Source organism: Harpia harpyja, chromosome 1 (assembly GCF_026419915.1).
Source record: "Harpia harpyja isolate bHarHar1 chromosome 1, bHarHar1 primary haplotype, whole genome shotgun sequence".
NCBI classification, from domain to species: Eukaryota; Metazoa; Chordata; class Aves; order Accipitriformes; family Accipitridae; genus Harpia; species Harpia harpyja.
In genome coordinates, this window is record NC_068940.1 from 71,921,171 (window position 1) to 71,992,473 (window position 71,303).

Below are 71,303 nucleotides of genomic sequence, written 5' to 3' on the forward strand. Positions count from 1 at the left end.
AAATTCCTCCGCCGTGCTTCTTGGCCAGCAATGCACGAAAAGTGCTCTCGTGCCTGCCCGGTGCTTGTATTGCATGCAGGAGAGCTGGAAAGTGGCAGCTCCTGATGGTGCAGCAAGCCTGGAGCCCTTCCAAGGACAGGGGGTTTTGCATGAGCAAGAACACCTGGGGAAATGGAGCCAAGGGAAGAGCAGAGCTCGCTCCCGCTACAAACTTGGCAATGGGAAAGAGAGCCAGAGGGAGCCAGGGCACCAGTGGTGTCTTGGTGGTGAAAGAGCAGCAGGGAAGAACCTAGCCAAAATGGCCCAGATGAGCCCTGACAAGGGGCTGTGCTCAGTGCTACAGTGGAAAAGATGAAAACCCCGGGGGCCACCCTTGGGGCCCACCCTGGGAGTCTAGAAAGCTTCCTCCCCACCAGATATGGGGCACGAGGGCCACCTTTGTGGAGCATGAGCAGCAGGCACCTAGCCAAAATGGCCCAAAGGAGCCCTGACAAGGGGCTGCGCTCAGTGCTGCGGAGGAAGGCAAAAAACCCCCAGAGCCACTTGCTAGCCCACCTTGGGGGAAAAAAAGCTTTCCTCCCCCCAGCTGCAGGGCACAAGAGATGCATGAGCAGCAGGCAGTAACCTAGCCAAAATGGACCAGAGGAGCCCTGACAAGTGGTCATGCTCAGTGCTGCAGAGGAAGGCAAAAAACCCCCGGGGACCAGTGCCAATCTGCCCCGGGGGAAAATTCCTTCCTGACCCCAGAGCTGGCGATCGGCTATTCCCTGAGCATGTGAGCAAGACCTGCCTCCTGGTCCCACAGGCTGGTCACGCCTCCCAGGAGACACTAGCACTGCCCGTCACCTTTCCTCCCTCAACCTGGAGCCATCTCAGGGGCTTCCAAGAGTAGCAAAATGCCCCCAGCCTGATTGACCTTGGGGGGGCAAGAATCCTTCCCGTGCCTGGCAGGACACCAGTGGAAGCCCCAAAGCACTGAGGGAGGGTGCTGGGACATCTGTGCATCCCATTTCTTACAGCTACTGCCACTGGCTCCGCAGGGGATGAGGATGGATGGTGAGCTCTTCAGTGCTCCTCAAGTGCCAAGAATGCATTCCCTTGGTCTCGCCACTGCTATTCAGCTGAAAAAGCCTGAGACCCTCGGGCACCTCCAGGCGTTGGTGGTTCTTCTCATCTCCTGAGGAGCTTGCATCTGTTCCCCAAAGGCTGAAGCAGGACTTCCACCCGTCAGATGAGCTTTGAGTATGGCCCCACCGGGAGCTGGAATTGCAGCGGAGAACCTCCAGCAGCCTCGTCCAGCCTCAAGACTTCCTCCCTCAGCCCCCTCCAAGTAATTCCACCAGCTGCTCAAGGAGTTCCTCTCAGATGTCTTCAGGCCGCCCCCCAGGCCAGCTCTGTTCTGGTGGCAAAGCTGGGCAGACTGGCAGCAGGACACAGGAGAATGCCCCTTTTATCCTGCCCCGGGGCATTGTGACTGCTGCGTTGGCGGGTGGTGGCACTGTGATATCGGGGTGAAAGGACCCCCTGCAGCCCCACCCAACACTCCTCCGCCCAGCATTTGGGGCGTTGGCCGCGAGGCAGTCCCTGTGCCCAAGAGGCCCAGGGGGCCGTCCCTGCCTTTGGTGGCCATGCACTGGGCACGGCTGCTGGGTCTCCCTGTAAATTAATCTGTACGTTCAAACTGTGTAAATAAGGGCATTTATACTATATACATTCAGTTGATTGTGGCGATGCCAGAGGTGAAAGAAAGGGGTTTGGGTCCCTCTGCATGAACTTTGCAGAGACGTAGAAAGCGTGCAGGATTTCACCATTCCTTATCAATGCACCAAGTGACATTTGCTACTACACTACTTATGGTAAGGTCTTCTTCTTGGAAAGAAGTCCTGAATTGTTTTGTGTTCTTGACCATATTTTTCCTTGCCCTTCAACAGCTCTTTTCCTCCTTTGGCCTTCATCCTTGGTATCTTTCTTGAAAGTGATGGCAGTTCTGTCAGCCTTTGTCTTGCTCCTTCTACTCATCTTCTTCTGTAGGCCCTCCATGCCCCTCATCAACTCCTTAGTCTTTGTTTGCCTTTGTCCTAGATGGAATTTATCTTTCTTGAACCCGAGTAATGAGAAATGTCCATAGTGGTACAGGTGAGTTCTCACCAGGGCTTTGCACAATGCTTGCCTTTCCCATGGAAAGGCTTGTAGCATTTAAGAAATCTCCTTTGCGTTTGTTACAGAGGGCATTTAGAAATTTGCTGGTGTTTATTAACATTAATGTGTCTAGTTTGGGGGTTTACCTGTTGTGTTATTACTTGAATGCAATGCTTCACTGATTGCTGCTTAATTCCATGTTGTTGACAGATCAATGAAGCGCTTTGATCCCAATTGGTTTAAGCTGCATGGATTCAGCATGTTTTCCCTACAACACTTAGGAAAAACAAGTATCTGACTCAGTTGTGTAGAATAGTTTAAAAAACCTCAGCTAAGTATCACTGAAGGGTACTGTATAGAAGGTAGAGATTTAGAGATTGACAACAAATCACCCTGGCAAGTTTGTTCACATCCTTGAAATGTAGAATGACTGTTGGTCTCTCTCCCATAGGGCTTATCTCTTCAGTGGTCTGTCAGGGGAAAAGGGAAAGTCACTGAGTTTGTTATTGGAGATGTTGCTGTAGGCTGCAGACCCCAGCTGGGTTCCTATCAGAAATTAGGACATTTTTTGTCTGTCTGAACAAGCTGTTCTTTTAGGCAAAACACCATTATTCACATTGAAAACAACAGTGGAAAATGCTACTGCCTCTGCTGACTCCTGGTACAAAATGAGCATAATCACCTCTTAGAACAACCAGGAAAAAATAATACACAGACATAACCACACACTATATATCTAATCTATATCTATATTTATACCTAATCTATATCTATCTACATCTACATATCTCTATATCTATACTTATCTCCTGGGTTAGTGCAAATAAACCCTCACATCACAGCAGCACTGGTAAGTCCAGTAGATGGCACGTGCTGAGGACAACAGTTCAAAACACCAGAGCTGCAGCCAAGGCAAAGTGAGACAGGCTGGAGGGAACTGCAGCAGCAATGCTGTTGCAAGAGCTGTTCATAACCAAAGGCAGGAAACAGAAGCTGTGAAGGGACAGCTTCTTGCCAATTCACACGATGTCCTGAGTTGGGTCCCTGAGATGTCCCCACCGAAAGGGAAGGGCAGGCTCTAGAAGGAAAGGATCAAGAAATAGTGACCTCCCTAGCCAGCAGAAGAGGCAGGCCACGGGGGAAAGGAGGCGACAGATTGAAATCTCTTCTCTGTGTTAGAGACACACATCACGTGCTTGGTAAAGGGCAATACTGATGAGTTTTGCTCTGCCAGGTGAAGGACTGGTGTCCTTTGGCGCTGGCTGGCATGTCCATTCATGGGCCCCAATGTCAGCCCTGTACCAATGGTCTCTTTACAGAAAGAGCAGCCTTCACAGCCTGTAACACTCCAGGAGCTGCTAGAGCTCCTGTCACTGTCATAGTTACCCATGGTGTCACATCACAAATATCAAAAGCAGGGACTTGCAGAGGTTTCTGTGGCACAGGCTACATTTCAGAGAGCTTTTCAGCTAATAACCGTTTTCCTGACAATGCAAACCACCCCTCTTAACATCCCTGCCAACATCTGTGTTACATTGATGCCATGCACTGATATATGAAGATATTGCATTAAATTACTACAAATAATCTCCTTTGTGATTGTTATAATTCACTGTTTTTATCTCTCAAGCTGGTGAGAAGTTGGGATACAAATATATCCTCTGCCTATATTCTTCCACCAAAAAACTCTCCAGAAAGAACTAAAACAAGCTTGAAGCATATAAACTCTGAAGTATCATGGCACTGAAGGAAAATCACAAGCTTGTCAGCATTTAAATATATTATTACTTATCTCTTATGATGCTCCTTATTAGACCTTCCTGCTTGGAGGAATTCTGGGTACAGTGGCGAAACCCAATCCTGATCAGAGAGAAACTATTTCCCCTACAAGAGCATGTGTCCTGTGAAGCATCCAAAATGGATCAAACCAAGGAAAGTGAGCCTTGGAGGGTCTGAAGTTTCAGCTTGAGTAAACATGTAAAAAGTATAAACTGTTGCTTTAAATCTGCTGAGTGTGAAAAACTGAGCTGTGACTTGCAGGAGAAGTGTGCTCCTGTGAGACTTCTCTTCCTCATTGTTCTCCCTTCAGGTAGAAATACTGTGAGAAAAAATTTCAGAAGTTAAGCCCGAAAAGCAGTGTTCCAGTACGAAAAATGTTCATGCTTCAATATACATGTTGTGTCTGTGAACAGCTGCCTCTATATACATCATCACAAAATATCAAACCACTGCAGAAAACAACAAAGAAGGAATACATTTTTTACTGAGCATGAATGAAACTTATAGTTCTGCTTCATTAGGAGCAGGTTAGCTGATACTCAAAAATAATGAGAAGCATAACCAAAGTTGTCTTTCAGTCTGTAAAAATTCCTACAAATAAAGAGCTCTAACAAGTTAAACCAATTCTGAGTCTTGGATCTCAGGCCCAAGGAAAACCTTCAGCCTAATGAAGAAAATGATGGAAAAAGAAGAGGCAGTGGCTCAGTGCCACAGTACACAGCAGAGGCATTAGCTGAAAGAGATAATTTCTGATTGAACACTTTTAATCTAGAAATGATTGAGAAGCCAAAAAAAAAAAAAAATTACCACCATCTCCTTTTCACTATGATTTCCCAGAGCAGACATGTGCCTTTAGATGTGTGAACAAATCCTCTCAATTCAGTTCTGGAATTTAAAATACCTTCAAGCTGGGAACAAGGTGGAGATTTGCTCATCTTCCATCCAAAGAGACATAATTTATCTTTGCTCTGGGTGGGCAATGGTGCTCCACTTACAATCTTGTGATACTATGTTGCATAAATTCTCCACATCATGTCTTGAGATTAGAACTATCTTCAGGATTATTTTGTAAAAATTCCTTGGATAAAATTAAGCAGTATCAGCGCATTTGTATCTTAGACAAGTTGGTGAGTGAGCCAACTAGGGAAGGCGCCCTGCTGGACCTGTTGTTTGCGAACAGAGAAGGACTTGTGGGTGATGTGGTGGTTGGAGACTATCTTGGGCACAGCGATCAGAAAATGATAGTGGTTTTGATTCTTGGAGAAGTAAGGAGAGGGGTCAGCAGAACTGCTACCTTGGACTTCCAGAGGGCAGACTTTGGCCAGTTTAGGAGCCTGGCTGACAGAGTCCCTTGGGAGGCAGTCCTGAAGGGCAGAGGAGTCCAGGAAGGCTGGACATTCTTCAGGAAGGAAATCTTGAAGGCATAGGAGCAGGCCGTCCCTGTGTGCTGAAAGACGAGCTGACAGGGAAGGAGACCGGCCCGGCTGAACGGAGAGCTTTGGCTGGAGCTCAGGAAAAAGAGAAGAGTTTATGACCTTTGGAAGAAGGGGCAGGCAACTCAGGAGGACTACAAGGATGTCGTGAGGCTATGCAGGGAAAAAATTAGAAGGGCCAAAGCCCAACTAGAACTTAATTTGGCTATTGCGATAAAAGACAATAAAATATGTTTCCACAAATACCTTCACAACAAAAGGAGTGCTAAGGAGAATCTCCATCCTTTATTGGATGTGGGAGGAAACATAGTGACAAAGGCTGAGGAAAAGGCTGAGGCACTTAATGCTTTCTTTGCCTCAGTCTTTAATTGTAAGACCAATTGTTCTCGTGGTACCCAGCCCCCTGAGCTGGAAGACAGGGATGGGTTGCAGAATGAAGCCCCCATAATCCCAGGGGAAATGGTTAGCGACCTGCTACACCACTTAGACACACACAAATCTACGGGGCCAGATGGGATACTGAGGGAGCTGGCAGAGGTGCTCACGAAGCCACTTTCCATCATTTACCAGCAGTCCTGGCTGGCCGGGGAGGTCCCAGTTGACTGGAGGTTAGCAAATGTGACACCCATCTACAAGAAGGGCCGGAAGGAGGATCTGGGGAACTACAGGCCTGTCAGTCTGACCTCGGTGCCAGGGAATGTTATGGAGCAGATCATCCTGAGTGCCATCACGTGGCAAGTACAGGACAACCAGGTGATCAGGCACAGTCAGCATAGGTTTATGAAAGGCAGGTCCTGCTTGACTAACCTGATCTTCTACGACATGGTGACCCGCTTAGTGGATGAGGGGAAAGGCTGGGGATGTTGTTTACCTGGACTTCAGTAAAGCCTTTGACACCATTCCTCGCAGCATTCTCCTGGAGAAACTGGCTGCTCATGGCTTGGACGAGCATACTCTTTGCTGGGTAAAAAACTGGCTGGACGGCCGGGCCCAAAATGTTGTGGTGCATGGAGTTAAATCCAGTTGGTGGCCAGTCACAAGTGGTGTTCCCCAGGACTCAGTACTGGGGCCAGTTCTGTTTAATATCTTTATCAATGACTTGGATGAGGGGATCAAATGCACCCTCAGTAAGTTTGCAGATGACACCAAGTTGGGCGGGAGTGTTGATCTGCTCGAGGATAGGAAGGCTCTACAGAGGGATCTGGACAGGCTGGATCGATGGGCTGAGGCCAATTGTATGAGGTTCAACAAGGCCAAGTGCCGGGTCCTGCACTTGGGTCACAACCCCATGCAATGCTACAGGCTTGGGGAAGAGTAGCTGGAAAGCTGCCTGGTGGAAAACGACCTAGGGGTGCTGGTTGACAGCTGGCTGAATATGAGCCAGCAGTGTGCCCAGGTGGCCAAGAAGGCCAACGGCATCCTGGTTTGCATCAGACATAGTGTGGCCAGCAGGACTAGGGAAGTGATCATCCCCCTGCACTTGGCACTGGTCACACCTCAAATCCTGTGTTCAGTTTTGGGCCCCTCTCTACCAAGAAAGACGTTGAGGTGCTGGAGGACACCAAAGAGCAACGAAGCTGGTAAGGGTCTAGAGCACAAGTCCTATGAGGAGCAGCTGAGGGAACTGGGGTTGTCTAGCCTGGAAAAAAGGAGGCTGAGGGGAGACCTTATCTATCACTCTCAACAAACTACCTGAAAGGAGGTTGTAGCAAGGTGGTTGTCAGTCTCTTCTCCCAGGTAACAAGTGATAAGACAAGAGGAAATGGCCTCAAGTTGCGCCAGGGGAGGTTTAGATTGGATTTCAGGAAAGATTTCTTCACCCAAAGGGCTGTCAAGCATTGGAACAGGCTGCCCAGGGAAGTGGTGGAGTCACCATCCCTGGAGGTATTTAAAAGGCGTGTAGGTGTGGCACTTAAGGACATGGTTTAGTGGTGGACTTGGCAGTGTTACGTTAACAGTTGGACTTGATGATCTTAAGGGTCTTTTCCAATCCAAATGATTTTATGATTCTAAGTTTCTTTAACATGCCTTTTCTTTATAAAGACATAACCTCCTGATTGTTGACCCTGCTTATAAAATGTCAGGCAACAAGGCCCAATGTTTTTGACAAAGATTTTGAAGCAAAAATACACACAGATTTCAAATGGGAACTCTGTGCAGAGCAGTGCACCTGAATAAGAAAACCCATTTTTGTAAAGGAATCAGATGTAGAAGCCAATGATGCCTCCACTGGTCTAGCATATCTGAGGGATTTGTACATTCAACCAAGGAAACAAACCAAACCTTGCCATCCAATACCATACCCAGTAGGGCTACCTTTTCATCAGATTAAAACAATTTTACAGACACTGCAATGAATGGGAGTACTTGACCACTTACTAAAACCATTATCTAGTAAGAAAATCCATCACAAAAGATTATTGCATTCTCAAACACCATGCCATCAACACCAGCATCTTTAGACATAAGAATATGAGCTCCCATCTGGCAGGTGCCATCTGGAGCCCTGGGAATCACATCCAATTCTCTCACCACATTATTAAATCCCACAGCACTTTACAAGGAAGAAAAGCACTGCTCCTGCTTGCATGGGGGTGGAACAATTGCAGGCTCTTTCTCTGGGACAAGTGCTTCAATTTTCCTTGGCTTTTTTTTTTTAGCTTAAACCATCTATCATTTATTTGAAATGAGAGCCCAGAATGCTTTGATAGGAGTCCCTGAAGGGATTTTGGGAGATGGAAGTTTTCCATTTGAACTTCAAAAGGATCTGATGTTACCCAAGCTGATGGCTGGGATTGTCGAACAGGAAGGAACAGGAGCGAAGCTTAATGCTTCTGCAGCTCTTTCCAGGTCCTGCTGAGATGAAGGTACTACCAAACACTTTTACCTCAGCTGCTGCACATCCTCTCAAGTGTTGTCACAATTAAAGACTGGGAGAACAGGAAAACAATATCAGGAGGAAACTGCCAGGCAACAGTATACATACCAGACAGATAAACCCAACAGCTAGTCAGCATACTCGCTCTGTAAAACAAAGCACAACTCCTTGAGCAAGTGGAGACAAAGCTTCAGAGATCTACCAGGAAAAACGTGGCTCCGTTTGACCCTGCAACATTTTGGCCCAGGAACCATACAGCCTTATTTCCATGGTACTGCACTTCGGTTTGTAAGGTACAGCAAGTCTGTGCAGTAAGACTTTTCATTTGGGGGGAGGCACCTCAGAAACAAATTTGGGGGCATCTGGCTTGGCTGCTAGTCCTAGTTTAGAGAGAGGCCTCTGTCAGCAGAGTAGACGTGTCTTAACACAAGCTGCTAAATTCAAAAGTCGAATAAAAGGTGGCATTTTGAGAAGAAATTCCAAACAGAAAGACAAGGACACCAACGCTAAGGAAAATGTTGAGGATGTTGGAGAAAGGTCTTAGAACAGGAGAGGAAGATAATAATTTATAGTGCAAGAGCCTAATTCAGGTAAGTGACTAAGAGAAATAATAATTTGCAGTTAAAGAACATACTTCTAGTTACCTTTGAAATTATGGCAACATATCTGGAGTCCTAAATGTGCTATAATCTATTCTTAAGAAACTGTCAAGCAGTTTTAAAGAGAACCGGACCATAAATCTAGAAGAATTACCATGAAGCATGTAAAATCTCTTTGTGCTGAACTGATAAAATTCACTTGCAGTGCCGACAGCTTTTTTTGCATGTACTAAGGTTTTATTCCATTTAACAGCAATTGGTCTTTAATTAATTTGCAATTAATTCAATACTAATGAACAAATTAGGAGTTTTATTCTTTCCTAGCAAAGAAGTAAGAACCAGGCTGTGAGAAGATGATGCCATAACTGATCATGATTTGAATTTTGCATAATCTAGCACTACCAGGTTACATTTAACTTGAGTATTTTCTTCAGCCAGGGTGAGAAGTAGTGCTGGAGCAAACACAACTGCGGGTTTTTTTGTTGTTTTTTTTCAGGACAGCAGCATCAACACAGAGTGATCATGAAATGACAGCCTGAAACCTATTTGTTTCGGTATAAGGACGGACAATGACCAGAAACCTCCATACAACTCACTAACTACAGAAGATATCTCATTTATTTAATCAGTTATTTTAAATTAGTAACATATGTTACCTTTTTGCATATGTTTGCAGCACATTCAGCATAATTTTACATAACGTGTAACTAAATTTAAAGTGTTGCATTTCATTACTATCAAAATGCAGTTTGACACAAAGTGAGGAGAAAAAAAAAAGGAAACAAATACCAGTCAACATTTCTACCATCATAATGTAAAAAATTAGAAATCTAAATAATTGTCTAACAAGCTGTAAGGTTGTTTAAATGTGAATACAGTGCATTTTTACAGATAGTCAGAAGGAAGAACCAAATATAATGCAAAAGCTGTATCTACTTGCAAGTCTATATTTTAAGGGTTACAAATTGAGGAGAATCAACTTTCCAACAAAAATCTCTAGGTCTACCACTTACAATAACTGATAATTTAAATCAATCGTTTAACCGGTATCGCTTCAAATCAGCAACTTCATATAAACTTGATATCCACACTTGAAACAAAGTATAGAAACTGCAAAGTTTCAAACAATAAAAAGCAAACTGTAGAATAACAGTTTTAAAACTTTTTAAAAAGCACTCCATACTGCAGAAGCAGGCAAGAGAACGCAAGCTGCTTTGGAATTCTTGTTTAGCCCAGGTATTTCTCAAGCTACTGGGTAAAAAAGCAAGGATTTCAGAATTCTATATACTAGGTGTGTAAATATTCCTATTATAGGCCCCAAAGAATTCAGCCATGAACTCTGTAGAAGACTTACACATACGACAAAGTTGGGGTAATCTGTCTAAGGAACAGGCAAGAGAAGCTACTTAAGCTCTGAAACTATCATTACCTGGTGCAAGGGAACCCCTGCACTAACAGAGGTATCAGATTTTTCCTACAGCCACAGAGAGATGGCAATTAAATTCTGCCCAAACCCAGTAACAAAAAAATCTTGACAAGACAAAGCAGTTACACATAAAAAGGTAATTTAGCATCAGTTTAGCCACCGCAGTGTTTAACTATAATTAAGTGTTTTACAATGACAAGTTTTGATTCACAATGTAAATAGCTTTTGAAACTATGTGAGGACAAATAGTTATAGTAATGATTTGTGAAACAGTATTGGAAGAACATCAAGCAGACTAAATTCCTTTATTCGCTCCTCAGCACACCATGTGAGGGTTTCCAGGAATACCCATCTTTTTTAACCTTCTAAGAAAGCATAGCTGGGCAACCTTAATCTCACCTAGCATGCTGACAGTAGCATATTACAGGATTTTTTTTTTTTTTTAATCAAAACTCTAAAATCAAGGGGAATTCTGAAACAAGCTTGGCCATTGACATATGGAGAGGCACAGCTCAAGGCAAACTATACCATGGTAGTCAAAACACAAATAAAAGAAGGTGTGCAGACGAAAGCAAGTAAAAAGAGGAATGGCAACTGGAGAAAGAATGGAAAAAGGCAACTTTCCTCCCCCTGAGTTCCCCACCCCTTACTTCTGCCCTTCTGAAGGCATTCTCCAAGCAGCTGATTATAGGACTTATTTTAAAATTCAATCTGAAATAGAAACAAAGTCTTTTGTTTAAACTATATGACTTAAGTATCTTCATTAAAATATTCCACTTTAAAGGCAGAGCTTTGCAAGTATTCTTCAGGCAATGGCCTGAAGAATAATTCCATCCAAACCACTGCTAGTTACACTGTAGCCTTGTATTAAGACCTGAAATTAAAGCAAAGGCTGATACTGTCAACACATGTCAAATATTTCCTAGTATATCTGCAGAGGCCACTTGGCCATGTGACCAGCAGCCATACCTAGGCAGTATGGTTGCTATCTGTGCTTTAAACAAGTACCCAAAGCACATTCATTTCACAAGCCTTTCCTGACTAGAAAAAAAAATGATGCTTCAGGCATTGTTCACCAAAAAAATACAAAGAATCAAAGCCTGGTATTTGTCTGGTATTGTGATTACAGAGTAGCAATGGGGTAATATTAATTAATCAATCTATCCCCCCAAAACCAACTTATAGTTAAATATATTACGAATTGAGAGCTTAACATATCAAAAGTTCAGAAATATCATACCGCTTCAAAAGAGTCACAGCCTATCAGTATAAAGGAAGAATATAAAACTATTTTATTGACCACTGTTCACCAGTATTTACAATAAAGTAAACAATATACAGTCTGATAACATTCAAATTACTACAAAGTTAGTTTTCACCTGGTCTTCTTGAGACCAAGTGATCCCAAATACTAAAAAGAATGATTCTACAGGTTTAAAGGGCTAGGTTCGGGTAAAGAAGATACATGCACATCAATAGTATAGAAGACTACAAAACATCTGTGAGTTTGTTTAGACATTCATTATGATTCTGTAATAACTATGGAAGTTTATGAACTTTTTATAAAAGCTTTTACCTAATATGGAGGAAGTAGTAGTATCAAATGCTCTCTTGTGATAAATGAAACAAGTTGCAGAAAGCTTTTATTTACTCGCTGTTGATGCAAAACATACTACTTCAAAAAAATATCAAATTTGATTCTTGTTAGAATGTATGCTTCTCACATTGCTAATAAATCAAATTTCAGGTTTTAATATTCATATATATAAAAAAGCAATGCAAACAATTATTGTGCTTCATCTTCTGGGCATGAATGCCAAGTTAGTCGCTCTTCATAAAAAGCGATTACAATCTGAGGACACTTCACGTTAGCTTCTTTGGCCAGCACCAGATCTGCCTCATCAGAGTCTTTCCTGATGTAGAAGAGAGTGGGATTTAAGAAAATGCATAATCATTAATTCAATAAATTTAGCAGCTCTTGATAGGTCATACATTCTGAAAAGAACATCAGCTAGAAATCAGTTTTCAGTATACCTTTCACTATAGCTACCAAGAATTTCCATGCTAATGGCAAGGTTTCATAGCTGCATCTTCCTTCCCTTCCCATATTTTTTTCTGTTTGAAAGGAAAACGCTATTCAAAGGGAACCATTTATACAGTTACCTATTGCAGTATATAATGAAAGAAGTAAAACTTTGCTAATTTTGTCCTTTAAAGCATAATCAAAACTTCAAAGTGAGACTTTTAAAAATCAGTAGCATCAGTCTTAAGAGGTGGTACTTGCATCCGAATTATATTTACTGTTTATGCAAGTAACTTGCTGTATTTCATACTGCTATTCTTGATGCTGTCTTGGGGTAATAAAACAAAGTTTCCAGTCTGACATGCTTCAGATTCCATTTTAAAGTGTATGCTGCCTTTACAAGTCAGTTTTGGGCATACATATTCATATCTATGTTTGTTGCCTACAATCAATTATGAAAAACTAATCAACTGCAACTGAACTAAAAAAAAAAAAAAAAGCTGCTTCTTGTATGTTTCGTGTTTGATTTTGCCAATTATCACTACAGAAATTCAAATAGTCACAATCTATATTTTGCAATTCTTCTACATTTCACATAAAATTTATAGAGAATTTGAAAAGGCAGAAGGGAGACAGAATCTTTCAAAACACTAATCTTCAGCAGTCCAGGCAGATCACATGACAAGTTTATCTGGAGACCACTCAGTTTGACTCCATTCAAAAAATTATGCTCTTCTCAAAGGCTGTGGAAAGCTATCATTCTTCTCATCCCACCACCATAAGAAATCTGATCCCAGCAAATGTTAATTCAACCTCTTGTATTCTCAACACTGGAAAAAAGTACTGATTTTATCCTACTTGTTCACAAGGCAAGAAGTCCTTCTGTCAACACTGTAGCTAATGAAGCTGGTCTCCACCTACCCTCCCAACAACACAAACTCCCTCCATCACTATCCCCTCTTACTAGCCCGTAACGATAAACCTCTCCTTCATATTGTTTATTCTTCATCTCAACCTCACCTTCCTCCACTAGTTAGTTCCAATTCCACTTGGTTGCACGCAGAACAGCTGGCACTATGGTTGGTTAAATGGTTGGCTATCCAGCAGCTGGCTTGTGCTTATTGGAATGTGTAAAGCTGGGTTTCTGCCTGCCATTCCCTCAGCAAGAACACTACTGAGATCCAGCTTTTCTATACAAATGCCAATTTTTCCATATTTTATCAGAATTTACCTTTCAAATTTCTACTTCTGTAAAACTGAACCAATAGAAACTAAAGTTATTTTGGGTTTTGAAGGAAGGGGGATTAAGTCCTAAACTGATTATAGAAGCCTTGTTTTCCGAAGAATACAAGGTTAATAAGCAGTGTCCTGGTTTCAGCTGGGATAGAGTTAACTGTCTTCCTAGTAGCTGGTACAGTGCTATGTTTTGAGTTCAGTATGAGAAGAATGTTGATAACACTGATGTTTTCAGTTGTTGCTAAGTAGTGTTTAGACTAAGTCAAGGATTTTTCAGCTTCTCATGCCCAGCCAGCGAGAAAGCTGGAGGGGCACAAGAAGTTGGCACAGGACACAGCCAGGGCAGCTGACCCAAAGTGGCCAACGGGGTATTCCATACCATGTGACGTCCCATTTAGTACAGGAACTGGGAAGTGGGGGCGGGGAATCGCCGCGTGGGGACTAGCTGGGTGTCAGTCGGCGGGTGGTGAGCAATTGCACTGCGCATCATTTGTACATTCCAATCCTTTCATTATGGCTGTTGTCATTTTATTAGTGTTATCATTATCATTATTAGTTTCTTCTTTTCTGTTCTATTAAACTGTTCTTATCTCAACCCACAGGTTTTGCTTCTTTTCCTGATTTTCTCCCCCATCCCACTGGGTGGGGGGGGAGTGAGTGAGCGGCTGCGTGGTGTTTAGTTGCTGGCTGGGGTTAAACCACAACAGCAGACTACCAGCTTCTCTGTCTTACTCCTGAAACTAAGTTGTCTCAGTAACCTAAGCGCAACTACCTGCACTCCCTTAATATGGACAAGAATTGTGGATGTAAGACTTACCATTTCATGAGGAACATAAGCTCTCCACTGCTATCCGTAGCCCCAATTATCCGCTCAGGATCAAGACCCCTTGCAAACCCTCTTGGTTTATCAACCTATTGAGTAAGTTAGAAGATTGTTATCTAGTTTAAGATAAAATTCTGTTTTGGCGTTAGAGCTAGATATATGCATTCTCATGTATATTTATATATGTGTATATCAGAACAAAAAATATAGCCTTACATAATTATAAAAGCTATAATTACATATAATTGTCTGAAGATTACATTAATTTTATTTTTTCATGACTGATCTTCAGGCCAAGTCATTCATGTGTAGAGTAATAATGAAGGAATTTTACATGAATGTTTCTAGCATTTATTTCTGAAAACTCAATAGATGAAACAAATGATCTGAAAATCCCTATAGTATATAAACAAATAATCATGGCCAGTAAAAGCAACAAAAGAGGTAAAGCACAAGTGCACTCCTGAAAATGGGAAAAACACATCCTTTTCAGCAAAACAACAGGCTTGGGTTGACTTAAGCCAACCATGAAACTGAACCCTTGGGGAATACCTCAACTCTTCTTGGCTCACTGAGATCACACTGGTGGTAAGGAATATCACAACTATTTCTTGTATTAGTTGCTCTAGGTTCACAATATTCTTTTTGAGACAGTGGCCACTACTGTACCAGATGGAGAAACACAACTGACTTTATACAGAAACTAAAATATTCTTTGTATTATTCATCAACTATTCCTTCTGATGCCTTCCAACTTTGACAGTAACCACACATCCATCAGCTGTCTTCAGTAAACCACTGACATCGCCAATGAGTTTCATTTCAAATTGTGAGTTTTACAGTTTACAGAGAAAAATGTGAACTATTGAGCACATTATTATATGTGCATTGTTTTGTACTTATCAGCACTAAATCTGTCATGTTGTTTGTTCATTTAAATTGTAGGAGAAACCCAGACCTTTAAGAAAAGGTAGCCTTTCTTCAGTCATCCTTTCTACTCCCTCTCCACCATCATGTCTGGTCCTAATCTAAGTAACTGACTGGTCTTCACATTTTGCCATCTTGCCATTCACCTACTTAAAATCATATGCTAAATATGAAAGCCAAAGCAGAACTTCATCTTTGTTCCATTAATGAAACTTTTGCTCTAATACAAACTGATCACTTAATATCATTCATAAATAACTCTTAACCAGTCTTACTTTCAATTATTCAGTAAGCATCATGGGACAATGCAAGAACTTTTTAGTCATGTTGTCAATCACTCACCTTTCACCCACCATTTGGATAGTCTCATTAACCACCATGAATGATTATCCTTTTCAAACCACAGTTTCAGGTGCTGTGCGATTTTTACAGTTTTAAACCCACGTTTGGTCTTGTTCTCAAAATCACAACAGGATTTTGGGGGGGGTGTGGATGGAGAGGTAGGGAAGAGACACAGCAAAAACAAAGCTTAGCACATGAACATATACTTACAGAATCACGCTTTTTCTTTGATTTACTATCATCAGATTCACTATCTGACAAAGATTTTCTTTTGGCACCATCTGTTTTTTCTTTACCAGCTTTCTGAGAGTTCAGAAAAGCTTCGATTAGTTCTGGACAATCTAAGTTTTCTTCAGGTTCCCATGTGTTGTCAGCACTGAAACATACATACATTTATGTAAAACTAGGAAAAGAAGAAAAACGTAAAACTAGCCACATGGCTCACCTTAAGCAAGTTAATTTTTTTCTGATTACATAAGGCAGGTTTCTTAAACCTAAGAATTCTCATCTTGCCATCTCTAGTAACCTTCATGTACTGCATTTGATGACTGAAAAAAATATGCTCTGCTATTGTTGAAAAACAATGTTTTTAAACTGGAGATACAGAATAAGCAACTCTATTAACTCTTATGATCTGGATGGGATCATAGGAGTTAAAACAAGCAATCCCCACCCTACCAAAACCTACCTGTCCATTTAAACTGACTCCCTTCCCTGGTTCCTCTAAAGACTGTCCATGCAAACGAACCATATGATATGAGCACTAAGACTTACAAAGAACAGAATGTACACAACACTCACTACAACAGTGTAAGTACGTAAGTCTAAGCTTCTATATATGAGGAACACTCAAAAGTTGTCTCTGAGCACTGAGATCAACTATACCTAGAACTATCTCCTTCCTTCAGCCAACTACAGGAGGGAACAAAGGTTCCACGTCCACAGTTGGGCACTATAAATGTTCCAGTGAGCGTGCATTTTGTTAACTAAAATTTTAAGAAGTCCATGAATGTTCCCTACAACAACTAAGCACCTCACCAGAAGTCCTCATGCACAAATACTGCCACAGTGCTACTGCACATGCAGGATGCCTAAAAATTATTTGCAGTTACTAAAACATATTTTTACAGCTTCAAATCAGACCCTTGGATACTAAACACGTGTTTTGCTTTTATCTTATCACTTATCACTACACAAATTTCAGGCGCTAGAATGCAGAATGTTGCAATGCAATCACTTAGGGAGGTATGCAACAATAATTTGACTGCATATGTAACTACTTATGTTCAAATGGTAGGTTCATCACCTTTTTTCAGCTAGTAAAGTAGACTGCCAGAAAGTGTCACGGGAGAGAGGAGGCACAACTACGTGCCTTCTTTAACAATCAACTTCATAAGTCCACTGTAAGGTTTTCTTGTGCTTCCGTAAGTCCTGGGAAAGAGACTCAGAAGATACCTTTCGGGTATGCCTAATGAAGGCAACCATGCCACAGAATTCCTTATGCAAATTCATCTAATTTGAAAGCAGTTCAGAAAAGTGAATAATAAGCAAACTATCTGCTTCATATTCATCGCTTCAGAGCTGCCTACAGTTTAAATCCCTGCAAAATTTCTTACTCAGAAGTAACATGCATTCTACCACGTATATAAATATAACAACTCTCAGTCTAGCTTACCTTGATAGATACTGACACAAGCTAAATCAAAGAACAGTGATAAAAGAACGATCACTAAGGACTTGGTAAAAGTCTTGGAACATTTTATGTAGCACAAACACTAAGCTACGTATCTTCTAATTTATTTTCATACTTGACTGCCCCACTTCAATATGCATTTATGGATGTCCTTCCCTTGAGGTTCTTTAAAAAGTATCCCCACCATTCAATCCCCTCTCTACACAGTTATTTCAAATAAATGGTTAGTATTTAGCTTTCTATCAGAAAAAAATAATAGGTAATGCCTTACTCTGTAAATCCTTTCCACTTCAAGTAGTATTCCACCTTTCCATTTACAACACGTCTGTCCAGGACTTTCTCCACAACAAATTCTTCAGGCTCTGCCTCTTCAACTTTTTTACCTTTGCCATTCTGTTTCTTTCCCATTTTGTGCTACAAAAGAAATTCAGAATGACATTATTCATTCTTTTGCTTTACACAGTTACTTCACTGGCCAAATCCAACTTTGCTCAGTAAGCAGCAAAGAATCATGTACTTATTCACACTAAAGCCAGAAGCTCAGACTCCTTTTATGTTAGGGCATGTGGTCAGGTAACCTGAGCAAGACATGCTAATGTTCTGGGGTTTTTCAGTTGCTTAATGAGATACACAACACCAGTTTTTAAAAAGGTGGCATATTTTTGTCCATACACTCAGTGCCTCTACTCCCCTTATAAATTTAATTTTCAGTGCTACGTGCTCAAAAATTTATGAAGCTTCTAAAAGTTAACTCTATGCCTGTGAAAAGGCAGAGGGCAAGAAACAGCATAAGCCAGAAGTAAAGAAAAGTAGTAAGGTAACTGTGAAAATGCATAAAATAGAAAAGGGATGGTACTCCAAAAAAGGTGGTTACTACCTTTTCAAAAAACAAAGGAGAAGCTGATGGGAGCAAAGTTTATGGTATATTGCTACAATAAGCAAAATACTCAACAATAACCCATAACTATTGAACAGGATACATGCTAGGAGCATTCCATTACTGCAGTCCCTTCTCATTCTTAGCCACGCACCGATGTAACGTACATTCAAACAGATGTCACAAAGGTGCAGAAATTTAAGACAGCTACACTTAAGTACAGCACTTAACACGTAAATGAAATTTTGCTAACTTAAAAAACTTTATAAGTGGTTTAAGTTTACATTTGATATTTCAAGTAATATTCTTCAAGTTCTTAAAATAAATATTACATCCACATCATCCTCAAGGCATTCCCAGTTTAATAAGGCACAATTAAATAGTAATAGAAGGACACATTTCAGAATTTCCTTGTTTGTAATCTTATAAAGGTTGGAACAAGCCTATCATGTTGTTGTATCACATTTCTGGAGCACTAGCAGACCAAAAGCAGTTTGCTTGCCATTTTGGACTGCACCTTATAAGGAAATTGTTAAAGTGGCAGCCATAAACTAATGGGAGCAGTATTAAGCTCCTAAAACATACAGTCATGCAGCACCCTAAATCAAAGCGGACAGAACTAATTCCTTATTAATGCACTTCCTATAGAACAGAAAACAAACAAGCAAAAATCACAAAGCACCTCTATTTGCTTGACGGCCTTTCTCTAGTCCTCTCTAGAATTAATGTGCGTTAGTTTGAGAATATTGTGAAGCAATTTTGAAACTGTCAAATTTTTAGACTTTGTAGAATTTTGTCTTGATGTCGTAAAAGGTAAAAAAAAATGTTAGACAAAGAAAAACTGTCTTCCCTTTGTAAACTGAAGATTGAAGCTGATTCTTTCTTTCCAAAGCCCTGTCTTTGTGTGTCTTATTTTTCCTAATTAATTTTTCCCTCCCTCCCCACAATAGCTTTACTCTGGTTAGGAACCCATAAACTGAAGGTGCAAACAACGAAGACCAGGAAAAGTTTCAAGTTTTCTCTTTCAAACAGCAAGTTTCCATATATGTTTATATCTCATGTGACATTTTTTTTTTATTTGGAAGCATAGAAGAGAGATTATCTAAAACAGAGCATGTACTTCCAATTAAATTTTAACTGCCTGCATATCCCAGGTATATTTTGACCACAGCATTCATGTCTGAAAAGTGTCAACTTAAGCACACTGGCTTTTTTTGCCTCCACAGGAAAAAGAATGTAAGACTGAAATGGAAGGAAAATAAAAACATGAAGATGTCCAACACTTCTATGTAGGCAGCTTCTTTCAAGAAATGAAAGTGTGAAAAAGAGAAATGGGTAGAGATGAGGAAAACAAACAAACAAAAAAAAGAAGCGGGGGGGAAAAAAAGACACAGACTCACTGTACCATAGTAATAACATTACAATTACTGGTAATGAGGCAAGCAGGCTACAAGTAGGGAACACCTCCATCAGACTAAAATTCTTTCTTTCAATGGAGACTGTTTTCTGGTACCCTTTTTGGCTTCACTAATTCTTGTCACTTAAAGATAAATGCTTTGGATTTCTCTATCAAAGCAACAATTTTTTTTTACTTTCTAAGAATTAGGTATCTATATAAACTTCCACAGAAGAAAATGAATGTCATGAGGCCCTGTATTTTTTTTCTGGAAGTACAGTAAGAAATAATAAAATCAAGAATATGTTGCCTTTTGTTTTAAATATTAGAGGTTTAATTAGGTCTTGTGTGCACCAGCACTGCTTTCCAAACTCTTGAGCCTCTTCAACCTATGAAAATAATACTTGATTGCAGCACCTGCAGAAATACTTAACATTTGTTAAAAACCTGTACATTCTGAGATTACACAAGCCAATGTAAATCTCAGCCCACAAGTGAATGTGGTACCTGACTGAAGTTAAAGGTTGCTAAATGTCCACTGGACCCCTGAAGCTCCCTTCTCTAGCTGGAGTTGCATGTTGTAAGCTGTAACTTGGGCGTTTGACCACTGAACACACATCTATGGCTCATTTCCCTTTCTGCATTCAGAAGTCACATATGACAAATGCAGATCTGTGGATAACCACTCTTTCTTTGAGGGACAAGATTAAAACACAGACGTGACACTGTGGTGAAGTGTTTTAACATACAAGAGGTAACAAAATCGGAATTACAGTTCCAGAGCTACGCTATCCCTTAATACATTTAGGTTTTGCATAAAAATACATAATGAAGCAGAATTAGTTATGGTTCCCATGGGAACCATAACTGATTTTCCTGACCTGTGCAGCAAAATTCTCAACAACATCAAAAGATTAAAAATACTGCATTCACAGATTCTTTCCTCTCTCTGAGGCACCCCCTCCCCAGGCTGGCTAACTCCTTCTCTTCCTCAAATTAGGGAAAAGTGGGTAATCAACTACTAACAGAAAGTTCAGACATTCACCTTAGCGAAATCTTTTAAAATAGTTTGTTGTCATACAATATAAGGGAAGCACTCCATTGCATTTCTAAGCCAGGAGTTAATGCAAGTTTTTAATATATCTCGATCTGGGTCAACCAGTAATCATTTCAGTCAATTTAAGAACAGGCCTTTTGAGTGCATTATAAATCAGTTGTTCTGCTATCCAAATTTTGAATTTTGTTCTGCTATCCAAATTTTGAATCGTACACTTGTATTTTTGCTTACTTCCCTGCCTCAACCTCAAGATGCATCTCACGCTATACTTTTTCAGTTCTGTCGTTCACAAAACTATACATCATTATTAGTTGAATGGTAACCAGCAACCAACTGCCCTTAGAAGTCCATATTTTAATGTCAAGCAAAGCTTTACAGGACTTGAGATCCATGAATGCATCATTAAAACGGTCCAGGAGGGGTTGACATCTGATAATCTCTGCTCCTATGAAATTCAAAGAAACTGTTATTTGTTAAAAATCATTTCAAAAGGCATCTTAACTACGCCACATTATTTCCCAGTAACGTTATTTTTCATCTGTAAAGACTGCCTTTTCTCAGGCAATTAGTTTTCCCCAAATACACTGGGAGAAATTAAATGAATACATGATTTGGATTTTATTTTTTTACATATATGATGAATTACATGGTGTGCTGAAAGGAGGCTAAAAAAATCCTTAGTGTTTTCTACTGTAGGACAGATGAAATAGTGCAGAGTCCTTTAATTTTTTTTTTTTTTTCCCAACAAACCTCTTTAGAAATGGCAGATTTATTAAAGCCAAAGACAATGTCCTTTCTAGTAGCCTTACTTTCTGGATCTGAAATTTTGGTCAGAATAATGCTGGGGAGGGGAGATGTGGATGTATCTTTTAAATGGAGTTGCCAAGTTATAAGTTTGAAGAAAAATATGTTGATTAAATCCTTATATACTTTAGGTGTGCATGAACTTACCAATGTAGTTTTATTGGAGGCCATTTTTATTGCAGACTTGCAGAGCTTTTACTAGAAAAATGCATGACAATTAAAAGGAAGTTTACATTACTGAAAGAAAGGCATCCCAATACAAGCATGGTCCTTGTTCCAACCCCCATGTATTCACTCCAACTATAACATTTCTAATTCGGATTAAATCCAGAACAAGAAGTAGGTTACTACTTTGTCCGGCATAACCCAGTAACGCACCGTTATGCTAGCCAGGATAAACGATACTGACAAAGTGGTACATAGGGTTGAAAAAAGGTTTTTCCCAAGGCCTTCTAAGGCATAGAGATGTTTCTAGGGAAAAGGGGGAGGACCATCAGGGATGCTTATTTCCTTAAACCCAATAGAACAGGAGTTCAGATTCTAGCAGTTAATCAAGATATACCTAGGTATATTAACTGCAAATCTGGTAGGGAGCAGCTACATATCTGTGGTGTAATGAGTCACCCATTACTCTTACATGGTAGCAAATGCTTATAAACAGCAAATATTTTCCTTAATGCAACTATAACGTTGCCTTCTGATTCTCAAGTTTGCAAGAGTTAAGGCCCTAGAGCAACATTAACTCAGCTAAGCTGTACATACTACATATTTAACCTCCACAGACGATGCTGAACACAATCCATCCCCTTTTCCATGTCATTTCTCATACCGGCCACCTCCTTAGGCATGTATTGTCCCCGCCCCACTGCAAACTATAGAACTGTTAGAATTCCCCATATGCCTGGGCAAGGCAAAAGAGAGAGTCCTTCAAGGCCAGAAAACCTCCCGGACTCGGCAATCCCGCCCAAATCTCCCCCGACACAGGAGGTGGGTTTTGGCAGTCCTACAGGCGGTGGGGTAGGTGAGCTGGGAGAAGGGCAGGGGCTAGGGCCCCAGCGCAGAGGGGCTCGTCTCGTCCCCGGTTTGAAAGGCAGGAGAAAGGGGAAAAGCAACAGCAATAACAACAATAACAAAACCCCCGTGCCGCCCCCACCAGAAGATAAAGGCAGCCCTGCGGAGGCCTGCTGGGGGAGGCTGCGCCTCGGGCCTATGGTGGGCGCACGTGAGGCCGGCGGGGACGCCCCGGGCGAGCTAACGGGACTGCCCCGGGCGGCGCGGGGCCAGCCCGCCGCCCCACTGCCAAGGCCGGGGGAGGGCAGCCGCCGCCGCCGCCCCCGCCGCCCGGCGGGCCCCTCTGCGCCGCGCCCCCGCCGCCAGGGCCCCTTCCACGCCGCCTCCCCCACCCCGCCACGTTTCCCCCGGGCCGGGCACACGCCGCCGCCGCCGCCTCCCGGCGCAGGGACGCCCGGGCGCGGAGGCCGCCCCTCGGCGGTGGCGGGCTGGCTTTGTCTCCCGAGCGCGTCCGCCACCGCCGCCGCCGCCGCGCGGGTGCCGCTGCTCCCGCCCCCCGGCGCAGCCCTCCTTCCCCGCGGCAAAGCCCGTTCGCTCCGGGGCCCTCCCTCCCTCCCTCCGGCGCGGGCCGGGAGGCGCCGTGAAAGCGCCGGGGCCGCGGCCCCCCTGCTCCGCTCGTTACCCCCCCCCCCCGCCAAGGAAGCGGCAGCGTACTGATGGGGGGGGGGGAAGAGGCAGGCGGGCTGCGCCCCCATCTCCCCGCGGCGGCCCTCAGGCGAGGCCCGCTCTGCGGGGCGCGGAGGGAAGGGGGAAAGGAGGCGGCTGGAGCGAGAGAAAGAGGGAGAGAGAGAGAAGGATACAGACTTCAATGGTGCCCAGCCGCTCGGGTCTCCCGTCTCCTCCTCGCTCTCGCCCTGCGCGCACTGAGCAGCGGCGGCAACAGCGACATCTGAGGGGGGTTGAGGCGGGGGGTGGGGGAAGGGAGGGAGGGGGTGGGGAGCGGCTGGGCGGCAGCGCAGCGCGGCGCAGGGCGGGCGCGGCGGCTGGCGGGGCTGGGCTGGCCGAGCAGTGCGCGCCGGCGGCTGACGGGGCAGAGCGCACGACGCCGCCTACGCGCGAGCTGCAACCTCCTACCGTCGTCGCCGCCAGCACAGGAGGGGGGCCAAGACGTCTCTCCAACGGGGGGCTAGCGCAGGACCGCGTCAGGCGTCCAAAAGAAGGAAGATGCCTCGCGGCGACAGAGAAAGCGACTGGGTGAGCCGGGTGGGCGGCGGGCGGGGGAACGGGCCCGCGGCGCCCGGTAACTGCCGCCGCCATGATGGCCGCCGCCATGAGGGCGCGTTGGGCCGGAGCGGCCGCCGCCCGCTGCGGAGCGAGGCCCTCGGTGCGGGAGGGCGGGCAGGGAGCGCCGGGCTGGGCTCGAAGCTCGTTGTGGTGTGGCTGAGGGGGCTGTTTGGAGCGCGGCCATTTCCCGCGTTGCGGCGGAGAGGCCTAGTCGTTAGCGAGGGCGGCGGGGAGGGGGATCGGAAAGCACGGCGCGGTGCGGCGCCTCGGAAGCTCTTTTTATTAGCGGGGAGAGGGGTCGCAGTCGGCTGGGGAGGCTTCGCTCCGGGTGAGGAGCCGCGGGTGGATCCGCGCTGGCTTTCCCGGGAGCTGGGGAGGGGGGAGGGGAGAGAAGAGGGGGCGGGAAGAAAGGAGCAGCTCCAGCGCCATTTCCCTGGTGTGCGGGGCGGCAGCACTCACCCTTTGTCGCGGTGCGTGCGGGACCGCTGAAGAGAGGAAAAGGGAGGGAGGGGAGGAAGGAAGGAAGAACAGAGTGCCGAAGCGGGTGGCGCGCCCGATGTCGGCGGTACAGGGTAGAACGGAGCAGGCTGCAGCGAAATCCGCCTCCCTCCGCTAGCTCCCGGGGCCCCGCGATGTGTCGGTGTTGGCGCCAAAATCTGGGTAGTTATCACTTCTTCCTGCCCGGGCGGAGGGGGAAGGAGCCAGGCCACCAACAGCAAGGGGAGATTTCGGGGGCGCGCTTCGCTCTGCTCCCGCCCGCTCCCTGCCAGTACCATGGGTGGCCGCGGAGAGGACAGCGGGGGGGGGGGGGGGCGCAATATGAGGCCGCCTTCGGCTAATTATAACCGCTCGCTTTGAGGTTTGAGTCTTCGGGGCCGTTCGGCAATTTCCGGAAAAAAAAAAAAAAACCGATACAGTGCCAGTCGCGATCGGGGAGGCTTCGGCTCGGCTCGGGCACGTATTGCGAATCTCTTCCGTTGTCGGAAATTGCCGAACGGGCTGGGTAGTCGGTGACTGCAGCGTCTCTTTCTCCGGAAATTGCCGAGCAGGTTGCGAGCGCCGTTCTTGTCTGCTTCGGCAGATTCCGGAAATTGCCGAAGTGAGTCGAATGGGCTTCTACTCCCGTTTCGGCTTTTTCCGGCGACTGTCGAAGCGGATAACCTCGACGACGACGGCTCCTTCGGCTCATTTCGGAGACAGCCATTACTAGCGGAGTTGATGACTTTTTATTACATGATAAAAACACGTAGGGGCGTTATACAGAACTGCTGCCCCTTTGGAGATATTTAAGCTCCAGATTCAAGCTTTTTTTTTTTTTTTAAACTAAAATCTCGGAAGAGAGCCTGGGCTGGAGAAGGAGGGCGCTAGCACTACGTGAAGCTGAATTTCAAATTACGTAACAGTTAAGGCAGCCATTACTGACCAGTTGCACGGTACTCTCAACCAGGAATACGTAAACCATGAAGAATATGGTACGTGAAAAGGGAAAATTCGGAGTTTGCTTTTAAGGAGGGTGGCACGTTTGGATATGCATACGGAGTGAATTTTTCCGGGTCTGGGCGTTACGAGCGGGCTTGAGCCCTTGTCAGCGAAGGTCCGGGTGCGCTGCTGGCTCCCTGTCGGTGCGCCGCGGGTAGGGGACTGGATGTCTTTCCGCAGAGGAAGCGTTAGCGGGGAGGAAGGTTCTGGAAGCAGCGGCTGGGTCTAGTGCGCAGCCGAGAGAGGAGGCGGAAGCTGCGGTAGCTGTGCATGGCGGGTGGCGAGTTCTTAAATCAGTTGACGTACCCGTTAGCCGAGCTGCCGTTAAGGTTGCGCTGGAGGAGGGGGGACACACGATCATGGAGGTCGGTCAGTGCGCGATCCGGGGAGTCGCCGTTGCCCTGCGAGGTGGTGACCGGCCGGGGTGGCGCTGCGAGTAATGGCGGTGGCGAGGGGGAGGGGTAAAATGGCGGCGCCGAGACTCGCTTGTGCGTCAGGCTGCGAGGATCGCTCCGAGGGCGAGAAAGCGAGTAAGGCGGAGGGGGGGGCAGTAGGGGCTGCGAGGCGGGCAGGCAGCTATAGTCGTCTGGTATCTGCGGGGGCGGAAAAGAGCGCTTGCAACGTCTTCCTGGTACGGTGTGTGTAGGTGCACACTAGAAGCGGCTTGCAGCACTTGGTTACAGTTTAGCCCGAGGACCCGGGTGTTATTTATCTTTTTTTTTTCATCTGGGGTCGGTGCTTCCAGAAGCTATTTCCTTCCCGCCGCATCGCTGTCCTTGGAGGCTCGGCTGCTTCTGGGCGCCATTTTCCCCTTCTGGCTGCGGGGGCCCCTGTTTTCCTGATATCCGCCACATGGCGGAGCCGGCTCGGTAACCGCTTAGCTCCTGATAACATCAGGCGGCGGGGGAAGGGGGAGTACCAGGCTGTTGGATTGCAAAGCTCTGTAGAACGTATAGGGGCTAGCGGGGGGGGGCGGGGAGCGGCGGAGAGAAGCGTCTTTCTAGTTTGGGACCAGTAAACGCAGCTTTGCTTTTGGCAGGCCTAGCCATTGTAGTTCAGAGCTTCCACTCGTCTATGTTAACCATTTTTGTTACTCGGGTTCTTAACTCTGCAGAAGTCTGCGGTCAGCTTGGAGTATTTGTGCACGCATTATTGCTATGTGAAACACATTTCCTTGCTTTAATGATGAATTTTCCAGCAAAAGCTCCGCATTTCCCAGTCCTTCGAAGCGTTGCTTTAAGCCTGTGAAGGAAGGTTTAAAATAAGCACTAATGAAGATTCGACAGAGTTCACAAAGAGATCCTCTCGCACTCTGTTCCTGCCACAGAGTGTAGTAGTATGGAAACCTTAAAAGAGGTTTTTCTTCCAGCTTTTATATCGTGGGCCTTGGTGGGGGTGGGCTGTATGGGGGGCGGGGTTTAGCACATGAGGATTTTTATCAAGATTCTGAGAGGGACTGGAGTGATAATGATCTTTATCATACATTTTGCAGTTTCAGCATAAACTTCAGAGGGTCAGAACTCTCTGGACCCTGGTGGGAGGTTGATGCTAGACTAACCAGAGCTTCTTAAAACTAACATTTAAAACACATAGTCTTTCTACATCCAGAGGCTGTGTATCTATTAGTGGAACAACACGTTTATGATCTCTTCACACAGCCGTTTTAACTAAAGAACTGGTAGGGAATTTTGTTATTGCCATGTCCTGATGTGTGTGGTGCCCAGATGTTGTTCTGGGTAGGGCATGTACTGCATGACACTTACTATATGGTAGATTATAGTTTCTAAGAATTTATACATTTTTCAAGTGTGTTGTTAATTCTGTTTAATGTTTATTAATAGTGTGGTATATGTTTGTCCTTTAAAAAACAAATGCAGTTGTTACAGCTGATAGATCCCATTCTTTCCATTTACATGTTTATACCTGTTTTCAAAGGTAAACCTAACACTTACTGGAAAAATCGTACATGTCTACTAAATTTGCTTGATTCTCTTATTTTTATAAGACTATAAACATGTATTATTAGGCAGGCAATAATCGATTATATAGGAAAAAGTGTCTTTTGTGGGCATATGAAACTGTAGCAAGTAGTCCCTAATTTTCAAGCAGCAGAACTGAAGTAATTTGAAGGGAGGCTTTTTTTTTGCAGTATCGTTGCTTAAAATGATTTCTTGCTAGCCTACTCAAATTATAAATAATAGTATGACTTGCAGCATATTACTTTTTAGCCCAAGTCTAGTGTGCAGCATCCTTTCCTTTATTCCTTTTAAGAGATGAGGTGAAACAAAATTTGACCTAACGTGGGTCTGCTGCTTTTAAACTCTTGTGTCTAATTTTGCCTGTCTGTACGAGGAGGAGACAGTACTAGCTTCCTTTGTGTTCCTTAGAAGAAAAAATACTAGATCTAATAGCAGATTCCAGGTGTTTTCTAAGAGACATTTAAACTGATCATTCTCAAGTACAGTATTTATTGGGGGGGAAGTTTATTTTTCTAACGGTTGACTTCCTTGTCAGACTGCAGTATCTCAAGCTGGTAATAGGGTGATGCATTTTGAACAAATACTGATTCAGTACTACCTACAATAATTGTCTTGCTGTTACATGCATCTAGATCCAGGCCTGCCTTGGAGAACCTCAGAAAACATGTTCGTCTCCATGCAGATTGGCTTAATACTTTTAAAAGCATTTGTGCACTGAACTATTTTGCATATTTTCCAAATCTCATTGGTTGTCTTAATTTCCTTTTTACATTTATCTTAGTGTCAAGTGCATAGTTGGTCATGTTGTGTTTGTCAGTTACAGCTAACTATGCAGCGTTTGGTGTGTTTAAAACACAAAACCAAACAGCCAGGCAGATTTTCTTGATTTTTAAAATTAGTTAACAGCATAAAGCTTTTTAATGGTTGCAGTTTGACATACAAAACTGCAAAATTTATGATCTAGTGATGCTATTGTGTGTAGAAAATGACAATTATGATGCTTGCCTAGTATAAAAAGTTAGTATGAAAGTATTTTTAACTGGTAGAGGTTGGAAGATTGTCCTTCCTGCTTTGGTGTAATACTACATACAAAATAGTAAATGTAATGGGTTTTTTTAATTATGTACTAGTTCAGCAGAAATTCCTGCTGTGATGGCAAATGCAGTGATAATTTCTCTGAAAGGTAATAGAATGAAGTCTTACTGAAAGGATAATTTACATTAGTGGATACATATGTGAATATGTGTTATTCACATTTATGTTTTAAAGGGAATCGAGTTTTGATAGTGCTGCTGTTGAGGGTGGATAGGTTTACCACTGATTCCAACGGTGCAGGATCCCAGTTTAATTTTACGGATGCTACAGCTTTCATTCATTTTAATAATTAATGAGAAAATATGAATCGACGACCAATTTTAGAACATGTTCGGCTGTGTCTTCATTTATTTTTCTTTTTAATGCCTTGCGTAAATAGCACGATAGTATCCGTGTACAACAATTTGAGCCAGAATGATTTTTAAAAATAAATGCCATCTGGAGTAGAATCAGACAGTCTGAATGAATTCATGTTACCTGTAATGAGAACTTTTGGTTTTGTTTTTATTTTCCTTTTCTTTAAAAAGCATATCCTAAAAATCTTTTAGAGGGCTATTCTGGAAGTCTTTTGAATGTGGTCCCTTTTTTTAAATATTTGGAGGGAGAGATGGGAAGAAGCACATTATTAAAAACTATCGTAAAAGTGGACCCACAGAATGGCATAAATTGCTTAATTTCTTCAGTAGTGGTAGAACATTTAGAAGAACCAAGCCTAATTTTAAAAAATATGTCTTACTGAAAGTTTTTGACATTTAAGAAAATCTTCCTTAGTGTCTAATTATGCTGATGCAAATGGGGTATTGTTAATTATATTAATGTAATCTTCTTTTCTGTGATAGAGGGAAAAGGAGCAGTTCCGCAAACTGTTCATTGGTGGCTTAAGCTTTGAAACAACAGAGGAAAGCTTGAGAAGTTATTATGAGCAATGGGGAAAGCTTACAGACTGTGTGGTAAGTTTGGCATACTAATGCGCAACGATTGCATAGAATGTTTAGAAATTTTAAAAGTGGGGAGTTAGTTTTCTGGATAGCTTAAGGAAAAGATAGAATATTAAATTTTTTTAAGTGTACAGTTGGTCGGTTTATACATAATTCAGTCCATTGAAGCTATGCACAGATTCTCTCTTGCAAACTGTTGATAGAGTTAGGGAGCATTCACAATCTGTTTCCTGTAAAATCTCCCAGATTATCTCTAACCACTGGTTTCAACAGTTTAAAATTAACTTGGGCGTCATTGGCTGAAGTGCATTAGGGAGTGCTTACACAGAGCACTATTACATGTGTGTAATTGGTAACCTTTGGCAGAAAGCTGATGTCATGGTAAGCAGCCTCAACAAAGCTGGAAAAGGATGTCTTTCTGTGTGATGTTTTCATAGAATCGTTTAGGTTGGAAAAGACCCTTAAAATCATTGAATCAACCATAAAACTAACACTGCCAAGTCCACCTCTAAACCATGTCCTTAAGCGCCACGTCTATACATGTTTTAAATACCTCCAGGGATGGTGACTCTTGCAGAAGTTCCTCCACTGAATTTGTTTTGGGAGCAGTAAATACGTATTTCATAACACAGATTTAAAGTCTGTAGTCTTCAGAAAGCTTAAAAGAAAGTATATGTTTTATTTTTTTGAGAAGACAAACATAAACATACGTTGTTGATACAGCGGCATTTCTGAGTTACAGGTAGAGTCTTGGAGGACAGCAATGGTTTGCATTTCTGTGCCAAGCAGTGCCATTCATGTACTTAATCAGCACAGCCTGCTACTTTATTATAATTGTGTTTTGAAATCAAATCAAGGAAAATGTAAATGAAGTTGACATGTTTTCTCCAAATGTTGTTAGTGTTACGCTTAATATGAGAGAAGTAGAAATGGTTTAAACGTGTTTATTGTTTTTAGGTAATGAGGGATCCTGCAAGCAAAAGATCAAGGGGGTTTGGTTTTGTAACATTCTCCTCCATGGCTGAAGTTGATGCAGCTATGGCTGCAAGACCTCACACAATTGATGGAAGGGTGGTTGAGCCCAAGAGAGCTGTGGCTAGAGAGGTAAGGATGGCTTTGAAAGCAGATACTGTTCATGCTTTGAAAAAGGAATCTCTGTCTTGGTCAGACAGTTACGCTTTGTTATTGTTTAAAATTGCCTGGATTTAAATTCTCTAGGTAAAAGGCTGTAGTTGGGGCACTATTTCCCATACTTTCAGTCTGTTAAATGACACTTACATAAATGTCTATTATTACAGTGAATTATTAAGTTATTCTGGATGAGAATCATGTCTGCAAGGGACGCAACTGGGGTCTGAAAGTAATGTTAGCGAAACCATGTTGAATGCCTGTAATTATGCAAATTCCAAACTAACTCTTCTCTGGAATGGTTACTGTAACTAAACCTCAAATTAATACACTCCTGTTAATCTCTCTTGACTCTATTCCAAGATTTTTGGGGGTATTTATGAAAGATATATAACGTGACTAAAAATAGGGAATGTAGTAGGGATGCTTCTTTCTTTCCAGTGGTGGTATATAAAATCATCTTAGCACTGCTCTAGTTTTAGCCCCAGGCATATTTGGTTTTTAAGTGTCAGGGTACAAATTAGGTGTGTGCACAGGAATGCCATGCACCTGTAAACTTTTCAGTCAGGTTACTGTGGCACAGAGGTACTTGAGGAACAAGTGCAGATTCTAGGTGACTTCTGTTTACCACGTTGTGGGAGCTCTGGGAGGGTTTACCAGCTTAAGGTTGGACTCAGGTGTTTAATGTATTTGGACTGATGAACTGGAATTGAATGAGCTGTCCCAGAGGGGGAGTCAAGGGAAATGGAAATTGTAACGACTGGTACCCCTGTTAGCTAGCCCAGTTTTCTTTCCATTCTCTGCAGAATGCAGGGTTGGTTAGCAGTTGGAAAAAGGTAATTAAAGCAGCATACGTGCATACTGTTTATACTCAAAAGCTATTGCTAAGCTTTAGGAGTAAGTCATTCTTACCTAGTGCACCAGTGTGGATATCATGCCCAAAGGGTAAAAATAACCCATGAGTGTGAGGAGTTGTCTTAATATTTTGAATAGGAGTTAAAATGCATAGCTGTGGATTTGCTGAGGTTGAATGACCTTTGCTGTTGATAGGAGTGGAATGTGGGTTTCACTGCTGTTGGGGAAATGGGGAGAGGAAGCTGACACATCTTTGTTTCAATTACAAAAATCGTGCTCTAGTTTAAGTTATTAAATACTTCCAGTTCTTTCAAACAGTTGATCTTACGTTTTCTCTAAATCCGTTTAAAGGCTTTTTATTTACTTTTATGCATTTAATAGGACTTTTATCTGTATCTTTTTCAGTGCTTTTAAGGCTTTGACATAAAGGGGGGGAGGAAAAACATCCCAATTACCCCATGTTACTTCTGTCCCAGAAGGCCCCCCAAGCAAGTTTGCAGGGACATACATTATAAGAGTGCTATCTCAGTGCTTGAAAAATCTTAGTTTATCTGTATTCCATTCCTGAAATCCTGGCAAAATAGTGGGTTATGAAGTTGTTTTTCTTTGGTAATTTAAAGGATTTTTTTTAACAGGAATCTGGAAAACCTGGTGCTCATGTTACTGTGAAAAAACTATTTGTTGGTGGTATTAAGGAGGACACTGAAGAGCACCACCTTCGTGACTACTTTGAGGAATATGGAAAAATTGACACTATTGAAATCATTACTGACAGACAGTCTGGTAAAAAGAGAGGGTTTGGATTTGTTACATTTGATGACCATGATCCTGTGGATAAAATTGTATGTAAGTAAGCTTCATTTCACTCTTTCATTTGATAGTGTTAATCCTTGCAGTTATGGTAATTGTGTAAAGCTAAAATTAAACTAAAGAGATAATGGGATTAGTTATGTGCATGAATATTTGCTACATTGTACTTTTGGTGAATTGTGTGGGAACATGTATTTTAAATTTAAGTTTGGGCTTCTTTGCTTAAAAATCATATGGTTTGGGTTTTTTAAATGATTGAGAATATGCGTGGAATAATTTGGAAATCACTTTGATTTTTGGAAGCCTGATATTCTTATTACCATCAGCATTTAAGTACTGATCTGGCATCTTACTTGATGTTGTTACAGTGCAGAAGTATCACACCATTAATGGCCATAATGCAGAAGTAAGGAAAGCTCTCTCTAGACAGGAAATGCAGGAGGTTCAAAATTCAAGGAGTGGGAGAGGAGGTATGTACAAGTAATGGTTAATGGTTTGTGGTTGATTTTTGTGTTCACTTTCCATGACCTCACTGCTTATAAATGTTAAACTGCCACAGGGAACTTCGGTTTTGGTGATGCACGTGGAGGTGGTGGCAACTTTGGTCCAGGACCTGGCAGCAATTTCAGAGGGGGAGCTGGTAAGACAGGCATGTTTGTAGCGTTACTTTTTTTTTCCTTATTTATACTATCTTTCTGGTTCTGGATAACTTTGTAAGCTACTGCTGTTTAATTTAAATTATAATTAAAATAAACTGTAATAGCAGTTACAGAATTTTTTTGAAAAATAACTTGCAAACCACTTCTGTAGTACAGAAATTGATTATGTGGATATTCAGTAAAATGAAGTTGTTTTGGTTTGGTTTGGTTTTTTTAAGGATTTTATTAAAAGCCAAAATTAACCTAAACTTAGTAATTTTGTTAAGGAATTCAGAAATTTCTCCTCTGTAATTCTATGCAACACTTGCCTGACCTTTACAGTGGAAGGGCTATGTCCAAAATTAAAACTGGGTGTCTTACAAATGCAAGAAAAGAGAGGATGTAGAGCAATGATTGGATGTGTTATTTCACATAATATTTTTCTGAATTCAGATGTATGTGTGCTTAATCAATAATCTCTTGAGATTTGGTCTTTAAGATCGTAGGGGTTTGAGAATTCAGTTAGTTTGCTACAGGTGAATTGAAATACTTCTGGTTTTTTTTCTCCAACAGATGGATATGGAAGTGGCCGCGGATTTGGTGATGGGTATAACGGATATGGTGGAGGACCTGGAGGTTAGTTTACTTTTTCAGTGGTGGTGGTTGTTTTTCTGTCACTGAGAAACATTTTTACATTCACTTACCGTTTGTAAAAAATTGATATTAATTGCCAAAGCCATTTCGTTGGCTTTAAGAAGCACACGTGGCTGTTGGCTCATGTTATACTTCTACATGGCAAATTGTATGGTTACTTCTTGGACAGCAATGCCCTTTTCTTTAGAACAGCAGTGTTTCTTAAATTTCCTGAAAAATCAAGATGTAAATTAAGCCTTTTAATTGAAGCTTTTAGGCAGTCTGACTGGTGGGTTTTGGTTGCAACTAAATTGAAAAATATGCTCTGATCCTGTATAATTTGGTTGCCTTATACACCGAAAAGTTTATTTTAAAAGGATTATATTGTCATAGGTGGCAACTTTGGTGGCAGTCCTGGTTACGGAGGAGGAAGAGGAGGATATGGTGGAGGAGGACCTGGATATGGCAACCAGGGTGGGGGCTATGGAGGTGGCTATGACAACTATGGAGGAGGTAACCTACTGGCTTGAAATGGCCAAGCATTTCAGTTGCAAATTAGTGCAAGTCATTTGAGATTTTGGGGCAGGGGAGGTATGTGTTTGTAAATGTTGTATAAGGAAGCTCTTGTTTTCGAAATAGTAAGAAATAGTGTGAAAAAGCAGTTTGTTGCATACAGTGCTGGAATACCTGTGTGATTTTGTACTTTATTTAAAATTCTAATAATGACATAACTTGGTGAGTGCCATATGCATTTTAGCTCATCTAGGTATTTCTCCACTTTTGTATTGATAATGCAGGCAATTACGGAAGTGGAAACTATAATGATTTTGGAAACTACAACCAACAACCTTCAAATTATGGTCCAATGAAAAGTGGAAATTTTGGTGGCAGCAGGAACATGGGGGGACCATATGGTGGAGGTATTGTATATGTCCTGACCTGCCTTGGAGCCAGAGTGGGTGGGCTTTAGTCTTTTGGGGAGGTGGAAGGGAAGATGGGACAAGGGGTAACTGTTTTGAACTAAAAGAGGGTAGATTAAGGTTAGATATAAGGAAGAAATTCTTTACAATGAGGGTGGTGAGGCATGGGAACAGGTTGCCCAGAGAAGTTGTGGATGCCCCCATCCCTGGAAGAAGTGTTCAAGGTCAGGTTGGATGGGGCTTTGGGCAACCTTATGTAGTGAAAGATATCCCTGCCCGTGGCAGGGGGTTGGAACTAGATGACCTTTAAAGGTCCCTTCCAACCCAAACCATTCTATGATTCTAAGAGTGATACATGGAAATTGGTAACTCCTGCAGTAGATGGACTGCAGTGCCCATGTTCTTTCTGCAAGTTGGATACAATTTCGCATCTTGAAACTGTAAAGCTTGTCTTGGGGAAAATTATTATTACTGTTTTTTAAAAAGATAATGACAAGATATTAACTTTTTCCAGAATATTATGAAATGTTTTGCAGTTTCCAGTCAGTGAAGATATCAGCTTTGTAGAGTGTCTAGTGAATGTCCACTAAGCTTGCTGGGATTTCTTTTTTTCCCCCTCGTTGTAGTGTCACTTTTTTCTGACGCTTTCTGTTGTTGTCTAAATGTTGTTTAATATGGCATGTAAAGCTTGTGACACGGAAACTGAAACAGGAAGTCCTTTCATGTAAGGTTTAGCATGCAGATAAAGTTAGCCCTCGCAGGCTCAAGACAGTACAGTGCATCAAATTACATGTGACACTGTTGATTGAATCTTCTAAGATTTCAGCATGTAGTCCTTGTGGCAGTTCTTGGAGGTTATTTAGAGGAAGGCAGTGAAATGTTAAAATCTTTGTTGTATATGCCGTCTCTGGAAGTAAAGGAGATGTTAATCTTCATACAGAATCAAAAGCATTCCTAGATTTAAAAAGTGTACTGATGTAACTGTTCTGTTTGTTGTTTTTCTGCAACTGCAGGAAACTATGGTCCAGGGGGCAGTGGAGGAAGTGGTGGATATGGAGGGAGGAGCCGTTATTGAGTTTCTGCAAGCATGCCATGGGTAAGTATGTTTATAAGTGTTAAAATTGCAGTGATTCTTGAGAGTAGCTGCAGGAGTTAAAAGCTTTTTAGGATCATATTATCTTTCCTTTAAAAAATGGTTAGATGAATAATTTCATAACCTATTTTTTTACTCTTTACTTCTGTTGAAACAGGCTTCACTGTATAAATAGGAGAGGATGAGAGCCCAGAGGTAACAGAACAGCTTCAGGTTATCGAAATAACAATGTTAAGGAAACACTTATCTCAGTCATGCATAAATATGCAGTGATATGGCAGAAGACACCAGAGCAGATGCAGAGAGCCATTTTGTGAATGGATTTGGATTATTTAATAACATTACCTTACTGTGGAGGAAGGATTGTAAAAATGCCTTTGAGACAGTTTCTTAGCTTTTTAATTGTTGTTTCTTTCTAGTGGTCTTTGTAAGTGTAGAAGCATTCCTTTGATAATGTTAAATTTGTAAGTTTCAGGTGACATGTGAAACCTTTTTTAAGATTTTTCTCAAAGTTTTGAAAAGCTATTAGCCAGGATCATGGTGTAATAAGACATAACGTTTTCCTTTTAAAAATTTAAGTGCGTGTGTAGAGTTAAGAAGCTGTTGTACATTTATGATTTAATAAAATAATTCTAAAGGAAATATTGTGTAATTTTAGATTTTTTTTTAATACTGTAAAATAAGGCAAGGAGTGGGTAGTATAAGGTCCCACAAATAATATAAAGCTATTGTTGTACATGTAAAATTAAATGCTGGTCAGAAAAAAGTATGTTGTCTGTAAATGATCAGGTTTAAAATATCTAGATAACTTAAGGGATATCTCTGCAAGGAGAAACACCTTTTTAGATCTTTTAGATGCTGCTTCTTCAATGGCAAGGAAAGGAAATATCCCCAGCGAGGTACTCTTCCAGGGACACAGGTCTAGTACAAGAGAACTCTTGAAAACGTCACTAAGTTCAGCCAGTCTTAAAAAGCTGCGCTGTATTTCTGCAAAGCTTTAACTACAGTAGTTTATAAGGATGCCAACGAAGGCTGAGGGTGTAGAGCAAAATAGTTCTAAGCTTCAGTTAAACTTCTTTAGGTAAGATCTTATTTACTTTTCCTTTCTTAATGTTCCAAAACCAAGAAACTAATATTGTATGACAGTATTCTTTCAGTATAGTGAATATCATTATGTAGTTTAACATAGCAATGCATTGAGTTAACAATTACCAATTTAAAAGAAATTTGTGAATCCTGTTTTCTTGTATTATTAAATTTTTTACAAACAAATTTTTGTTAATTTCAGCTACTTAACATATTTTTTTCCTACTGGAATCTAGCTATGATATGAACCCTGGACAAGCATAGACTGCTGCCACTGTACACTGCTACAGTTGAACAAATGAGACCTGCAAGTGTCCATTAGTAAAGCTTTGCAAGGGTTCCATCCCTGGTGTTGGTAGTTAAAATGGTAGGTCACAAGTTAATTAAATCATACAACTTTATTTTTGCATCCTGCAACATTTTATTTTTTCTTGGGAGTCTATGCATTATGGTGGTTGCAAGGTAATGCAATGAAGGTAGTTCTGTGCTGTTGAAAATGAACTATGTTGTTATGTGTCTTGTCTACTGTAATCTATTTTATATAACACATTTCATCCTGAAGGTTCCCAAGTAACTGTAGACTGTTTACGTGTAAGGAAAAAAATTGCACCACAGAATACATCTGCCTCTGTGAAGGAATGTGTCGTCCATTCTTTTAACAACTGCATAAGCAGTTCTTTAGGAGGGCAAGTGAAAACTTCAACTGAAACTGCAGGTGGTATTTCATAAGTGTATAATGTAATTATGTAAATTGGAATTTGGCTAGAATGTTGAGGTTTCCACCATTTTTTATAGTTCTTGCAGCTAATAAACCTTAGTGCCAAATTCAGTCAGCCTTACTCTCACTGCATTGAATGTTTGCACCTCAAATTAATGAAAATTCATCAAGTAATGAGTTTCTCAGAGTAAGGGTGGCATACCCTACTAGATTTGGTTTTTAAATAAAAATCAACAAAACCCACCAAAAAAAAGCAACCAAAAAAAAGCCCTAACTTCAAAGTTCCACTGCCTTTAAAAGGCTACCCACTGAAGAACGTGGACTCAGCTAACAGAAGTCCTGTTCCTTTTGTGTTAGACACACCAGTGAACTGCTTATACTTTTTTTTTTTAAAATGGCTGAAGTTCCCCTATTGGTAATTTGGTTTAGACATATGTGATAAACATCTTCAGATACACTTTTTTTTTCTTTGGCAGGAAGGTGCCATGCTGCAGGTAACTAATGAAGAAGTGGTCAACCACAGAAACGCTTCAAGAAATAAGAAATTCTGTATCATCAGAAAATAGTTGTTTTTGCTGCCTTCATTAAAAATCTAGAGGTTAAATGAATACTGATAAAACATCACAATTAGTACAGCTCCCTGTAATGCTGGGTTTTTTAAATTACAGTAATAATGTCTTGTAAACCTTTCGAATAAAATTAAGATTCGTTAGGAGAAACAAATCACTAATGTTAAAATAGCAACCATTCTGTGAGTAGAAAGTTTAACTACATATTTTTATAACTTTCATAGCTTTAAAATAAAGTATTTTTTATACCAAAGTAGTTCTAGTGTAATGCTTAATAAAACTTAGTGTGTGTCTAACATTAAATAATGTTTATGTGCAGCTTTTAGACCCTTTCATGATTTGAAACATTCAATTTTGAGGTGGATTTAAAACAAAGTCAACTTGGCAAGTGCATTCACAGAACTTGTATCTCTGACCATAGGCATCTGTTCTCTGTTGGGAGAAACAGTGCTACAAATTAAAAATGCTGATCTCTTTGCTGTTGGACACAATTGCTTTAAAATAGCTTTTTGACTGTGTTTTATATCACTTTATAAAAATATCTCCTCCTTTCCTGTTAATGAAACTAACCACTTAAGACAGTTTGTCAAAATGTGATAGGACAATAGCTTTATCCTTTCCACCTGTAAAGAGTTTTTAGCATCAAGAGAGAAAGACTTGAATGGAATGTAGAGTTCCTGCTGTACCAGAACTGCGTACTGATAGCTGCATCTTCTGGGGAAAAAAAACCAAACAAAACAACAACAACAAAAACCAACCCCAAAAAACTGCACAACCCCCCTCCCCCCAGAAACAAAAACCCACCAAACCAAACTCCAAGCGTGAGCTTGGGAAAGCTTCAGTTGGGAATGTATTTGAGGGAAGGTATCTTCAGTCTGTACTGTTTTAACCTGCTACCTACATACACAGTTTATTCTAAACTTGAAATTTTTATGTTCAGCTTTGGCAGAATCATAGTGTCTTTAACCTTCTTTATATGATTCAATATTATTTAAGGGTTCACATATGATTTTTTTTTTTTTTTCCTGTTTCTCAAGTTAAACTTTGAAATATTTGCATAGGTAACCAGTGGGCTGCATCGGAAGCAGAAAATGAAGATGGCGCAAAATCTGCTTTACTTTCTTCTTTCCAACAGAATGAGTTGACCAGCTGATCAGGAATTTGCCTTCTTCCCTGTAACTTAGATTTAGTTGATGGAAGTTTTTCTTTACAGTTGCCAAGTCCACATTCATGTGACATAAAAAAAAAAAAGCACTTCAAAGGGAAATAATTCTTCTCTTTTTCTGTTTGAGATACTTACGCTCTTTCAGTAGTTTTACAACAAGGTTTAAAATTTACTTGAATTAAGTACATTATATTTTCCATAATGAGGATGTTTTAACTTTGATCTACTGGTGATGGGGCAAGGGAATGTATAGGCAACAGCAGTATGCAAAAACTGAATTACTGGATATTTAAAAGTTTTGAAAGCTTGGATTATTTGAGTAAGTTTCTTGTTGTCTTACTGTTGAACTTTCATGACTTTTCTTTCTTGGTATGTTCTTAAGAATTAAAACAAGTGACAATCACGGTGTTTACTGATGAATTCAGTGAGAGAAGTCGCCGTTTTGAGTCAACCTGATACTGAAAGCTAGCAACTTTGAATAAAACAACAGTGTGTGGTCAATTACTGGTCCTCAATTTGTAGACAATGTATGCTTTTCATCTTTTAATTTCTAAGAAGTTGGGTTTTTGTCACTCCACAGACTTTGTTTTCAAAGTAAGGGTAACATTGCTGGTCAGTATGTTTCAGTGTACTGAGGGATCAGGTTGTCAGTACTAGGCCCAGCTTGCCCCCAGCAAACATTTTCTGCAGCCAACAGGGAAGAATGTGAAAGACAACATGACTTGTTGGTAACCGGTACGGGAGCAAAAAACTACAGTGTATGACTTGCATTTATGAAGTGGTGGCGAAGAGAAGTCAATACCAGGGTTCTGGCCACTCAGACTTTGTGTTCTCCTGTGTTACTTACAAAGAAAGTTGAATTTTATTCACTTCTATTACTTGTGCTTCAGGTGCTGAAAATTGTTTAGGAGAATGTGAAAAATTGCTCTTAATGCTGTAAAATGAGCAGGAATTTAACTTTGTTGTTTGTGGAGAAGAAGATTGCATTCTTTTAATTCTATGATGAATGTACATACTACCTTGGGGATGAAATCATACTACTTCTGGGGAAGAAAAAAGCCCCAAAAACGTAGATCTGAATTTTGAAGGAGCTGTCAGCTGAGTGAGTTGGCAGCTTGACCACATTTGTGAAAGGATGATTTGCCAAGAACATACTGGAACAGTACATCCCTTGTAGCTTTAGGGTTTCGGTTTGTTTTCAAAGCAGAGTGCATGATGCAAGTGAAATCCTGTAGTAGTGCTGTTAATTTTTTTTTTTTTCCTCCTAAGGGAGATGCCAGGTTCTCTTCTCATTTATACAGCGATACTGGTAGGAATGCATAGGAGTGTAACATGGAAGGCTTTTCCTGCGTAACGGATCTATTTTGCCAGAGGTCATACTGTCCCTTTTAACAGTTGTGTTCTTGCTTTGCAGCTAGTGTTGATCTGCATTTCAGCAGAAGTTTCAGTGTTGTCCGAAGTTATTCCAGTTAAGGTAGCAAGAATTGGTTTATTTATCAACAGTAAAAGTAACCAGTGTTTAACGTTAAATGGCTGTGTGACTTGCCTGACAGTGCTATCTATGAGCATACTAGGTCAACAGTGTTTGGGGATCATGTAGTTTACAAACTGGCTTGTGTGACCTTCCATGCTGTGCTTCATTGTATGAACAAGGTGACTGTGGGCAAGTCCTAGAAAATGGCTGTTCCCCCTAAGTTCTCACCAACACATGATTCCTACACCCCCCACTTCCTCTTCTTTGGTCTGTTCTTTCTTGGTCCTTTTTTGGGCATTCTTTTGCGAAAATCAGTGGCTGATTTAACGGGGTTCTGGTAGCTGTGTAGCAGGTATGAAGTTGCAGTGCCTTTATGAGGTACGCTACGGTAATAAGACTTCACATGGTTATGTGTCATCTCTATTTGGTTTATTTAATAAATAGTTTTTCACTAGAACCTGGTGCTGAGTGTCCTGTTGCCTCATTTATAGGCCTCTACCTACTCTATCCTGAAGATTCTCATCGGAACCATACTTGTGACTCCCGTAAGATACAAATGTAGCGTGTGTATTTTGGGATGAATACTGAGCTGTTAAAACTGACAAACTGATCTTGATGGAAGTTGCTTTGTCCTTTCTTTCCTCTTCAAAGTTTGTTACTCTGGTTACCCCATCTAAAACTAGATTGTAAGCTCATGAGCAGGAACAGTCTTACCTTGTAAAATTTCACTTCTGTAAAAAGCCAAGTCTGTTGAATAAAACCAGAACATGAAGCTAAAGCTGCACTTGAGTGCAGTACTGTTAGTGGTCATTTGAAGCATGTGTAGTATTGCAGCAGTATGCCATGTCTCTTCTGTGAGGGTTTACTTGTGGTATGCCTGTATGTGAGTGTTGAGCCTTACATGTCATAAACAACACTTAGGATACTGCATTCTAATGAAGTAATAAACTTGGGTTCGTTTCGAATGGATGCTTCTCTAGAAGAGGTATGGATCTAAGAGCAGGTAGCAGCTCATCCTGTTACGGAGTGCCTATGCGTCTTACTACCAGGAACAATGGAGAAGGTAATCTGCTTGTTATTTCCCCACCACCTGGTGTTTTTTCAGTCTGACCTTTTCTAAACTCTTGCAGATAGCCTCTTGCTTTTCATTATTAATGTAGCAAAAATGCAGTTTACCACTCAAATGTTATGGACTACTTAATAGCTTTACTATGGGAACAGTATTTTAATGATAACTCCCACATTGGTATTTCCAGTTTTTTGTTGCTGTATCAATAACTAAATGTACAATCCTCAGCTTTGCAGTTTCCTAGTGGTATAACAAGTCTTAAAAGTGTTTTCATTGTTCCTTCTTCAGAGAGATGCTTTTCTCCATGTTAGTATTCAGTAAGGTAGGGTGCAGCCTCAATAGCTTTTTCTCTAGGCAGCCAGCTCCAGTAAGTGTGATACCACATCATGTTGTCTTAAACAACATGGTTCTGGTTTGTACACTTAGGATTTTCGTTTCTTGAAAGTTACGATAGTATAGTAAGAAAGCCAAGATAGATTTTAGTCAGGGGTTTCCCACCTTTTGCAATCATTTCTGTTACAAGTTTTCTCTAACAATGCTGTTTCCCTGAAGAGCTGCTTGAGCTTTGTACAGTGTCTCCTTTTTGTATATCAGTTGAAAATAGTGTGTAAGGCCATTATATGAAACATTAAAAGTAGCTTCGGAAACCCTTTCTCTTGGGAGGAAAGCTTGCTATAAAACCTGCTCTTCCCTTACCTGACTAGCCTAACTTTCACAAATAATTTGAGGATGTGAAAATGTAAGATATATCCAAGACCAAGCAGTGTTTGGGTTTGGGGGTTTTTGTTTTATTTCTTTAACCATGAGCTAGTCACAGAAAGGGAAGACAGTTCAAAAAGCATGAATAGTTTAGATGAAACTTAATGGCAGTTACTAAAATTGAAGAAACGGGACATCGTTCTGAATTCTGCCTACAGTTTTTCTTGTCTGTGGGTAGGTAGCTGAAGGTTTGAGAAAAGTACATAGTGCATCCAGACCTAATGTGCAGTGTCTGCGTCATCAGCACTGTTACAACACAGATTCCACCCAAAATTAGTAATTCACCTGAGAGGTTTTGTAGGGGTATAGTTGCTAGCTGAGTTCTCAGAAATTGAGATTCATACATAAACTTCTTAAAGAAGTAACAGTTGTTGAACAATAACAAAAGTAGGATTAGCTTAGGGCAGTTCATGATACTTTCCAGTTTGAAAACTTAGAGGTAATAGAATGGGGTTGGGGCTGATGTCTTCACTTTATATGGACCATCTGGAGTATGGTGCTTTCTATTAGGATTGCTCTCTGAAAGAGTTCCAACATACTATGAAAATAATAGGCATGTGCCAAAATTTAACCATGTAACTGTTACCCAGTTGGGTGTATGCTTTACTTCAGTAGTAGCTGGCTTTACAATCTGCAATGCTCACTTTCTACTGCTCCCAAAGGAGTGGACATCAGAAGGTTTAGCTTTTTTTTTTTTTTTCCTCTCCCTTCCCTTGTAGGACTGTAGAAGCTTGCATGGCAAGGCCCTAAACCAGAAATACTTGGGTTTCTGGTTTTATCAGTTATGGGCCAATGTAGTATCTATCAGAATTTGTGCACATGGGCCATGAAGTAGACTTAAGACCTGGTCCTGCAAAGGCTACATGCATAGACTTTAAAGTGCGTGTTATGTCATTTAATTAAGATTACCATCGTGCTGACTCAAATACACCACCACCACCCACCACCCCCCCCACCCCCCCCCCCCCGGAACTAGAAATAAAGTTCACAATTCATCACATGTATCTGTTACCAGTTGTATGTTTTGGTTGAAGTTCATGAACTAGTGATTAAATAAATTCCTTGTGAATACCAGTTATGATAGATAGGCTTCACACTGATGCTTAACCAACGGCAAGAAATTTTAGGGTCTCACTAATGAAAGTTTCTGCTATGAATTTACCCTATCAATCTGAGGCTGTGGCAAAACTGATAAATAACAGATGCACACATTTATTTAAATAAATCCTTTAATATGAAATGCAGAGTAAATTGTTCGAACTGGCTGATTTAATTATCGATAATTCAGTGTGTTTTGCACTCTGAGGCAGTGCTCCCTTTTTAGAAAATGCTACTTGATACCAGTTAACTTGTGTAAACACAAGTGCAAACAAACAACATGACTTACATGCTAATGGCATAGTTTATTTCTGAAAAAGGTATAATTTGGCATTTCAACTTGTCTTGCATGTAGGTGTAGTTTTTGTTTGGTGCAAGTGCTTTTTTTTTAACACCACTGATGATAAAGTTGCTATGTTGTCGTCATGCCATGACCAATGAGATTTTTCTTAATACCAGTTTTATGGGTTTTGTTTATAAAAGATATGAAAAGTATTTGTTGCTATCTAGTTGTTAATATAATGATTTTACTATCTCACAAACTAGTATACCTCTTAACATTCCTTCCTTATTATTCATTATGTGCCTTTTAAGGCTGTCTTTTTTGCAGATGCTTTTCAGGTAAAAAAGAAAAGGATAAGCTGTTGTGAATAAGCATGTGAGTGAATAAAATGTCTTCTTTTTCATAGCACAAATAAATACCAACCCCCAAAGCTCTTCTCTTTATTTAAAGCCATTATTGGAGTGTAACCTCATTATCACAAGTACAGATAAATAGTAATTTGGTTCAATTTAAAGACTTGGGGAAAACAAACAAAAAAAATAAATCCATAACATTGAAGATACTTTAAAAATACCAGTTTAAAAAAGCTAAAAAGAAAAGCTTTAGTACTTCTCCTGGAGAAAGGTATCTAAGTGTGGGGAGAAGGGAAGGTACACAAGTAAATATATATCAGGTAGGAAACAGAACAGGAACTCCTCCACCATCACTCATTTTCATGGAAGGAAGTTGAGGATGATTCAGTTGCATAGGACAAAGGTAAGACAATATTGAATCAGATACTAATTTTTCAGAATCTGTTTGCAGATTGACCATATGAGTTGTAAAATTAATTGCTACCTTATATTTGCTTGGAGTTATGATCGTGAAACTAGTGAGGAAAAATGCAATAGCCTCCTGGGCCTCTCTCCTCAAAGGAAAACTAGGAAACGCAGAACAGTTCTGAACAAATGCAAAGCACGGAGTATCTCTTAGGAATACATAAATCCACAGTGATTTTAAGGTCATGATGAACTCGAGCTACACTTTTTCTTTCTGTGCTAAAAAAGAATAATAAAATACATTCATTTTGTATATGAAGAATAAGTATTCAAGAACAAAACACACTTTTCTTCCATGTGTACCATTGATCTAAGCTTGCTTTTTTCCCTCACTGATGTTTCCCCATCACCAGAAACTAAATTCCTAGTTTTACATAGGCCTATATAACTACATGGGGACTGATGGCCTAGCTCCTTTAATTCTAATTAAAATTAAACAGATTTCCTCATTCAGAAGCCTTGGCTGGTAGACTTTCTCACAGATTCCAGTCGGCTGGCTTTGCCAGACCCTTGAACATGCAGTCTTCCTCCTCAAGTGTAGTCTTCTGTTTGTACTACTGTGATCACTGACCTCCAGTCTTCATGCAAATATCCTTATTGTTCTTTCAGGAAAAATAAAACCTAAGTGATCTTCAGCCATCTTATTTTTGTTTCTGCTCTTTTTCATTATCTTGTTTCTGTTCTGATTTGACCAAGTGTTTGGGTATTATGAAAACACTGCCATCACTACTGCGATGAATGACATATTGGCATGGGTTAACAGATCTACCCTGGTCATCCCTCGATCTACTGAAAATGCCATGGTAAAAGTTATTTAACTTTTGCTTCATCTGGCTGATTGATCTGCTACACTGAGAGTGCTCCTTTTTAAGGCTCTCCTTTTGTGTTTGAAGATTACATATGTCTTCTTCCAAGTCAAGAATTGCATTCTGTTTATGACAATTTGGGGCAGCAACTTTGTTCCTCTTCGTCTGATGTCATGTAAAAGTAATACCTGAGTATCTGTCAGATGGTTCTTTGCTCATGTGGTGTTGAAAGAGTCAATGTGCATGCTCACAATTTCATCTACCAAAAATGGTATTCTCAGAGCTTTTGCACGGTGTTCATCGCTGCTAAGTTTTGTATCAGTAGAATTATGGCACCTACCCTTTACTTTGTTTGGTTTCTCCATCCGCATCTGCTGCTGATGCTCTGGATTGGATGCTGCTTGACTTGGCAGCTGATTATAAATGTGGTTATGAAGGAAGTGCTGAAGCGTGGCTTCCCTAGAACACTCTGAATCACCTGGGTATTCCACATGGCCATATTTACTGCGTTCTTGGCTATGGCCACCAACAGCTCCTAAGCCGTGTGAAGAAGCAGATTTAACATCATTGCTGTACCCAACAGCACCTTCACTGCAGACTCAGTAAGAGGCAGTGCTGTGACTTGAATTCAAAGACAATTCTGAATGTGACCCACGTTCTTCAAGGAGCTGAGAAACTTCTATAGGATCAAAGTCTTCCTCCAAAGCCAAAGACATGAGTTTATTTTCATCAAAATTATCATCACAGGCCGTTAGGTTTCTAATGTCAGCAGCTGAAAACAGCCCCATCAAATTTGACCAATGATTTGTGATATTAGAGTTTGACTGAGAAAAAGACTTTTGCCTTCGTAGATGTCTTGTTTCTGAATTTGATTGAGTGGGGTAGTCGGTTCTTAACAGCGTGGCATCATGAGGACTGAAACAGTGGCAAAGTGTCTGGGTCAAACTTAACTTATATTGTGGTGTGAGCATGATAGGTCTTGGCCTCTACTAGAAGTAGCAACTTGTATATCTTCCAGTAAACTTGCATAAAAGATGATGGGGGGGGGTGGTTATGGGATCTTTTGTAAAATGAATGCCTCTACATTCCTCACCTACACGGTCTTGATCAATTTATTTTTTAATATTCCACTATTTGAATCTATTAAAGTCAAAAATTTGTATGTTAAACTCTTCTTCTGGCTATCCTGAATACTGTTTCTCATTTGTACACAGCATAACCTGCACTGGCATATGGTAAGAGGAAGCGGGAAGGGTGCAGAACAAAAGTGACTGAAGGGATGGGAGGAGGAGAAGGGCTTGCAAAGGACGGTGTGGGACTGATGAGTGTTAAGAGGTGGAAATGGGACTGTTGCTAAGCATATATCAAACTACAGCCTATGTGTTCATCTGATCTGGTCTAAGAAAAGGTCCTTCTAGGAGGGGCAGTTCTGCTCCTTCCCTGGTAGTGGTTTTGCTGATCATCTGATTCCAGGGTGAGCTGGTTCAAGGTGCTAAACTGTTAGAAAATTAACCTTGTAAAGAAGATAAATAGCTCTCTGGCAGAACTTAACCAGTGAGGACAGTGGTATAAGAAAAGGGCGAAGGAGGACAGGAACGTTAAGGCACTATGGTCATGCTGGCACATTCTCACTGCTTTTTTTTCCACAGTTTATAAAGCTTTTGGGGCTGTGAGCTGCCATGTTAGGCTTAGCTCCTTCTTAACTGAGGTTTATTGTGTTCAGATTTCAACTCAATTCCTTTACTACTCAGTTTGGAGGAAACAACCACCCCAGATCACACCTTCTGTGGATGTCTTTTGGCTTAAATTACTACTCAGCTTTTCTTTAGAAAAATAAAGCTGCTGTATGATCCCTCAGACCTGAAGTCCAGACGATAAACGAGTGCTGCAGTAGCATTAAGGCCCACCTTTTGTGGGTCTGGGTTATAGCTGCCAGGTCCTAGAAATACAAAGCCACTGCACAAGATTATGTCAGGGCACTTGCTGACGAGTAGTCATAAAATACATGGATACAAAAAACTTGAGAATGTAAATACATCAAGTAGGAAGCATATGACACGATTCCTCCATAGCTGAGCATCCCCACTGTGGTGCAGGAAAGGACTTTTCTGACTGCCATTCATTGAACAGACAGTGTAAAAAGCACTTTACACAGAGAAGGAATGATGTACCATAAAGACCAGAATGTCTTAAATTCTCCACTATGCTTACTGGGAGCTCAGGTAAGAGAAGAAAGTCTTGCCTTATTTCTCCTAGGGAGTTACCTTGTACTAGGCCATCTGTAGTCTGTGAGATAGAGCTGGTATTTTCAATTAAGCCCTTGAAAAGAAATATGCTTAGCAAGTTGGCTATTAAAAAAATCCCTCACACTGTAACGACTTGGTACCTGGAAGAAACAAGCAATCAATTTTCAACAGATAGATTGTCACAAGATGGCAGTGCATTAATAGTCTTAAATAAAATATGTAACTGTGTATTGTTATAGCTACATAAAGGCTAGAGCCAAATTCCTTTCCAATTATGAAAAGAACAGAGAAAATGAAACTGATGAACTTCTGAACCCCATTAGTGTGCAATCCGTTACCAAAGCTGAACAGAGGAGGTGGCTAATTTATGGGCTAGGAGGCACTATCCAACCTACAGGTTCCCCAAACGAGGTGTTCCAGAGATAAGCATGAAGTTACATGGAAAACAGTAATGACCCTGAAACACTCCTACAACAAGAAGCCTACGTAGGATGCCCTTGGAGTATTGCAAAAAAGGAATGTAGGGAGTAGCTTCCCAGTTAATGATTGCAGCTATGAGCTGTGGAAGAGGAGGGAGACTCCAATTAAGATAACTGGTTTTTGTGAAGATGGGCACCCAGAAAGTAAACAATATTATCAGAAACCTAGAAGATAAAACAAGAAAACAAAATGGGTTTGCTCCTAATGCTGACTGACCTGATTTGCAGTGAAGATGGGTCTGTTCTTCTTGAGGGTAGTATCCTTGTAAGCACTTGACCTAATATTTATGACAACTGTAATCTTTCACTGCAAATGCTTAATAGCTGCTAGTGCTTAATAACTCAGCGTTGCTCTAGAGAAACATACCGAGAGCTGCTGTATAAATATGAATTGGCATTAGATTTCAGAAAGGGAATTATTAGTTGAATGAATTAAGCTGTCCAGCAGTACCATCCGACTTTGAACACCAGGTAACAGGAAAGACAGGACTTTGTAGCTTTCATATCCCAGACAAGTTACTGGGGAAATTTTTTCAAGTAGAGCCCATGACAGCTGCTGTAAAAGGTGGATAGTAGTGTTTTTAGGTAAGTTTTACTACATTGATTTGCTGATATATTCCCTGGGGTTTTTTTATTATCCAGTAATCACTGACTGTATTCCAGTCTATTGGCAATACAGATGTTTTCTCATTTACCTCTAGCATATTTTCCATCTGTGATGACAGAAGCTGTAAATAGCCCTTCAAGGAGAGAAGGGAATCTACGTGGCTGTGGTTGCTCTGTGACAGAAGAAACAGAAACACTTTGTAAAGCACAGTTATTTTACATAAAAGGAGGTAAAAATCAAAGTCCAAGAGGAAATAGAGCACAGCTCTGTGAAATACTGCTGCTGACTTCTGCCATCAAGTCTTCATCCTGATGGGAGATGTCATGTTGCTAGAACGAGCAGAATAACTCCATGGCAGGAGCATCCCTACTCCACCCCCACAAGAGCAGAACCGGGCTTTCCTCCTCTGTGAAGCTGCACCTACCCACCACTGTGGAGAAATCAAGTATTTTTTTCAAAACCTAGCTGCCCAGGGCAGTGGCAAGAAACCTGGATCCGTTGTTCTTAGCTCTCACAAGGTCTCAAGAGGTTTGAATGCTCTTTTCATTGTAGTTCTCGGAGAGAACAAAATCCAAAGTACAACTGTTTTGGTTTAACATCATTAAGATTACTTCTTTGCCTTCTAGTTACAACACACATGTTAAGATCTGAACAATCCAGTTTCCCAAATGTAATTCTACATCTGAGCATCAAGTCTCGCATAATGGTGAAAGCAGTATAATTTAGCATCCACATCTCAAGTGTTTGTAGGCCCCAAAAAATCATTGCCCACAAACACACCACCTTCATGATGAAGAAGATAAAACCAAATTGAAAAATGATTAGTTGCAAGGGATTTCTGTAAACTTTATAAAACATTTCAAGTACATAAACTATACTGGGGGGGGGCCAATTTTCGAGAGGGTGTACAAGGGCATCATTCACAAAGTACCATCTGAGGTCACTGTTCCTTTCCTGCCCCTGCAAGGGACACTCCAACTGAAAAGAAGCAATCAAATATTCCTTTCAAAACCATTCACTTCATTTCTTTCAGGGCTCTCTTAGTGATAAGACCTATATCCTCCTTCGCTTCCTCTTCACAGTTTTCCCTTCTTCCATTTTTTTCATCATTTACTTGACTTATGCCTTTCTCCTCCTCCTCCTCCTCTTGCAGTTCCAGCTGATTATCTCCTTGGTGTGGACAGCAGTCATCCAAAGCTTCCTGACACGCTTTCATGAGGTCAACATCCTCAAGACACAAATAAAACAGTTCTATTAAGCAACATGCTGTCAAAATTAATCTTTAAAATGCACTTTTTTCATTTTTCTACAGCTATAGCATTTCAAATAAAATATACACTGAGCAGTTCATTCATGTGGATGAACTGACTCTGTGCAGACTTCGGGGGCCGAATGAGGCCGACATCAGTTCAGGAGTACAGACACCGACTCCTCTTTCGGTGCCCAGGCACTGAACCCATCTGCAGTAGAAACGGACATTCATAAACACTGGAAACAAATTCTTCTAAAACAGATACATGACGATGTGATTTCATGGAAAATTTGGGCTATCAGTGTCTTTTGGATGTCATTTCACAGCAACATATCCAAGCCAGATACATACTCAGTGATGGAATCTTAAAATAGGCAATTATGAATGGCTAGTTAGTAAAACCCCTCGCTTTCTCTTTCAGGAAAACAATCACATTAACATGTATTGTAATAGCAGCTCTGCTTCCCCATCACTTCCATGTAGTCATTACCCAGTTCCCATTTATCCAAATGATGTTTTTTTTAATCTCCAGCAATGAAATTGTTCTGATTTAGTGGTCTCAGAAGTATTTTTCAAGTTATTTTTTATCTATAATCATATCAGCAGACTTTTTAAATGTTTATTATAGGGCTGGGGTATTGCTAGGGTAAGAAGGAATCACTGCTAAAGACTTTGCATACTTATATTTAAAAAAAACTTTGATATTTCAGCTTTTATAGGGGAAGTCTGAGCTATTAAAATGTGAAACTTGGTGGAATGGCAGCCAGAAAACCAAGTGGCCACACTGCATTAGTTCCATATATCCCCAGCAAAATGCTGTGGCAGGAGCAGAGAAGACAAGCTCTCAACAGCAGCAAATGTAACGAGTTACTGTTCTGTTCTAAAAATCACAACAAATTTACTTTACAGATTTTATATGAGAGCATAAACTATATAAAAACTGCAGTTGTAATAGTCCTCAAAATGTGTAAGAGATTTTTTTAAATTATTGCTTCATACGAAACACATTAAAAATTAAATGTAAAAAGCTTTAAAAATAGGACTCTGGAGTAAAATTAAATATAATTTGAAAATAAAGTAATAGTAATTTCATTTTTATTAATTCTATTAATTTTTAATTATGAAAATTAATTTTATTTTTTATTTATTTTATTTGTTGGCTTTCCATTTTTCTGGACTTTCTTTTCAAGGATTGGAAGGGAACTTTAGTTTTATAAACAGTCAGACAGATATACAGAGCACTGATCTGTCACTCTGATGTAAGAGGTACTTTCCTTCAATGATACCTAACACAATTTCTAGTTATTAAAAATGATATTCCAATATATTACGTCTTCTTTGTCAGCTGCAGCTGGAAATGACCAGATGACTTGTTATTGCCAAATATGAGAAAACAAATTTACTTTTCTAAATACACACAAAACCCCCCAGTTTTCCTCTATGTAGTAAAACAGCAGGAGAGGGAATTTAGTATACGGGACACTAAGAACATGGTAACTAGCTACTTGCAAACACTTAAATGAGTTCAATACTCACGGGCATGAAGTTAGTCCCATAATTACATGCTCGCAAGATCAGAGCTAGTCTTTAATTTTACAAAGAACCAACTTAATACTTGTCCAATGAACATGATCTATTACCATCCTAATTTATAAAAGTCATCATCATCAAAAGCACATAAGAAGTCAACGACAACTGCTATTAAAGACCTTAAGCAGCTCCTCTTGAGCTGAGTGGCTTGGAAAACTGCTGCTGCTAAGGCAGAGTATTTGGCTCCTGAATAACACAGCAAATTCATTACTCTACCGGCTGATAGAAGAGGCAAATGCAAGGAACAGTTAGAAATGTGGTATCTATAATGTGATGCCTCAAAAAAATAACTGTAAGCACTGGTTTTGAATACAGAAAGTATATGGGTGACGACTCGATGGTTCCTATTAAAATTACCAGGGGTACAAACCTGTTCTACCGCAAGGGAAAAGAAAAGCTTGCGGTAACTTTGTGAAGAGCCCACGATGTGTCCTGCAGATCATCCAAAACGCTCACAGTTCAACTTGCTTATGGTGGAAATCTGCCTGCAGATGATGCTGGTCTGCTGAAGTCTACGATGGAGATGGTCCTTCCCAGCACCACTATGAGGACAACTGAACTTCTGATGTGCCTGATGGGACAGCTCCTTTCTGAAGAGAAACTAAATGCTCCCGCAGCTCGAAGAAATTTGTGGAGACTGTCATGGCTTCAGTTTCTCTGGGAAGTCAAAGACAACTGAATTTTCAGGTCTTTTCCTACCATTATATAGAGCTGTTGACCCTAAGGAGATGGGGAATACTTCTGACCATGAATTTTAGGATTTATCTGGAGTCTGCATTGATTTTTATGTATCTTTTAAGAAAAAATAATGTCTTTGACTATTTTCTCTGCTAAGCCATAGCCAGTGTCTTGGTACCCTTAGTTTCCAGGCCGAGAGCCACCAACTGCACTACAGGATCACATGCCGTTTTGTCCTTCAGAGTCTCCCTCTGATCTTCGCACAAAGCTCCTGCTGTTATGAACGGAGATGCTAGCAGGGGTGTGAGGGAGGCAGGGTCTCACATTTGCTATCATGACCATTCACTGTAGTTTACCAAGGGGAATGTATCATCTCTACTGAATGAGCTTTATAATGCTGCACCGTGTGGCTCTGAAGATTAGTCTTACTACCACCGTTTCTTCCTCTAGCAGATGATATTAAAATATACTCAGGCCTGTTCACACTGATTATTACCGCAATGTTATCCACCCTTTTAAAAAAACCTGTTTTCACCACTACCAGGGCAGTTTCTGAAGGAGCGTGGCCCTGTGACCAGCTTTTCACAACAGTGGTGGTACAGATACAGTGCATGTAAGATTGTTCACAGCACCAATTTCCACATATGGGATCGTTTCAGTGAAACACTCTACATGGAAATCATGTAACACAACCAGAACCTTTTCCCCTTAATTTCTCAGTTTTGGCTTTTAACAAAAATCCCCTGGATTATGCTGTTAAAGATTTACTCTCTGAAATTACACTTCCCACCAGCATGTTAGTCTTTCCCAGTGATGAAGAACAGCTGAAAAATACCGCTCAACAACTGAACACTTCTTCCCTTGCCCATGAATTACTTGTGATTGATTGCTGGGCTACTGCTATGGGGAGAATAGGAGGGGTGCCTCCCCCAGAAACAGCCATATCATGTTTTTGAATATGGCATTTCTTTAAAGATAGCTTAATTTTGCAGTCTGAATATACATCTAATGACAAAAGGGATTAGGTGTAAATATTACTTAGTCAGTACTGCACTGCCACAATTATCATTTCTGTCCTGTTGCTTATTTTGCATTAATGGTAGCAGAAGAAATAGTGATTGAGTTATAGTCATACCACTATGAGCACAAGAGCTAGATCAGGACCACACGTGGTTGGTCTCTGTACAGAGAAAAAGACTGATTTTTGCTGATTGTAGAAGATATATTACCACCAAACCCATTTATTGCAGCAACCTTTCCACTTCTACCACTGGAGGGTGTGGAAGTTCACACCTCCCACAGCAGGCTGTTTCCAAAGGGTAAACCGCAACCCTACCTGAAGACAACCTTCGATTTGTATTTGGAAGGATTTCTGTGCAAGCGCAAGGCAGGAGATTTACACTAAAACTCCCACCGAAAAAAAATAAAATAAAATAAAACCCCAAGTATCTTAAATTCTAGTCTTGCTACTGCCATTTACTAGTTTCAGTTGGGCTAGAGAACACAATCTGAGACTAAGTCTGATTTCCCTTGTAGTTGCAGACTTGTAGGCTGGAGGACTGGGCTCTAACCGTGCATCTGCCCTTTCCCTAAGGTACAACTTACCGCAGGTCAACTATCAGCTTCAGTTTGTCAGTCGTTGGAATATGAAAAATAGTAATTTATGTCAAATCTGCTACTTAAAGTGGTCCAAGAATCAATGTGGAGGTGAGAGCAAGTACGATTTTGTGGGTGGCCTGGCCTACACTTAATTGGAAGGATGCTGCCTGCTCTGGCAAGTTTCCAGAGTTTCTTACAATGTTAAAAATAGAGCCTTTGGTTTCCAATTAAGTACATTGGCGTATTGATCTCAGCATGAATTGGGTGCATTGTACATCAAACTATCCCTCTACATATATCCTTCCTTTGCTTCCTACAGCCATATATTATTTGCTGTCCATAAAACAACGCATAGGGAGCAGAACCTGTAATGATATCAAAATATGAATAGTTCTATCGCGATGCACTGGATGGGTGAACGAGACCCCTCTCTACAAGCAGCAGAAAGCATAAGCAAGCTTGTTTTCAGCTATTGATCAGCATGCAGCTGGCAAAGAGGGCTAAAACTACACAGCTCAGGGCTACAAGTGCACAGAAATATCTGAACTAGCTCTGGAGTAACAGAAACACCTTGCAGCAGCAGAACAGAGCAGACAGGGTGATTTGCCGGGGTGTACAGGCAGCACCAAGAGGCAGGGGGTACCTGCCCCTGGAAAGCTCTGTTTCACTGCAGTCAGACTCTGAGTTATCTCTACAAATATCCCAGCACCGGAGCGAAGGTATATGACCACCATTATTTGCAAAAGGACATAACTTTTTGTGCTGATTACTCATGTATCCTGTTCACATGCTGACTTCTAATGCCTCTACATATACATTCTCTTTATTTTAGTTGTCAAGCTTTAAATCGCTCCATTACTGTCATTAACCTTTGAGATGCTTTTCTGCAAACTTGTGTCCCTTCTCCTTTATTAACTGCACTTGTCTGTAGAACCAGCCCTCTCCTCGCTACTAGCTGATGATCTGCTAGTAGCCTGGTGATCTTTGCCACGTTTTGAATAATTAAGCAGCATTTCCAGAAAATTGTCCCACCAGTAGAAGTTAGGCAAAAGAAATACAGCTTCTAGTAACATAACCAGTAGTTTCACTTTACTACTTTGTAGGATTAAATACGATTAATAATTAAATATAATGATGCATAGCTGTTACCCGACAGCTCTAAGGTTACTGATGTTCCTCCTTGCTTGTGTATTTAAATATGCGATGATAATTATTCTTACCAATTGATATCTACTTAATCTCAGCTAAAAAGCAAAATGTTTCTTGCTGTTTCTCTATATTCATAAAGAGCCCTAAAATATCCTGAAAACACAGGAACAGAAGAGTACTTTATTATTTAAAATGCAGCCAGGGTTTAGAAAGCATGGAGGGTGGAATGGTGGCCAGAGATGCAAAATCTCAAAGTAGCTTTTATGTTATATATGGCTAGGCTTAAAAAAAATCACACTAAACCATGCTTAAGCAATGCAATTGAGCAAATCAAACAGTACATAACTGTGACTCCAAACATGGCACCTGTCAAGTGTCTACAACACATCTACTCTAAATCCTAAAAATACCACCTCGGCTGCAACCAAATGCACACTGTTAAAGGCACTCCCACTTGTTGCTGTGACTTGTTAGCACCTCTCTAACCACATGCATTTTGGAAACAAAAGCATTAGGGCTTTACATGGAATGGCTTAGCTATGTCAGCTATTACAAAACACATATACTTGCGCACTCTACATGTTCAGCATAAACACAGAATTAACACGCAACCTACTCCCCAAATGGAGGCAGAGATGGGTACAAGTTGAAGACACAGACACAAATAGTATCGTCACTAATTTCAGTTAAGACATCAGTTTTCATGCTGAAAGACAGCTCGGTATCCCCATCAAAATGAACTTCTAAAACCACTTCTAAAACATAAACCAAACAGTTTTACACTCCAGCCATTTGGTCCTGTGCTGGTGGTATTTTGCACCAGAAACTAATTTCATCCTAAAAAATGAAAAGGAACTGTTTTCATTCACATCCTATACCAGGAACACCTTTCCTGCTCTCCAGGGGAGAAAAAAAATGCTGGTGTAGGTCAGCCCTACACCACTGACTCACTCTACACCCTTCTTGGCCACTCGTTTGACTTGGCTTTTTCAAAGCCTTGTGCCTGCTGCAGCACACCGTAACAAAAATCAAAATCACAGTCTTTCAAGACAATACATACCTCAAATGTTTGAGGTTCTTCTCTGACCCCACCTCTCTCTGAAACACCATGCGGTCCTTCACACCCTGTCTTATTAAACCTAGGTGAGTTCTGGCTAATGGGTAAGAGCCATCCACGAGCAGGGACCTGGCCCACTTATCTATTTGCAGATATCCCTCCACAGCAATATTGCCATGTCCTAGTGCTCAATGAGTTCAAAAGGAAAAAAAAAAGAATAATTTGAAATATGTTTTGTAAGTTAAGGACACAGCTTCAGTGGGACTGCTCTCAAACAGACTGGAGAAAAGCCTTCAGAAAAAGGTCTACCTGGTTTCTACTTACCTTCACTCTACCAAACTTCTGACACTCACCAAGAAAAAAAAATCCCAACCCCAAAATATTCTCACTCATAAAAATGCATGTAAATACTTCAAGTGATACCCAAAGTCCAGGATGGATTCACCCCCTCCAGTGCTTTAATACTGTGAAACTCTGCCTCTAACAGTGTTCAAAGAACTGTGCTTATACGGGCTTTTACATGACCTGACCCAAACTGCCCTTTCTAAACATGAACCTAGAGACTACAGCACAAATAATACAAATTATCCACTGTGCATCTTCTTCCTTAACTTTTGCAATTCATAAACAATAGCTATGTTATGCTGTTAATTAGAGCAGGTGTTCTTTAAGTGAGCATAGGAATTCAGCTCTTGGGAAGTGCTTCAAAATCTGTTGTAGAGAATGTAATACATCCAGATGTAACAAACTTTGGTTTGGGTGGGAGCAGAGCCTTCCTCCTCTGTCTCACCCTGAGCTGGAGCATGTCCAATGTACGGCATGATGACCCAGCACAGCAACTGCTGCCCTCGTTCAGGTACTGCCTCTTCTGCTGGCATGGGCAGCATCACTGCTTGGGGTTCACACGATTTAGAAAGTGAGAACATTTTTACTGTAAGATTCAGGCCACAGATGAAAAACTGAAGAGCTACATAGTCCATTCCTGCTAATCTAAATAATTCCCCATGTATATTCCGTGAAAGATAAAGAACCCATCCAATTTTTGTACTCCCTTTCTTCAAATGTCTACGTATATATACACACGCATACATGCACACATAGAAATATTGATATACAGAGAGAAAAGGAAAAGATAACCACTGAACCAAGTAGGGCAGCTCTTAAGTCTTGCAAGATCTTCAGCTAAGACACTACTGTATTACAAGCTTCTTGAGACTTTCTCTGTATTTGTGAATACTATTACTACATACATGGGACTGATGCCACACGTTGCATCACTGAGGCCTCACATTTCCCCATACACAGTTTTTAAGGTGCTTTGAAAAACAGGTTTCGTTCATTTTGCATCAACATAACAGCTTTTAGAAGTGTTGTTGGGAGATGTTTACAGTGAGAAGCCTAAGGAAAATGCAGGCTTCGGTTGGCACAGTGGGGCATGGACTGCACCCCAGGTTAGTGCCTGTGGGATGGCTTCTTTCAGAAGAAGAAGATCAGACCTACATCCAGTGCCAGCTGCATGTCTTTTCTGTATTTTTTGTTACTTTTTCTATGCCTAAAACTCCAACATTTACACAGCCACACAGTGTCTCAATTTAGTGTTTTCCTTAAAACACACTGCTTGAGCAATCCAACAATAATTTACAAGCACAGTGGGGAAAAAAAAGCAGACATGCCTAACTTTACCTGTGTGAGTAAGTCAATGTGACCTACTCACATATGGCCTACTTGGTGTGACAAACCTGTGTGAGTAGATTTGAGTAGGACAAAAGAAGGTAGGCACCCATGTTTTCAACAGGAGATGTCGGCATTCAAATAGGTGCTGAGTATACTGTCAGCATTTAAGGAGCAAGTGGTGCTCCCATTACAAATTCTTTCTTAAAAAAATAAGATTGCAATCTGTTTTTTCAGCAAACTGTGAAGAGGAAGACTAGGTGGTCCACAAACACTGTTGTATCTGTGTCGTGGTTTAACCCCAGCCAGCAACTAAACACCATGCAGCCGCTCACTCACTCCCCCCCCCCCCAGTGGGATGGGGGAGAAAATCGGGAAAAGAAGCAAAACCTGTGGGTTGAGATAAGAACGGTTTAATAGAACAGAAAAGAAGAAACTAATAATGATAATGATAACACTAATAAAATGACAACAGCAATAATGAAAGGATTGGAATGTACAAATGATGCGCAGTGCAATTGCTCACCACCCGCCGACCGACACCCAGCCAGTCCCCGAGCGGCGAATCCCTGCCCCCCACTTCCCCGTTCCTATACTGGATGGGACGTCACATGGTATGGAATACACCGTTGGCCAGTTTGGGTCAGGTGCCCTGGCTGTGTCCTGTGCCAACTTCTTGTGCCCCTCCAGCTTTCTCACTGGCTGGGCATGAGAAGCTGAAAAATCCTTGACATTAGTCTAAACACTACTGAGCAACAACTGAAAACATCAGTGTTATCAACATTCTTCGCTCTGAACTCAAAACATAGCACTGTACCAGCTACTAGGAAGACAGTTAACTCTATCCCAGCTGAAACCAGGACAGTATCCACCCCTTATTCTATACCATTGACGTCATGCACAGTTCCCATACCTTTAGTTACATCCTGATCAATCATCACCTTTCCACCCCTTTAAGACATATGAGCAATGATATATATATACGTATACACACACAGAGATATCATTCCTTTAGTTCATGGGTCATGTTCATAAAATGTTCATTGAGTTCATTTAGTTTCCGACTCTGGGCTCCATCTGTCATACCAGTCTTTCTGGGCAGGAGGGATGGTGCAAAGTCCTCTCAGTTGGTAGAGCAGAATTGGGCTTCAGTGCAGTGTGACAAGCAGGTGACATTTGGCGCAGCAGGAGGATGGTGTGCACCGTTGGATTGTTGCATGCTGGAGTCAGTTCTGGTTCCATCACTACTGCGCTTTGCTCAGTTTTATCACAGTTCTTTTCTTGCTTGATCTAAGTGATTCTTACTATAGTACTATGGATATAGCACATAATTATAGTAAGGATAACATACAGGAGCAGGGTTATATAGCAACTAATATACAGTTTCATTCTGGCTGTTCTCACCTAAAATTAAATCCCCTTGAGGCACACATCGGACTTCCCCATCTTTTCGCATCACCCACCAAGTGCACCCAGGCCCTTGAGCAAAAGCAATCCCACGAATGGGTTTACCTTTGCCTGAGGCAGGAGTAACCCAGACTGTCTTCCCTAACATATTTTTTATGTGCACTACAGGGACTTTATCCCCTTCTACAGTATGTAAAAATTCTGACTGGGCAGGGCCACCCCGATTGGCAGATCCTCTGGTGTTGACTAACCAGGTGGCTTTTGCTAAATGTGTATCCCAATGTTTGAAAGTTCCACCCCCCATTGCTCTCAATGTAGTCTTTAACAGTCCATTGTATCGCTCAATTTTCCCAGAGGCTGGTGCATGATAGGGGATATGATACACCCACTCAATGCCATGCTCTTTGGCCCAGGTATCTATGAGGTTGTTTCAGAAATGAGTCCCGTTGTCTGACTCAATTCGTTCTGGGGTGCCATGTCGCCACAAGACTTGCTTTTCTAGGCCCAGGATAGTGTTCCGGGCGGTGGCATGGGGCACAGAATATGTTTCCAGCCATCCAGTGGTTGCTTCCACCATCGTGAGCACATAGCGCTTGCCTTGGCGAGTTTGTGGGAGTGTGATATAGTCAATCTGCCAGGCCTCCCCATATTTATACTTCACCCATTGCATCGCCCTCCATACCAGAGGGGCTTTAACCGCTTGGCTTGCTTAATTGCAGCACATGTTTCACATTCATGGATAACCTGTGCAATAGTGTCCATGGTCAAGTCCACCCCTCGGTCACGAGCCCATCTATATGTTGCATCTCTTCCCTGATGGCCTGAAGCATCATGGGCCCACCGAGCCATAAATAGCTCACCCTTATGTTGCCAGTCCAGGTCCACCTGAGCCACTTCAATCTTGGCAGCCTGATCCACCTGTTGGTTGTTTTGATGTTCTTCAGTGGCCCGACTCTTGGGTATGTGAGCATCTACGTGACATACTTTTACAACCAGATTCTCTAGCCGGGATGCAATATCTTGCCACAGTGCGGCAGCCCAGATGGGTTTACCTCTGCGCTGCCAGTTGCTCTGCTTCCATTGCTGTAGCCACCCCCACAGGGCATTTGCCACCATCCATGAGTCAGTATAGAGATAGAGCACTGGCCACTTTTCTCTTTCAGCAATATCTAGTGCTAGCTGGATGGCTTTCACCTCTGCAAACTGACTCGATTCACCTTCTCCTTCAGCAGTTTCTGCAACTTGTCGTGTAGGACTCCATACGGCAGCTTTCCACCTCCGATGCTTTCCCACGATGCGACAGGATCCGTCAGTGAACAGGGCATATTGCCTTTCATTTTCTGGCAGTTTATTATACAGCGGGGCCTCTTCAGCACGTGCCACCTCCTCCTCTGGCGACATTCCAAAATCTTTGCCTTCTGGCCAGTCCGTGATCACTTCCAAAATTCCTGGGCGACTGGGGTTTCCTATGTGAGCCCGTTGTGTGATCAGTGCAATCCACTTACTCCACGTGGCATCAGTCGCGTGATGTGTAGAGGAGACCCTCCCTTTGAACATCCAGCCCAGCACTGGTAATCGGGGTGCTAAGAGGAGCTGTGTTTCAGTACCAACCACTTCTGAGGCAGCTTGAACTCCTTCATATGCTGCCAACATCTCTTTTTCAGTTGGAGTATAGCGAGCTTCGGATCCCCGATATCCTCGACTCCAAAACCCCAGGGGTCGGCCTCGGGTCTCCCCAGGTGCTTTCTGCCAGAGGCTCCAGGTAGGGCCATTCTCCCCAGCTGCAGTATAGAGCACATTTTTAACATCTTGTCCCATCCGGACTGGTCCAAGGGCTACTGCATGAACAATCTCCCATTTAATTTGTTCAAAGGCTTGTTGTTGCTCAGGGCCCCATTTAAAATCATTCTTCTTTCAGGTCACTTGATAGAGAGGGCTTACAATCAGACTGTAATTTGGAATATGCATTCTCCAAAACCCCACGACACCTAAGGCGGCCTGTGTTTCCTTTTTATTAGTTGGTGGAGACATAGCTGCTATTTTGTTAATCACATCCATTGGGATCTGACGATGCCCATCTTGCCATTTTATTCCTAAAAACTGGATCTCCCGTGCAGGTCCCTTGACCTTACTTTCTTTTATGGCAAAACTGGCTTTCAGAAGGATTTGGATTATTTTCTTCCCTTTCTCAAAGACTTCTTCTGCCATGTTGCCCCATACGATGATGTCATCAATGTATTGCAGGTGTTCTGGAGCTTCACCTTTTTCCAGTGTAGTCTGGATTAGTCCATGGCAAATGGTGGGGCTGTGTTTCCACCCCTGGGGCAATCGATTCCAAGTGTACTGGACACCCCTCCAAGTAAAGGCAAATTGTGGACGACACTCTGCTGCCAGAGGGATTGAGAAAAACGCATTAGCAATGTCAATTGTAGCATACCACTTGGCTGCCTTTGACTCTAGTTCGTATTGAAGTTCTAGCATATCTGGAACGGCAGCACTCAGCGGTGGCGTAACTTCATTCAGGCCGCGATAGTCAACTGTTAGTCTCCACTCCCCATTAGACTTTCGCACGGGCCATATGGGACTATTAAAAGGTGAGCGAGTTTTGCTGATCACTCCTTGGCTCTCCAGTTGGCGAATCAACTTGTGGATGGGAATCAGAGAGTCTCGGTTGGTGCGATATTGGCACTGGTGCACCGTCATGGTAGCAATTGGTACTTGTTGTTCTTCAACCCTCAGCAACCCCACAATCGAAGGGTCTTGAGAGAGACCAGGCAGGGTAGACAGCTGTTCCGTGCCCTCTGTCTCCAAGGCAGCTATACCAAAAGCCCATCGATACCCCTTTGGGTCCTTAAAATACCCTCTCCTGAGATAGTCTATGCCAAGGATGCACGGAGCCTCTGGACCAGTCACAATGGGGTGTTTCTGCCATTCATTCCCAGTTAGGCTTACTTCAGCTTCCAATACAGTTAACTCTTGGGATCCCCCTGTCACACCAGAAATAGAAATGGGTTCTGCCCCTTCATAACTTGATGGCATTAAAGTACACTGTGCGCCGGTGTCTACTAGAGCCTTATACTCCTGTGGGTCTAACGTGCCAGGCCATCGAATCCACACAGTCCAATAGACCCGGTTATCCCTTTCCTCCACCTGGCTGGAGGCAGGGCCCCTCTAATTCTGGTCAGAGTATCCAGTATTCACTTCTCGTAAAATTGGCTCAGAAGTCCCTTCAAGAGGATCAGAAATAAGATCAGCCCTTCTACTCTGTTTGGAAACCGGAGCGGCATTTTTCCTGGTAGAATCCCCTTTTGTGGTGTTTTTTCCTCGCAGCTCACGTACCCGTGCATTTAGGACCGAGGTAGGTTTTCCATCCCATTTCCTCATGTCCTCTCCATGATCACATAAGTAAAACCACAGGGCACCTCGCGGTGTGTACCTTCTATATTCTCTCTCCTGGGCAGAGGAGCGCTCACTCCTAATAGCTGAGACATTGGTCCTTACAGGTGGGCAACAGGACATCTCCTCTTTGAATTGCTGGAAATCCTCGGACAGCTTCTCCACAGCCGAAATGCAGGCTTGTAGGGAGGAGGAGAGATTTTCTTCGTATTGACGGAGTTGGCGAGCCACTTCATCCACTGTCGGTGCCTCTTCATCTTTCCAGGTCATTATTGCCAGTGAGTTGGCATAGGACGATGGTGCGCTCCGTACAAACTTCCGCCACATGGGTCGTGTGCATTGGACTTCGTCTGGATCTTTGGGTAATTGTGGGTTGTCTGGATCATGATGAATTGTCTCTAGCACAGCTAATTCCCTCAGATATTGGATACCTTTTTCCATGGTTGTCCACTTGCTTGATTGACATATAACATCTTCCTTAAAGGGGTACCTTTCCTTCACACTTGACAGGAGTCGCCTCCAGAGGCTGATGGCTTGTGTCCCTCTTCCAATTGCCTTGTCAATGCCACCTTCCCTGGCAAGCGATCCCAGCTGCTTGGCTTCCCTACCTTCTAATTCCAAGCTATTAGCCCCATTGTCCCAGCATCGGAGGAGCCAGGTGATAATATGCTCACCTATACGGCGGCCAAAATCTTTTCGCATATCCCGCAGCTCACTCAAGGATAGGGACCGGGTTATTACCTCTGGTTCTGCCTCTTCCTCCTGTTCCCGTGATGACCCTGGTTCGCCTTCATCCTTCGCTAAGCGAACTGATTTTTTTGTATATTTCTTTTTCTGTACGGGGGCAACTGATACTGGTGCAGGTTGGTCCGCTGGTTCAGTTGCAGTACCACTCGCCGGGTCTTCGATAACCGCAGTGTCTGTTGCCAAGGTTTGGGTAGCTGCTGTGCTCGTTGCTGGGGCTGGAGGGACCTCAGTGCCCGTTGCCGAGGTTTGGGTAGCTGCCGTGCTCATTGCCGAGGCTGGAGGGGCTGCAGTGCCTGTCGCTGAGGTTTGGGTAGCCACAGTGCTCGTCGCCGGGGCTGGAGGGGCCGCAGTGCCCGTTGCCGAGGTTTGAGTGACTGCAGTGCTCATCGTTTTGTTGTTAGGTCCAGAGACCTTCTCTTCCCCTTGAGGGTACTGAGTGGTGTCGAACAGGGCTCGATAGGCATGGGCCAGGCCCCAGCACGTTGCAGTAATTTGTATCTCTCTGGAGCTGCCGGGGTGACAGCATACCTTTTCCAAATATTTTACTAGTTCTTCTGGATTCTGCACTTGTTCAGGGGTGAATTTCCAAAACATTGGAGGTGCCCACTTTTCTAGGTACTTGCCCATACTACCCCACACACCCTGCCACTCATAATTATCCAGCCTTGGGGCAGATCTCTGGGTGATTTTCTTAAATAGTTGTTTAACCTTAAACGAGAGCTGAACCACATTCAGAAGCATGCTAATTCCTAGCAGTAGGGCTAGGACCGTGCTGGTCCCAACATCCCAAGAGTATTCAAATTTTTCAAAATTCACAAACACCATTGTAACTGGACTGAAGGAGAAAGGAGAGGGGAAGAAAGGTATCCCACCCATAGACTGGTTTTCCAAGGAGGAAAGGTAAATGGTATAATTATTAATAGTTTCCCACAGATGGCTTCCACAGTATAAAGGTGACAATGCTGAGTGCAAGTACCAGATTAATCCCACAGCCGACGACTTTATCATACCATAAACCAGTGTTATACAATACATCAAAGCGAAAACCTTAATCCACCTCCCACGGATGATAAGCAGCAGAAGAGGGACTACATACAGCAAGCGAGGTGATACATAACAGAACTTTAAAAACCAGAGCAACAACTCTAAGAACACATAAATCAACATAATGACCAGCGACTATTAGACCGATATAATGAATGCTTATAACAAATTTGTTTTAACAAGCTCTGGTCAGGTTTGTCATTATCTCAACCCTTTGTGCCCCACGTTGGGCACCAAAAAGGACTGTCGTGGTTTAACCCCAGCCAGCAACTAAACACCAGGCAGCCGCTCACTCACTCCCCCCCACCCAGTGGGATGGGGGAGAAAATCGGGAAAAGAAGCAAAACCCGTGGGTTGAGATAAGAACGGTTTAATAGAACAGAAAAGAAGAAACTAATAATGATAATGATAACACTAATAAAATGACAACAGCCATAATGAAAGGATTGGAATGTACAAATGATGCGCAGTGCAATTGCTCACCACCCGCCGACCGACACCCAGCCAGTCCCCGAGCGGCGAATCCCTGCCCCCCACTTCCCCGTTCCTATACTGGATGGGACGTCACATGGTATGGAATACACCGTTGGCCAGTTTGGGTCAGGTGCCCTGGCTGTGTCCTGTGCCAACTTCTTGTGCCCCTCCAGCTTTCTCACTGGCTGGGCATGAGAAGCTGAAAAATCCTTGACATTAGTCTAAACACTACTGAGCAACAACTGAAAACATCAGTGTTATCAACATTCTTCGCTCTGAACTCAAAACATAGCACTGTACCAGCTACTAGGAAGACAGTTAACTCTATCCCAGCTGAAACCAGGACAATCTGGAAAAAAAGTACCATGAGAAATAATCACCCCAAAGAAAAGACAAGGTTCACTCTTACGTTTTTTATCTATTTCCTTAGCAAATATGCCCACTGGAGCCTCAAATCTTGGTCAGGGGTATTCTGCAAATGGTAGGACCTTTCATTACTATAGAAATTATTCCATTTCCTTACTTGAACTGATGCATGTTTTCCTGGCTATTCAAAGCAAAAGTTTATTGCTTTTTTTTCTTGATTTTTTTTTCTCTAAAGACGTAACTGATGGCTCCTGTGCAGGAACCCTGGTACCATAGTCTCAATCTTAAACATGCATGAGAACCAAACCCACAAGCTTTGATTCTGTAGCTGACCCAGATCAGAACAGCGCAGAGGCATTAAACTAATAAACTAAGCCATAGGAGCACATCTTCTACCAACCACCCGCTATAGAATCATAGAATCGTTTAGGGTGGAAAAGACCTTTAAGATCATTGAGTCTAACTGTCAACCCAACACCACCATGCCCACGAAACCACATCCTGAAGTGCCACATCTACGTGTTTTTTGAACACCCCTAGGGATGGTGACTCCACCACTTCCCTGGGCAGCCTGTTCCAATGCCTGACAACCTTTCAGTAAAGAAATTTGAACATGACCTGCTGTAGGTAATGCAGGACAGTGAATTATGGATAGGATTCAGAACAAAAAGCTTTTTTAAATGTAGTCTCTGCTGTGGTACAGTCGTTATCCCTGGTCCTGTTACACACATCCATCTAAGAAAACAGGTAGCAAGACTCTGAGATAATACAATTATTTTCTCCATTAAAAGGTGTATTTTAGAAGAAATATATTTTGTTATATTTATTACTAAGGCAACAAAATATTATGGGGTTTACATTTCATCAGCAAACTTATGTTTGATTACAGAAATGGACTGAATGAAATAGTTTGCTGGGAACATAGTGAATACAAAGGTTAGGGCTGATCCCAGCCTGTCAGGCAGCAAGCTAAATGTAGGAACTCACCTCTTTGCTGTACTCATTGTCAAAGATGAAGTGCTCAGGCTGTCCTAACACTGCACTACATCTCATCTTAGCACAGAACAGAAAAACAGGCCAGGCAACCCCGTACAGTTTAGTATGCTCCCGCCACTGAATTAATTTTCTTTTTCATCTGCAGTTGTCTTCCAGAGCTGTTATAAATACCAGTTCCCTAAGGATGAGGATCAACAGCTCGCATTGTGTTGCCAGCAATGTTCTCACCAGGGATTGAAGCCCAATGAATAAAATTAATCCAGTGGTGGGTGAATCCAGCTGCTAACTTTGCAGAATGTCACACAATCCCACAATACCGAGCAGAACAAAGCAATCACTTTCATCTGTTTACACAGACTCCTCATCCTGATCTAGCATGGGGATAAGAGAAACACTAAAAATAGCTCAGGTCTATTTTTACAAATGGCAAAATGAAGGTTATAAATCAGCTAAACCACTTTGAAATCCATTATACTGTTACAATAACATTTTGACAGCACCAGCAGACTTACCAAACCTACAGAGGTCACCTTTAAAACAATGATCAACTTCTTCCTGTTTCATGTTTTGGACCTGTCATGCACTTCAAAAGAAGTCTGGTGGAAGAGACACAGGGGTTTTCGCTTAGAAGTCCATTTACGTTTTAGGTCAAGAACTTAATACTGCCTTATCTTGCTCCAATCATTCTTTCACCTAAATAAAATGTACTTGAGAGGCCCAGACCTACATTTAGCAAAGAAATGAATCATCTTCTCTCCACAGAAACGAGTGATCCCTTACAGTTAGGGTGTTGAAACTAGTTTTGCAACTACTTTACAAAAATAACCAAGCTAACACATGGTGTCGTGGTTTAAGCCCACAGGGCCGCTCGCTCACTCCTCCCCCGCACCCCGCACCCGGTGGGATGGGGAGGAGAATCAGAAAGGAGAAACAACAACAACAAAAGGTAGAGCCTCATGGGTTGAGGTAAGGACAGTTTACTGGGACAACACAAGGAGAGGAGTTACAATAATAATAGTACTAATAAAAGAATATAGAAAACGAGCGATGCACAATGCAATTGCTCACCACCCCAAACCTGATGCTCCGCCGCTTCCCCTGCTGCAATACCACACCGACCCCCCAGCTGCTCCCCACTTATATACTGAGCATGACATCACATGGTACGGAATATCCCCTTGGCTAGTTCAGGTCAGCTGCCCTGGCGGTGCCCTTTCCCAGCTTCCTGTGAAAATTAACTCCATCCCACCCAAACCCAGGACATTATCCACCCCTTATTCTATACCATCTACGTCATGCCCAGATCCTAGACTTTCCAGTTAATCACCACCACTTTCCCTGTCTTTGATGTGTATATATATATACACCCCTGCCCACAGATATCATTCCCTTAGTCTATGGGCCATCCCTCTAACATGACAGTTGATTTTATTTAATGACTTTGGGGCCTCATCTGTCATAAGAGTCCTTCAGGGTAGGAGAGATGGTGTTTGCTGTTGGATTGTTGCATGCTGCCTCCGGAGCTTGCAACTGGTGTATTTGATGCAGTCCATGCCCACGGTCTGCGGGTTGAAGACATCGATCTTGAGGAATTTGCTGGGTGCCAGTTCAAGTTCCATCACTGCTGCACTTCACTTGGTTTCAAAGTCCATCTTTCAGTGATTTGGGTGATTCTTACTGTAATACCGTTGATACAGCATATAGCCACTACAGATATAATGACGTACAGTGGCAGGGTTATTTAGCAGTTAACATCATACAGTCTAATTCACTGGCTATTCTCACCCCAAATCAAATCTCCTTGGGGAACACATCGAACTTCCCCATTCTTCCGCATCACCCACCAAGTGCACCCAGGTCCTTGAGCGCAAGCAATCCTGTGGATGAGTTTGGCTCTGCCTGAGGCAGGGCTAACCCAGACTGTCTTCCTTAACATACTCTTCATGCGCACTACAGGGACTTTATCTCCTTCTGCAGTATGTGGAAGTTTTGGTTGGGCAGGGCCAGCTCGATTGGTAGATCCTCTAGTATTAACCAACCAGGTGGCTTTTGCTAAAGGTGTATCCCAATGTTTGAAGGTCCCACCCCGCATTGCTCTCAGTGCAGTTTTTAGCAGTCCCTTGTATCGTTCAATTTTCCTGGGGGCTGCTGCATGATAAGGGATGTGATATACCCACTCAATGCCATGTTCTTTGGCCCAGGTGCCTATGAGGTTGTTTCAGAAATTAGTCCCGTTGTCTGACTCAATTCTTTCTGGGGTGCCATGTCACCATAAAACTAGTTTTTGAAGGCCCAGGATAGTGTTCTGGGCAGTGGTATGGAGCACGGGATATGTTTCCAGCCATCCAGTGGCTGCTTCCACCATTATAGCACACGGCGCTTGCCTTGGTGGGTTTGTGGGAGTGTGATATAGTCAATCTGCCAGGCCTCCCCATATTTATACTTCACCCATTGCATCGCCCTCCATACCAGAGGGGCTTTAACCGCTTGGCTTGCTTAATTGAAGCACATGTTCCATGTTCATGGATAACCTGTGCGATAGTGTCCACAGTCAAGTCCACCCCTCGATCATGAGCCCATCTATATGTTGCATCTCTTCCTTGATGGCCTGAGGTGTCATACGCCCACCAGCCTGATTCACCTGCTGGTTGTTTTGATGCTCTTCAGTGGCCCGACTCTTGGGTGTGTGAGCATCTACGTGACGTACTTTTACCACTGGCTTCTCTAGCCGAACAGTGGTATCTTGCCACAATGGGGCAGCCCAGATGGGTTTGCCTCTGTGCTGCCAGTTGCTCTGCTTCCATTGCTGCAACCACCCCCACAGGGCATTTGCCACCATCCATGAGTCAGTATAGAGATAGAGCACTGGCCACTTTTCTCGGTCAGCAGTTTCTGCGACTTGTCGTGTAGGACTCCATACAGCAGCCTTCCACCTCTGACGCTTTCCCACAGTGCAACAGGACCCATCAGTGAACGGGGCATATTGCCTTTCATTTTCTGGCAGTTTATTATACAATGGGGCCTCTTCAGCACGTGTCACCTCCTCCTCTGGCGACATTCCAAAATCCTTGCCTTCTGGCCAGTCCATGATCACATCCAAAATTCCTGGGCAACTGGGGTTCCCTATGCGAGCCCGTTGTGCGGTCAGTGCAACCCACTTACTCCATGTGGCATCAGTTGCATGATGTGTAGAGGAGACTTTCCCTTTGAACATCCAGCCCAGCACCAGCAGTCGGGGTGCTAAGAGGAGCGGTGCTTCAGTACCAACCACTTCCGAGGCAGCTCAAGCTCCTTCATATGCTGCCAACGGCTCTTTTTCAGTTGGAGTATAGCGAGCTTCGGATCCTTTGTATCCCCGACTCCAAAACCCCAGGGGTTGGCCTCGGGTGTCCCCAGGTGCTTTCTGCCAGGGGCTCCAGGTAGGGCCATTTGCACTGGCCATATGGGACTATTAAAGGGTAGAGTTTTGCTGATCATCCATTGGCTCTCCAGCCCATGAATCAACTTATGGGTGGGAACTGGAGTCACGGTTGGTGTGATATTGCTGCTGGTGCACTGTTGTGGTAGCGACGGGCACCTGTTGTTTTTCAACCTTCAGCAGCCCCACAACAGAAGGGTCCTCCAAGAGACCGGGCAAAGTGGACAGCTGTTCAATTTCCTCCATCTCCAATGCAGCTATACCAAAGCCCCACTGGTACCCTTTTGGGTCCTTGAAATACTCTTTCCTGAGACGGTCTACGCCAAGGATGCACAGGGTCTCTGGGCCAGTCACAGTGGGGTGTTTCTGTCACTCATTCCCAGTTAGACTCACTTCAGCTCCCAATACAGTTAGCTGTTGAGATCCCCCTGTCACTTCAGAAATACGGATGGGTTCTGCCCCTTTATAGCTTGATGGCATTAGGGTAGCCTGTGTCTACCAGAGCCTTATACTCCTGTGGGTCTGACATGCCAGGCCATCAAATCCACACAGTCCAATAAACCTGGTTGTCCCTTTCCTCCACCTGGCTGGAGGCAGGGCCCCTCTAATCCTGGCCAAAGTATTCATTACTCACTCTTTGTAAATGTGAATCAGAAGTCCCTTTGGGAGGATCAGAAATGAGATCAGCCCCCTGTCTGGGGAATTGCCCGCAGCATTCTTCCAGGAGGAATCCTCTTTTCTGATTGCTTTTCCTTGCAACTCAGGTACCTGTGAATATAGGGAGGTAGGTTTTCCATCCCACTTCCTCAAGTCCTCTCCATGGTCACGCAGGTAAAACCACAGCTTACCCCGTGGTGTGTACCTTCTATTTCCTCTCTCGAGCAAAGGAATGCTTACTATGGCTAGTTTGGGTCAGCTGTCCTGGCTGTGCCCTTTCCCAGTGAAAATTAACTCCATCCCAGCTGAACCTAGGATGCATGGGGAAATAAAAAAAAAAAAAAAAAAGGAAGAGGAAAAAGAAAAGGAAGAAGGAAAAAAGAAAAGCTACCATGCAAGACAAATTTAATAATTGTTAGTTTGTGCTGGTCCATTAATTCATAATAAGAACCAGCTATTCATAATGGTTCAAAACCATCTTGAAAAATGTTGGTAGTTCAACTTGATATTTCAAAATGTACTGAACATCTGAGTCAAAAAATCATCATCTTGGCATTACTGTATCTTTTGTATCTGCACAGTGTATTATGAAAGTCTCAGATCATAAACTACCCCAGAAAAATGAAGCTCTATGCCCACTAGCGACTTAACTCAGAAAAGGAGTCCCTGCAGCTGAACAGCTCAACTAATCTTCGAATCACAGCTGTGCACAGCTCTTCCGCAGGACGAGGGTCTGCGCGGGTGCATGCAGACAGAAGCGCAGTAAGAGCTGCATACTGTGAGACCGAAACAGGGAAACCGGCTGTCACTGCTTCTTGCGCGAGTGTATTGTTTGAGATGCCACTCTGATAACAGAAGCAGATACAACGAGGCTGGAGTTCAGCCCTGGCACAGTAAGACTTCCAAGATGTAAGAAATGTTCCTGACAAGCGTAGTTACGGGACTATGACACACACATGCCCTTCCCCAGGGCGAGGGGTGCAGTTCTGCTCCTCATCGCGATGCACCGCACGACAGTCTCGAGCTGCCCGTGCACCCACATGAAGAAAACCGGGGCGATTCCGGAGGACATGCCAAGCCGAAGTGTCACTCCTGGCTTCGCAGCCCCCCTGCCTTGCAGGTGACGAGCAGCGCTGGGGGCCACGCGTGTGCCCAGGCCGGGGCAGCTCTGCAGGGCTGACCCCGCCCCGGTGCTTGGAGAGCCACCCACCACCCGCTGCTCCGTTAGCGAAAGGCTGCATGGCGTTGCTTCACAGCACCAACCGGCCGCTCGGTTTGCTTTCGCTTTGGTTTGCCCGCTGTCCGTGACTCCCTCCCGGGACGGTAGGCC

At 42.4% G+C, this 71,303-nt stretch overlaps 3 protein-coding genes across 14 annotated transcripts; 1 reads left to right on the forward strand and 2 right to left on the reverse strand.

Moving 5' to 3' along the window:
• Nucleotides 1-11,523: 11,523 nt before the first annotated feature.
• On the reverse strand, nt 11,524-24,570 carry CBX3 (chromobox 3). 5 transcript variants are annotated; one of them, XM_052799710.1, is made up of 6 exons: nt 24,187-24,570; nt 21,580-21,630; nt 17,570-17,712; nt 15,816-15,981; nt 14,331-14,425; nt 11,524-12,167 (listed from the first exon to the last, which is right to left on the reverse strand). In XM_052799710.1, the coding sequence occupies exons 2-6, from the start codon at nt 21,601-21,603 to the stop codon at nt 12,041-12,043; spliced, it is 555 nt and encodes a 184-aa protein (XP_052655670.1). In that variant the 5' UTR covers nt 21,604-21,630; nt 24,187-24,570; the 3' UTR covers nt 11,524-12,040. The 5 variants fall into 5 exon arrangements, with proteins under 5 accessions (XP_052655670.1, XP_052655661.1, XP_052655679.1 ...); XM_052799701.1 differs by lacking the exon at nt 24,187-24,570 and adding an exon at nt 23,308-23,428; XM_052799719.1 differs by lacking the exon at nt 21,580-21,630 and having other exon boundaries at nt 24,187-24,568.
• On the forward strand, nt 23,507-41,085 carry HNRNPA2B1 (heterogeneous nuclear ribonucleoprotein A2/B1). 8 transcript variants are annotated; one of them, XR_008236967.1, is made up of 13 exons: nt 23,507-23,697; nt 29,120-29,230; nt 30,176-30,322; nt 31,837-32,047; nt 32,380-32,481; nt 32,571-32,660; nt 33,223-33,285; nt 33,676-33,795; nt 34,080-34,202; nt 35,216-35,298; nt 36,142-36,376; nt 36,618-36,748; nt 37,576-41,085. XR_008236967.1 is itself a non-coding variant. In XM_052799644.1 (11 exons), the coding sequence occupies exons 1-10, from the start codon at nt 23,668-23,670 to the stop codon at nt 35,275-35,277; spliced, it is 1,059 nt and encodes a 352-aa protein (XP_052655604.1). In that variant the 5' UTR covers nt 23,507-23,667; the 3' UTR covers nt 35,278-35,298; nt 37,576-41,085. The 8 variants fall into 8 exon arrangements, 6 of the variants coding, with proteins under 6 accessions (XP_052655604.1, XP_052655612.1, XP_052655620.1 ...); XR_008236966.1 differs by lacking the exon at nt 36,142-36,376; XM_052799644.1 differs by lacking the exons at nt 36,142-36,376; nt 36,618-36,748.
• A 3,632-nt stretch (nt 41,086-44,717) lies between these two features.
• NFE2L3 (NFE2 like bZIP transcription factor 3) lies at nt 44,718-56,777 on the reverse strand. Its single transcript, XM_052775789.1, is given in 11 exon segments — nt 44,718-45,298; nt 45,301-46,087; nt 46,090-46,162; nt 48,139-48,143; nt 48,561-48,644; nt 49,587-49,700; nt 49,842-49,932; nt 51,056-51,075; nt 51,685-51,746; nt 52,171-52,284; nt 56,588-56,777. Coding segments are annotated over 11 exon segments (1,863 nt in total). The 3' UTR covers nt 44,718-44,975.
• Nucleotides 56,778-71,303: the final 14,526 nt, after the last annotated feature.

Coding starts and splice junctions, on each gene's coding strand:
- HNRNPA2B1 (XM_052799644.1), top strand. CDS start 23,668: ATGCCTCGCGGCGACAGAGAAAGCGACTGG. Junction 23,698..29,119: donor GCGACAGAGAAAGCGACTGG/GTGAGCCGGGTG, acceptor TTTCTGTGATAG/AGGGAAAAGGAGCAGTTCCG. Junction 32,482..32,570: donor TTCAAGGAGTGGGAGAGGAG/GTATGTACAAGT, acceptor AAACTGCCACAG/GGAACTTCGGTTTTGGTGAT.
- CBX3 (XM_052799685.1), bottom strand. CDS start 23,775: ATGGCGGCGGCCATCATGGCGGCGGCAGTTACCGGGCGCCGCGGGCCC. Junction 17,713..23,307: donor AGCGGCTGGGCACCATTGAA/GTCTGTATCCTT, acceptor TTTCTTTTGTAG/CACAAAATGGGAAAGAAACA. Junction 14,426..15,815: donor CAAAGAAAAAGCGTGATTCT/GTAAGTATATGT, acceptor CTTACTCAATAG/GTTGATAAACCAAGAGGGTT.